The sequence below is a fragment of the Papio anubis genome, chromosome 20 (assembly GCF_008728515.1).
Source record: "Papio anubis isolate 15944 chromosome 20, Panubis1.0, whole genome shotgun sequence".
NCBI classification, from domain to species: domain Eukaryota; kingdom Metazoa; phylum Chordata; class Mammalia; order Primates; family Cercopithecidae; genus Papio; species Papio anubis.
Genome location: NC_044995.1, coordinates 12,184,879 through 12,255,192, shown reverse-complemented (window position 1 = coordinate 12,255,192; position 70,314 = coordinate 12,184,879). Strand labels below are relative to the sequence as shown.

At 46.2% G+C, this 70,314-nt stretch overlaps 3 protein-coding genes across 12 annotated transcripts in view; 1 reads left to right on the top strand and 2 right to left on the bottom strand.

Annotated features, from left to right (window-relative positions):
* ZNF586 (zinc finger protein 586) overlaps nt 1-5,987 on the bottom strand; it is a 102,700-nt gene extending 96,713 nt beyond the window's left edge. For 2 of the 5 annotated variants that reach the window (XM_017952769.3, XM_031659334.1), the window contains exon 1: nt 5,386-5,966. Coding sequence is in view for 3 of the 5 variants with exons in the window: in XM_031659334.1 (XP_031515194.1) it covers nt 5,386-5,421 (36 nt within the window). In the remaining 2 variants the exon portion in view is untranslated. Of the gene's footprint in view, nt 1-5,385 lie in introns of all 5 variants that reach the window. The other 3 variants (XM_009195485.4, XM_003916232.5, XM_031659335.1) reach the window with 3 other exon arrangements.
* A 9,604-nt stretch (nt 5,988-15,591) lies between these two features.
* Nucleotides 15,592-54,928, bottom strand: ZNF776 (zinc finger protein 776). Of its 5 annotated transcripts, none has more exons than XR_002519071.2 (4): nt 27,217-27,803; nt 22,757-22,883; nt 18,033-20,428; nt 15,592-16,842 (listed from the first exon to the last, which is right to left on the bottom strand). XR_002519071.2 is itself a non-coding variant. In XM_017952764.3 (4 exons), exons 1-4 carry the CDS (start codon nt 54,673-54,675, stop codon nt 19,032-19,034), a joined length of 1,596 nt encoding a protein of 531 aa, XP_017808253.2. In that variant the 5' UTR covers nt 54,676-54,928; the 3' UTR covers nt 15,592-19,031. The 5 variants fall into 5 exon arrangements, 4 of the variants coding, with proteins under 4 accessions (XP_017808253.2, XP_031515191.1, XP_003916277.2 ...); XM_017952764.3 differs by lacking the exon at nt 27,217-27,803 and adding exons at nt 53,978-54,016; nt 54,643-54,928 and having other exon boundaries at nt 15,592-20,428; XM_031659331.1 differs by lacking the exon at nt 27,217-27,803 and adding an exon at nt 53,978-54,088 and having other exon boundaries at nt 15,592-20,428.
* Nucleotides 54,929-56,543: 1,615 nt separating this feature from the next.
* ZNF671 (zinc finger protein 671) lies at nt 56,544-67,976 on the top strand. 2 transcript variants are annotated; one of them, XM_003916224.5, is made up of 4 exons: nt 56,544-56,783; nt 64,064-64,190; nt 64,963-65,085; nt 66,030-67,976. In XM_003916224.5, exons 1-4 carry the CDS (start codon nt 56,646-56,648, stop codon nt 67,238-67,240), a joined length of 1,599 nt encoding a protein of 532 aa, XP_003916273.2. In that variant the 5' UTR covers nt 56,544-56,645; the 3' UTR covers nt 67,241-67,976. The 2 variants fall into 2 exon arrangements, with proteins under 2 accessions (XP_003916273.2, XP_017808251.1); XM_017952762.3 differs by lacking the exon at nt 56,544-56,783 and adding an exon at nt 56,805-57,265.
* Nucleotides 67,977-70,314: the final 2,338 nt, after the last annotated feature.

The following is a 70,314-nucleotide window of genomic DNA, read 5'->3' as shown; positions in this document are numbered from 1 at the left end:
TGGCGCCACTGCACTCCAGCCTGGGCAATGGAGCGAGACTCTGTCTCAAAAAAAAAAAAAAGAGAGAGAGCACAACCAGGGACTGTGGTATGTAAGCTTTGCTCAATCAAGAGGGTGTGATAGTCCCTGATTCCCTTAAAAGAATGCAACTGGCTTGTTTTTATTTTTAATTTTTGAGACAGGGTCTTGCTCTGTCACTCCTGCTGGAGCGTAGTGGCACAATCACAGCACACTGCAGCCTGAACTCACTGGGTTCCAGCAATCCTCCCACCTCAGCCTCCTAAGTAGCTGGGACCACAGGTGTGTGACACCACACCCAGCTGCAACTGGTTTGTTTGAATCTCTGCGGGTAGAAATGAAATTGAAACCTGCTACAAATAAATAATAACCAGGAACTCTGCCTAGTCCTCTTGATTAAAAGGGTAGTTAGGCTAGGACACATTATCCAAAAGAGCAGAGTGGGGAGGGGGATTTGCACTCAGACCATTTGAGGTATCACCAGACATAAAGGTAGCACATGATACTGGCCTTAACTTTAGGGCTTATACCATAATGTGGCTGACATCATCCACAGTAGTCTTGGTAAATTAAAAAGGAATCCAAAATTACCACAGAATTCTAATGTTTCTCAATAGCAGTGGTAGCCCCAAATCATTCTTTGAACCCCTCCATGCATAAATCCACAGACAAAAAGAACCACTAGCATTTTCAGATATTTATGGTGCTATTCCACTTCTGTGCTGCATTTGCCATCCTCAGAAACTATGACTTTTTATTTATTATTTTTTGAGACGGAGTTTCACTCTTGTTGCTCAGGCTGGAGAGCAATGGCGCGATCTCGGCTCACCGCAACCTCCACCTCCCAGGTTTAAGTGATTCTCCTACCTCAGCCTCCCGAGTAGCTGGGATTAGAGGCATGTGCCACCACACCTGGCTAATTTTATACTTTTTAGTAGAGACGGGGTTTCTCCATGTTGGTCAGGCTGGTCCCGAACTCCCGGCCTCAAGTGATCCACCTGCCTCAGCCTCTCAAAGTGCTGGGATTACAGGTGTGAGCCACCATGCCCGGCTGACTTTTTTTTGAGACAGTGTTTCACTTTTGTCGCCCAGGCTGGTGTGCAATGACACAATCTCGGTTCACTGCAACCTCTGCCTCCCAGGTTCAAGTGATTCTCCTGTCTCAGCCTCTGAATAGCTGGGATTACAGGTGCCTGCCACCACGTCAGCTACTTTTTTTGTATTTTTAGTAGAGATGGGGTTTCACCACGTTGGCGATGCTGATCTCGAACCCCTGACCTCATGTTAACTGCCCACCTTGGCCTCCCAAAGTGCTGGGATTACAGGTGTGAGCCACTATGCCCAGCACCTATGACTTTCTTCTGTCCACCTAACCCCATTCAAAGCCCAGAACCATTGGTCATCAATCTCGGGCATAGTGACTCTCACAAGGTGACCATATTTGCCTCCATATCTGGTACCAGGCTGAATGAAACACCCCAGGCCACACCAAAGTCATCTCAAAATCTTGGTGAGGCCACAAAGTAGCCAATAAACACAAGCTCCGGCCTGAGTGTCATCTTCCCTCAGCTACTCCTATGCGTCAGCAAGCATCTCAAGTCTATTCATTCCTTGGAAGCATTATGTCACTTGCCAAACTAGGCTGTCAGATATATCCTCCCTTTCCAGTCTGGCCAAGATGGTGAAACCCCGTCTCTACTAAAAATGCAAAGATTAGCCGGATGTGGTGGCAGGCGCCTATAATCCCAGCTACTTGGGAGGCTGAGGCAGGAGAATCATTTGAACCCGGGAGGCAGAGGTTGCAGTGAGCCGAGTGAGGTTGCACTGCACTCTAGTCTGGGCGACAGAGCAAAACTGTCTCAAAAAAAAAAAAAAAGAAACAGATATACCCTCCCTTCATGGCCATTTACCTCCCTCACCTGTGTTTCTGAAATCCAATACCATCACCAGGTACACAAGCAGGAAACCCAATCCCCACTTCCTGTCCAACAGTGTCATCAACATAATCTGAAGGTTGTGCCTTCCAAATGTGAGCCATGACTCAATCATCTCGGTCCACACAGTAGTCACCATATATTAGATACCTCCAATATCAACCCTTCCCCAGATATTTGCATCTATGTGTCCAGCTGCCCATTTGATAGCTCCACTAGGTAGTATCTAATACATTTTAGAATCTTAACACGGCTGTGATATTGTGAAATACATATTTGGTCATCTCCTTTTCTGGCATGCAACTCCTAAAATTCACGAAATTCTCAAATTTAAGTGAGTTTCAATGGTAATGAGTTGAATGATGGTTGGTAACCCCTAGATAACTTCACGATGGAGACTCGTCAGGGAAAAGACTATGTCGGGATTCGAGGTCTGGAAAGTTCAGCCCCCACTGCAATCTCCAGAAAGGGGAGAGGGGGCCAAGGGTTAAGCTGATCAGCATTGGCCAATGATTTAATTAATCATGCCTATGTAACAAAGCCTTGATAAAACCCCATAAAGACAGGGTTTGGGGAGCTTCCAAATAGCCAAACACATGGAAGTTCCTGGATGGTGGTGTGCCTGAAGATCATAAAAGCTCTGGGTCCCTTCCCCTTATGCATCTCTTCATCTGTAAACTTTGTAATAAATATTCTTTAAAATAAACTGGCAAATTAAAGCGTCTCTTGAGGTTTTGTGACTGGCTCTAGCAATTTAATGGAAGTCGAGGAAGGGGTCATGGGAACCTGATTTATAGCAAGTCAGTCAAAAGACTGGTTAAAAAAAAAAAAACATCCTGGGGCTTGTGATTGGCATCGAAAGGGGTTGGCGGACAGTCCCATGGGACTGAGACTTCACCTGTGGGATCTGATGTCTCCTGGAGAACTATTTGGTGTATGAGGAAAACCATCCACACATATCTAGTCACAGAAGTACTCTGTGTTGATTGTTGCGGGGGAGAGCAAAGCAAAAGCAATTCGTGTTTTGTTCCACTCAGAATGGCCACAACAAACCTCCTGATAGCCTCAGTGAATATTACACCTGCTATCAACTTGCTCATCTCAGTTGATGGAGCTCCCATTGCCACAGCTGCTAAGACCAAAAACCCAGGGGTATTTCCTGAATCCTCTCAAACTCTCACTGTTCCCATTTAAAAATTGAGTTGCTGGGCTGGGCATGATGGCTCAAGCCTGTAATCCCAGCACTTTCGGAGGCTGAGGCGGGTGGATCACCAGGTCAGGAGTTCGAGGCCAGCCTGGCTAAAACGGCGAAACCCCATCTCTACTAAAAATACAAAAATTAGCCGGGCATGGAGGCGCGTGCCTGCAATCCCAGCTATGGGAGGCTGAGGCAGAATTGCTTGAACCCGGGAGGCAGAGGTTGTAGTGAACCAATATTCCACCATTGCACTCCAGCCTGGGCGACAGGTCCAGACTGTCTCGGAAAAAAAAAAAATTGACTTGCCCCTCTAAAAAACACAAATCCAGATCTAGCCACATTGCCTAAGCCACAACTCTAGTCCATTAATCCTCACCTCGACTAGTGCAGTAGCTTCCAGTTTGATCTTCCTCCTCCCTCAACCCCACAGTCTGTTGTCCACTCTGTAACCAGAGAGAGCCTATTAAGAAATTGGTAACATCGGCCGGGCGCGGTGGCTCAAGCCTGTAATCCCAGCACTTTGGGAGGCCGAGACGGGCGGATCACGAGGTCAGGAGATCGAGACCATCCTGGCTAACATGGTGAAACCCCGTCTCTACTAAAAAATACAAAAAACTAGCCGGGCGCGGTGGCGGCCGCTTGTAGTCCCAGCTACTCGGGAAGGCTGAGGCAGGAGAATGGCGTAAACCCGGGAGGCGGAGCTTGCAGTGAGCTGAGATCCGGCCACTGCACTCCAGCCTGGGATACAGAGCGAGACTCCGTCTCAAAAAAAAAAAAAAAAAAAAAAAAGAAATTGGTAACATCACCTCACCCCTCCAGTTTCCCTTCTAAGTATTTGCACATCCCAGTATCAGCTCCTGGGTGAACCCTCCACACGTGTTACATTAGTTGATAGACATGGCAACAACTCCCCATAACCTATGTCACTGATGTAGAGTTGGGGTTTGAGGTTTTTCCAAGATCCCCAGATCGAAGGACTGGAGAAAGGCACTTAAGTGTCCTAGAATGTGCGGTGGTTCCTGCCTGTCATCCCAGCACTTTGGGAAGCCGAAGCAGGATGACTGCTTGAGCCCAAGGGTTTGAGACTAGCCTGGGCAACATGGCAAAACTCCATCTCTACTAAAAATACAAAAAGCCTGTTACTTGGGAGACTGAGATGAGAGGCTCTCCTGAGCCTGGGGAGGTCGAGGCTATGCTGCGCCCTGAACGCGTCACCGCAATCCAGCCTGGGTGTCAGAGTGAGAACCTGTCGCCCCCAAAAAAAATTTTAAAAAGACGCCAAGATCTAGACATGTAGGTGAGGACGAGGGACTAGAGCATCCCCTACTTCCTTCTGTGGGTTCCCTAAGTGATTCCGTAGCCAGGAGGTGTGCCAAAAGGCAGGGCTTTCACAAATGTGTCCGTGCTCAGATTTGATAAATTCAGGCTTCTCTGTAAGCTTTTTTTGGCCCTGCCGCCAGATGATCTTGTGGCCCAGTGCTCAATGTCACCTCTTAATGATTCAACCTCTCAGAGCCTCAATATCCTCATCACCGCCTTTAACTCTGTACTTCCTTTGAACATCTTTTGGGAATCCTAACTCTAACACAGATTTCCTTTGTTCAAAACTGTCCATGGCTTCTAACGACCTCAAAGTCAAAGGTCAACCCTCAGCCTGGTACTGAAGAAACAACTCCGCCTCGGCCAGGCGCGGTGGCTCACGCCTGTACTCCTAGCACTTTGGAAGGCCAAGACGGGCGGATCACCTGACGTCAGGAGTTCGAGACCAGCCCAGCCAACATGATGAAACCCCGTGGTGGCACACGCCTGTAATCCCAGCTTCTCAGGAGGCTGAGGCAGGAGAATCGCTTGAACCCGGGAGACGGAAGTTGCAGTGAGCCGAGATCGCGCCACTGCACTCCAGCCTGGGCGACAGGGTGAGACTCCGACTCAAAAAAGAAAAAAAAAAAAAAAAGAAATAACTGCGGCTCACTCTTCGTTCCCGGTAGACACAAGATGTCCCCGTGTTCCGCATCCTCCTGCCTCTGTCGCGCCTGCAGGCCTTTGCCCGTGCCGGACCCTCGGCCAGTCTCGCTCTGCCGACCGCATCAATTGGGTGTCGGAAACGGGGATCCCACCCGCCGGCGCCCCTCTGTCCCTAACAGAGGCCTGGGCTGCAGGGACGCGAGGAGGCGCCCCTAACGATCAGGGGCCTCAGGGTGCGGGTGGGTGAGGCCCGGAGGTCGCAGCACTCACCTGAGCGGGGTCCCTCAGAGCAGCCGCTGCAGCCATGACTCTGTTGGCGGGCGGGGGGACGTGGGCTCGGCGGTGTTCCTGTGGTTGTCCTGTCCCGGGCTGCGACCAGTGGCGTCGCCGAGCCTCAGATCTGCCTGTGTGCTATGGCCACAACCACTCCTCCCGAGCTCGTCCAGACCCAGAACCTCCGTACGGGCCCCACAGGCCAAAATGGCTGCCACGGCTAGGACGCCGGAAGTCTCGGCTTGACTTTACGTGCCCCCGCAATGGCGCGGCTTCTCTGAAGCGTCATTGGCTCAGTCACGTTTCCATTCCACAGGGCGGATTCTGGGTAATGTAGTTCCCAGAGATGGGCAGCGCTGAAGGTGACTTTCTTCCGACTTTCGGAAGGGCCAAGCTCCACTGCGAGGGGCGCTAGAAAATGGCGACTCCAGGTCCAGATGCCGAGGAGGGTCTCCCATCTTAGAAGAGGCCATACACACATTTCTGGGGGTATTGTGTGCAACTGATTGCCCGCGTGTTTGGAGGCTTCTTATTTCAGAATTTGTGATGCTCGGCTTCTTCCTTTTTTTTTTTTCTTTTTTTTTTAAAAAGACAGTTCTCTCTGTCACTCAGGCTGGAGTGCAGTGGTGTGATCTTGGCTCACTGCAGCCTATGCCTCCCGGCTTCAAGCGATTCTCGTGCCTCAACCACCCGAGTACCTGGGATTACAGGCGTGTGCCACCACACCCGGCTAATTTTTGTATTTTTAGTAGAGACAGGGTTTCCTCATGTTGGCCAGGCTGGTCTCGAACTTCCGTCCTCAAATGATCCGCCTGCTACGGTCTACCGAAATGCTAGGATTATAGGCGTGAACCACCGTGCTCAGCCCATTAGCAACACTTTTATTTATGCTATATCTTTAACCTATAGATTCCTCTAGAAATCTGATATCAACGTCAAAGGGAGAATAAGACAAATGCTATTATCTATTATGTTACAGGACAATGGCTGCGGTGTTCAAACATGGAGTTTGTATGCACAGGGTGCTTTTACACTGAGATATTTCAAGTGCCTTAAATCCATGAGTTCACCTCTTTGCTGGCAAGTGCTCATCATTGTCAGTGGCATTGGAATCAGAGCAACTCCATCTTGAAAATGTCTGGATAAAATAAGGCTGAGAACTATTCGGCTGCATTCCCAGGTTAGGCAGTCTTAGTCACAGGATGAGACAGGAGGTTGGCACAAGATGTGGGTCACAAAGACCCTGCTGATAAAACAGGATGCAGTAAAGAAGCTGGCTAAAACGCACCAAAACCAAGATGGTGATGAAAGTGACCTCTGGTCATCTTCACTGCTCATTATATGCTAATTATAATGTATTAGCATGCTAACTCCCACCAGCGCCATGACAGTATACCAATGCCCTGGCAATGTTTGGAAGTTACCCTATATAGTCTAAAAAGGGGGAGGGAACCTCTGTTCTGGGAAATCTCCACCTCTTTTTTTTTTTGAGATGGAGTCTTCCTTTGTCACCCAGGCTGGAGTGCATTGGTGCGATCTCGGCTCACTGCAACCTCCGACTCTTGGGTTCAAGCGATTTTCCTGTCTCAGCCCCTTGAGTAGCTGGGATTACAGGCGCCTGGCACAGCGCCCGACCTGTAAAATTTTCTATACTTAAAAAGTTGGCTGGGTGCGGTGGCTCTTGCCTGTAATCCCAGCACTTTGGGAGGCCGAGGGGCGCGGATCACGAGGTCAGGAGCTCTAGACCAGCCTCACCAACATGGTGAAACCCCGTCTCTAGTAAAAATAGAAAAATTAGCTGGGCGTGGTGGCGCATGCCTGTAATCCCAGGTACTCGGGAGGCTGAGGCAGGAGAATCACTTGAACCCATAAGGCGGAGGTTGCAGTGAGCCAAGATCGTGCCACTGCACTCCAGCTGGGGCGACAGAGGAGAGAGTGAGGCTCCGTTTCAAAAACAAAAAACACCTTTCTTGGATTATGTTTAGTATAAGTTGGGTATTTAGTGGAAACCTTATTCGGTATTGGAGGTGAGGGTTTCCAGTAATATTTCTTCCCCAAGCAATCATTTTCTCAGATTTTCAGTGAGTTGGCTCACAAACATGTTGGACCCTAAGAAATTGAAATCTCAAAGGCAAGATGGGTCTCCTGTTGGGTCCACACCAAAATTTGTAAGTGGGGGAAAAGCATTACCCCTCTGTTAGCCATATCTACTTTTTCTTATCTGAAGCCTCTTTTTGAATCCCTTGGAGTTCCTGTTAAATGGCACTTATTTGGAATGTAGTGACCTTTATAGTTTCATGTGATATTGGTGTCAAGACAGTCTTTTGCTGCTGCATCTGCGAAATAACTTTTTTTTATTCTTTGGAGAGGTGAGTTTGAATGCTCAGGAATGTTAATAAAACACATTCTTTAAATCGACGGCTTCTAAAATATCAGAAACTTGAGAGCTATGTTTAATTAGATATCTGGGGGAAGTTAAGTAACCTCACTGGCCAGGCGTGGTGGCTCACGCTTGTAATCCCAGCACTTTGGGAGGCAGAGGCGGGTGGATCATGAGGTCAGGAGTTTGAGACCAGCCTGACCAACATGGTGAAACCCATCTCTACTAAAAATACAAAAATTGGCCGGGCGCAGTGGCTCACGCCTGTAATCCCAGCACTTTGGGAGGCCAAAGTGGGCGGATCACGAGGTCAGGAGATCGAGACCACGGTGAAACCCCATCTCTACTAAAAATACAAAAAATTAGCTGGGCTTGGTGGCGGGCGCCTCTAGTCCCAGCTACTCCGGGGGCTGAGGCAGGAGAATGGCGTGAGCCTTGGAGGCGGAGCTTGCAGTGAGCCCAGAGCGCGCCACTGCACTCCAGCCTGGGCAACAGAACAAGCCTCTGTATCAAAAAAAACAAAAACAAAACAAAACAAAAAAAACAAAGCCTCACTGATTCCATAACATCCCAACGTCATGAGCCACACCAACAGATAATACCTTTAAGTATAAATATTATCCATTTGATTTTTGGCCAGTTGACAAACTGGTGAGTGCTGTTAATTCAGCTAGCTGTGCTGATTTTAGTTGAGGCAAGGGATTGCTCTTTTTTTCCCTTTATCTTTTTTTTGGAGACAGAGTCTTGCTCTGTTGCCCAGGTTGGAGTGCACTGTGCAATCTAGGCTCACTGCAACCTCCGTCTCCCAGGTTGAAGCGATTTTCCTGCCTCAGCCTCCCGAGTAGCTGGGACTACAGGCGCCCACCACCATGCCCGGCTAATTTTCGTATTTTTAGTAGAGACGGGGTTTCACCATATTGGCCAGGCTGGTCTTGTACTCCTGAACTTGTGATCTGCCCGCCTCAGCCTCCCAAAGTGCTGGGATTACAGGCGTGAGCCACCACACCTGGTGGGATTGCTCTTTCTGATGTCCACAAGAGACACAAGGCTGTAGCCTGCTCAGTATTTTCAAAATTTATCCTTCAGATTTGATCCATCTGTGAACCAGAGAATATCAACATTTTTACATGATGTCTCCTATAAATCCTGTCTGGACACCAACAGCTCTTCTGTGAGTAGAATACAGTGATGAAATATTTCATCTGTTGTTTCAGGAAGTTGCACTGCAGGATTAAGAGGATTACAGATAGAGAGGGCAGCATATGAAGCAGACAGTATAAGTATGTCATAAGAAACCAATCTATTAACGGAAAATTGCTGTGTATTATGTGAATTCAAAAGAGCTTCCACAGAATGAGGAGCCACTATTACAATTTTCTGAGTAATTGTAAGGAGCACGGCAGTGGCAAAAATGACCCTCAGATAAAGAGGTCACCCATGTGCTACAAAGTCTAATTGCTGACTGTAATAACCAATAGCCCTACATTGTTCTCCAGTTTTTTGGGTTAGAACACCAAGGGAACTGTCATAGCTTGCACGAACAAAAAACTGCAAAAAACAAACAAAGGAAAAACAGCAGCTAATAATTTGCATGGGCCAAAATGGGGGCTTGTAAGATTTTTCTTTATTTATTATTTGTCCTTCTGATGTCCAATGTATGAGATTAGGTTGATCTTTCTACAATGCATATAAAGTCTGTGGCATTAGAGAAAAATTGGACATCCAGCTATGGCAGTAGCCACCAAAGCCTAAAATCCCCTTGAATTGTCTTTTTTTTTTTTTTTTTTTTTTTTTTTATATTAGATGGAGTTTTGCTCTTGTTGCACAGGCTGGAGTGCAATGCTGAGACCTCGGCTCACTGCAACCTCTGCCTCCCAGGTTCAAACAATTCTCCTGCCTCAGCCTCCTGAGTAGATAGGATTACAGGCATGCACCACCACGCCTGGCTAATTTTGCATTTTTAGTAGAGACGGAGTTTCTCCATGTTGGTCAGGCTGGTCTCGAACTCCTGACCTCAGGTGATCCATCCGCCTCGGCCTCCCAAAGTACTAGCATTACAGGTGTGGGCCACTGTGCCCAGCCGGAGATGTCTTTTACTTTTTGGAGTAGGGTATCAAAGAAGTCCAGTTACTCAATCCAGATGTATATGTGGTTTCTCCTTAGGAATTAAATGTTCCAAATCTTTTAGTTCTGTAAGGCAAAACTGGAGTTTTTTTGTAGATAGTTTGTAAAGCAAAACTGGAGTTTTTCTGTAGATAATGATCTCTTTTTGCTTTTTGTTCCAGGAAGTACAAGGAGTCCTTTTTACAATTATGCAGATTGGAGAAGCATAACAAGAGAAATTTAGCTAAGCTAGGTCAGTCTTTAATATGTGTGAAAAATAAGTTGGGCCTTTGGTATAACCTTGAGGCACAACAGTACAGATATATTGATATCCAATCTAGGTAAAGGCAAACAAATACTATTAGGGTGTATTGGTATGCCTAAAAAGCACTGCATAAATCATTAACAGTTAAGGTATTCACAGTTTACATGTACGCTGGATAAAAGAGTGTGGGGGCTTAGAACTACTGGTTGATGAGGAATCACAGTAGTATTAAAAATAGCTCTCAAATCTTGTACAAATCTTCATCCTTCCCTGTGAGGTTTTGTGTCAGGAAGATGGGAGTATTAGGACTGGTGGAAGGGATAATCAATCCCTTTTCAAGGAAATCTTTGATTATTTGTTTTATTCCTATTATAGCTTCTTGTTTTGAGATGATGTCTCCCTATGTTGCCCAGGGTGGCTTCAAATTCCTGGACTCAAGGGATCCTCCTGCCTCAGCATCCTGAGTAGTATTACCTGAAAAATACCAGGTTCATTCACCTGGTGCGTAACAAATGACTTTCCATGAGAACACAGGTTTTTTGTTTGTTTTTTTCAGACGGAGTTTCACTCTCGTTGCCCAGGCTGGAGTGCAATGGTGGAATCTCCATTTGCTGCAACCTCCACCTCCCCAATTCAAGTGAATCTCCTGCCTCAGCTTTTCGAGGCTGGGATTACAGGCACCCACCACCATGCCCAGGTAATTTTTGTATTTTCAGTAGAGGCGAGGTTTGTTGTTGTTGGCGAGGCTGGTATTGAACTCCTTACCTCAGGTGATCTGTCCACCTCAGCCTCCCAAAGTGCTGGGATTACAGGCATGAGCCACCTCACGCGGCCAGAGAACACAGGTTTTGATCAATACTTTTGTTACTTGGCTCAAGTAAAGAGGACACTGGGAGTATTCTCCAAAGCAGTGTCTCCCTGAGGACAAGTAACAGGAGAGTTTTATGGTATAATGGTGATGGGAGAAGGTGCATCATTGCATGTAGAACTGGGGTCCCAGTTGCACAGATGCAGTGAGTCATCATACCAGCACATAGAAAGCATGTTATGGTAATGAAGCTATAGCTCCTTCCAGAGTAAAGACATCAGCATGTTAATAAGGAAAGTTTATTTGGGTTCATCTATACATTACTTGGGGTCTGTCAGGAGCTGTTTTAACCTACCAAGGTGATTGGATTCAAACCAGGGTTTGGAGAGGTAAAGGCAGCAGGGGAGGAGGCTATAAAGCAGGTTAATTGCTCAAGTTGATTATATTCCTAAAATCCATGGATATCGTCCCTGTCTGCTTACAGAGGCTGAAACTACAGGTGTGCAAGACCATGCCCAGCTTATAGTTTCCTGCTTCAATGAATACTGTTTAATATTGGGAAGTGGTTTATCTGGAGCCACCTTTATCTGTACTGGTGTGGCCGTTAAAATTTTACCTAAGTCTGTAGACAATTGAGACTGTTACCAGAAAAGGGGTCTTGATCCAGACCTCATGACTGAGACTTTGTCCCCCCTCAAAAAAAAGAATTAACAGAATTGACCAAGTTGAGGAAAGAATCTCAGAGCATGAAGGCTGGCTCTCTGAAATAACTCAGGGAAAATAAAAAACAGGCCAGGCGCGGTGGTTGACACCTGTAATTCCAGCACTTTGGGAGGCCGAGGTGGACAGATCAAGAGGTCAGGAGTTTGAGACCAGCCTGACCAACATGACGAAATCCTGCCTCTGCTAAAAATACAAAAATTAGCTGGGCATGGTGGCAGGCGCCTGTAATCCTAACTACTTGGGAGGCTGAGGCAGGAGAATTGCTTGAACCAGGGAGGCAGAGGTTGTAGTGAGCCGAGATCACGCCATTACACTCCAGCCTGGGCGACAAGAGCAAGACTCTGTCTTTAAAAAAAAAAAAAAAAGAAAAAGAAAAAGAGAAAATAATATAGAAGAATGAACAAAATCTTCAAGAAATATGGGATTATATAAAGTGTCCTATGACTCTTTGGCATGCCTGAGAGACAGAGAGAGAAACCAAGCAACTTGGAAATCATATTTCAGGATATCATTCATGAAAATTTCCCCAACCTCGCTAGGGAGGCCAACATTAATATTCAGGAAACGCAGAGAATCCCTGTAAAATACTACAAAGAAGACCATCCCCAAGACACATAGTCATCAGATCCTTCTAGGTCAAAATGAAACAGAAAATATTAAAGGCAGCTAGATATAAGGGACAGGTCACCTATGAAGGGAGCCCTGTCAGGCTAACAGCAGACCTGTCAGCAGAAATCCTACAAGACAAAAGAGACTGGGATCCCATATTCAGCGTTCTCTTTTTTTTAATTTTTATTTTTGAGACGGAATCTCACTCTGTCGCCCAGGCTAGAGTTCAGTGGTGCAATCTCTGTTCACTGCAACCTCTGCCTCCTGGGTTCAAGCGATTCTCATGCCTCAGCCTCCCAAACAGCTGGGACTACAGGCACATACCACCACACCTGGCTGATTTTTTTCTATTATTTTCTTTTAGTAGAGACAGGGTTTTGCCATGTTAGTCAGAGGCTGGTCTCAACCTCCTGGCCTCAAGAGATTTGTTCACCTTGGCCTCCCAAAGTGCAGTTAATTCTTGTGATTGCATTATGAAATTCTTGTAGAGCATTTTTCAGCTCTATTAAGTCAGTCTGGTTCTTTCTGATAAAGGCCATTTTGTCTATCAGCTCCTGTATTATTTTATTGCAATCAATAGATTCCTTGGATTAGTTTTTGATTTTCTCCTGTATGTCAGTGATCTTGATTCCTATCCATATTTTGAATTTTATTTATGTTATTTCAGCCATCTCAGTCTGGTTAGGAACTACTGCTGGCGAACTAGTGTGGTTGTTTTGAAATAAGAAGACATTCTGGCTTTTTCAGTTGCCAGAGTTCTTGCCCTGGTTCTTTCTCATCTTTGTTGGCTGATGTTTCTTCAATCTTTGAAGTTGCTGATCTTTGGATGGACTTTTTTTTTGTTTTATCCTATTTGGTGCCCTCGAGAGTTTGTGGTATAGTGTGGCTCTAGTCAACTGCCTTAATTTCTGAAGCATTTTAGGGGTCCAATGCTCAGCTCAGGACTGCTAGACTATATGCTCTAATACACAGGGCCTGGTATCAGGCATCCAACTTTGTTCTATGGCCCCTGGAGATCAGAAACCTGCCATGCTGGAGGGTCTAAGTTGTTCCCAGACTACTGGTAACAACACTCTGAAGGGCAGTGCCAGCCCCAGTGCTTAGGGTGGTGGCAGCAGGAGCCATCATTGTTCCCACATGCCAGCAGCAATGGCAGTGGTGTGGTGTACGTTTATTGGCTGCGATGGAGTGCTGGTGGGTGTAGGGGTGCCAGCCTCCACATGAGTGTTCACTGTGTTGGTGGTGGCAGCACAACATGGGGGGGGGTAGGGAAGGGGGTTCCATTGATGTCCCAGTACACATTCACACCAGCAGTGGTGTTAATATGGAGGCAGGGTGCTGGCAGGTACAGAATTGTTTGTACCCTCTGTACATGCATTCACATGGGTAGCAGCTGCTGCTGCTGTATGGGGTGTGTCTGCTGGTCTCCCTGTGTAGTTTTGTGCTCGTCCAGGGGTGGGGTGCTGGCAGGTGTGGGCTGGCAGTCTCTGGGATCGCAAATGCTCTGACAGCAATGGTGGTGCGCGAGAAGTTGGGGGGATGAGGTATGCTCACACTGGCAGCTGTAGCGTGACAGGGTGCACATGCACACACATGCTAGTGGAAAAGAGAAGACAAGGTCTACTCGCGTGCACAGATGCTGGCAAAACAATGTTGGGGGTGGCCATAGGTGAATTCGTGCAGGCAAAGTGTCTCAGGGAGGTCACAGTTTTGGGAAGGTGCAGGTGAGCTGCTGCATGACTATGGGATTTCTCTGCTGCAGTTCACCAGCACAAGAGCTATGATGTATACCCCCACAAGGGGTCACACTGCAAGCAGGTGTAGGTAAGCTAGAACCCTGGGAAAGGCCAGCTGACCAAGGGGTGCTCAGGGGCAACCATCCCCAACTCATCGGCAAGAATGCCCTGCACTGATCAGGTCTGACTTCCCTAGGGCTAAAGTCTATTAGGGAATCAAGGCGAGCCTCGAAATATGGGCGTGTCTGGCTGTGCTCCACTAGAGATACTCCTACCCCAAACCCTCTGGGCTCTGCACTGGCTGGAGTTCTGTCCCTACCGCTTCTCTAAGCAGCTCTCCCTGCCCGCTCAAGTGTTCATGGGGGTCAGGGAGTCTCCTGCTGGCAGGTTTCCAAAGTTTCTTTGTGCTGAGCTGCCTTTAGCTGGGGGAGGAGTAACACAAGTACCCCTGTGCCACCACCACTGGGACTATATGGGGTCAGACCTGTAGCCAGCAGAAAACTGGGTGCTGCCCAAGACTCATACTGACCACTTCCCTGGCTACTCCCTGTTTGTTCAAGGCCCTAGGACTCTACAATCAGCAGGGGGCAAAATCAGCTAGGTTTATCTCCTTCCCTTCAGAGTGGCAAGCCCCTCCCAATCCTAGGCACATTCAGAAGCCATCTGTGAGCCAGAGCCTATAGTGGGAAACCTTAGGAATCTATCTGGTGTTCTACTGCAGGTGAACTGGCACCCAAGCCATAAGACAAAGTCCTTCTCACTCTTCCCTCCTGTTTTCACAAGCAGAGGTGTCTCTCCCCATGGTCCTCACCAGTCCAGGACTGTGGGACTCATGAGGATCATGAAGAGAGACACTGCCTGGCTACCACTGATGTTCATTCAAGGCCCAAGGGCTTGTCAGTAAGCTTGTGGTGAGTGCTGCCAGGACTGGGACACTGTTCAGGGCAGTGGGCTTTCCTCTGGCCATCCAAGAGCCAAGACCTGAAATAGGGACCCTAAGAGCCTACTCAGTGCTCTACCCTACTGTGGTCAAACTGGTATCTAAGCTGTAAGACAAAGTCTTCTTTACCCTTCCCCTTTCTCAAGCAGGAGTCATTCCTGAAAGCCATCACAGCTGGGAATGTGCTGGGTCACACCCGAAGCCAGCATGTCTGAGTCTCACCAGGGGCACATGGTGAGTACTGCCTGTGTACTACTGCTGATTATTCAGGGCCCAATGACTCTTTAGTCAGCAGGTGATGGATCCTGCCAGGACTGGATCCTCCTTTTCAAAGAAGTGGGTTCTCTTCTAGCCCAGGGTATATCTAGAAATGTCATTCAGAGCTAGGGCCTAGAATAGGGGCCTCAGCCTGGTGCCCTATTCTACTGTAGCTGAGCTGGTATCCAAGTTCCAAGACAAAGTCTTCTTTATTCTTCCCTCTCCTCTCCTCAAGTGGAGGGAAGGAGTCTCTCTTGGAGCTGTGCTGCCTGGGGTTGGAAGAGGGGTATACATTCACCTACCATGTGAGTTGGGCACAGCACACCAAGGCATTCACACAAGAGAAGTGAAGCATTATCTATATGAAGAATTGCATTCAAATGTGTGTAACAAGCAGTTTTATTCCTAACAAAAATGAGAAGCAATAACATATCCATAAGCAGATGAATTCTTATAGTGATTTCCATAGCATGTCAAATTCTAAGATAAAAAGAATGAACTACTCATATATCATGATTGATGAATGTCAAAATATGCATCCCTGCTATGTGAAATAAAAATAATAATAAAGAAAAAATAAGAGCATCAAAATAAACAGGACTCAGGAGAGCACTCAGGTATGAAAAGAGGAAACATGTTGTATCAGTCATGTAACATTCCAGAAAATTGACACTAATCTACTGTTAAGCAAATATTGTAATTCAGTGATTGTCTGAAGGATGGAGAGGCCAGAGAGAAAGATAGTTATTTATTTTTTAAGAGACAGGGTCTTATTATGGAACCCAGGATAGTCTCAAACTCCTTACCTCAAGCAATACTCCCACCTTGGACTCCCAAGGTGTTGGGGTAACAGGCATAAGTCACCATGCCCAGTCTTATAACAGCTTTAAAAATATAATTTGAAAGAACTATCTGTTTTTAACATTATTTTTGATAAACAGGTTATGTGATTCTACATTGACTCTACTAACTCTCATCATGCCCTAAGGGGGGCAACTAGCCTGTGTGATACCAAATACTTATGAGCCAGGAAGATAATTTCCACCTAATTGGAATGCTGGCTGGTTGCAAAGGCCACATCACTGGACTCCCTATCCTCTTCCTCCTACTAATTCAGGGATGGCTTTTTGATAAGCAGCCCAGATAGGCTACAGAAATCCACAAAACCTTTAGATTTACTCTGACAATGACCTAAGCTACACTAGATTCATAATTATGGAGGTCCTGAAAATTTCTATACCTGCTTATCCATCACAGACATAGTGACTGAATCACTGTGGATGCCTTTTTAAAAAAAGTGTATCCCAACTATTCTGTTGCAGTCTGCTTTACTACCTAGAAATGCTAATTCTATAAAAATTATTTGTGGACTGGGCATGGTGGCTCACACCTGTAATCCTAGTGCTTTCAAGGGCGTATGCTAGAGGATTAGTTGAGGCCAGGAGTTGAACATCAGTCAGGGTAAAATAGCAAAACCCTATCTCTATAAAAAATTCTTAAATTACCTGGGCTAATCTCAGGTACTCGGGAGGCTGAGGCAGGAGGATCACTTGAGCCCAGCAGTTTGAGGCCGCAGTGAGGTATGACCATGCCAGTGTATTCCAGCCTGAGTTTCAGAGTGACATCATGTCCCTAAAAAAGTAAAAATTAAAGAATTATGATTTCTTCCTCCAGGCTTATAATGTAGGACACTATCCTACAGAATTCTGGACTTCAGGACACATGAATGCACTATAGGACTTGAGAAGAGATTTCCCTCACCAGTACTGAGCAGAATGCAATATCCCTTATAAACAAGAGAATAATTTTGTGCTGTTCTCAGAAGCACCAAAGTGTGTCACAAAAACTGTCCCTTACTCAGGTTAATTTATGAAAACACATATTGCAATATTTGGTCTAAAAATAAAGATCACAAAGCCCTGAAGTCTTTCTTTGGAGGCCTCAGGCAGCCATCCAAACTAGGCCACAAATGTAGAGCTATATTCTGCCTTCATACTGTCCCCTAAGAGTCACACAGTTTAGTAATCCCAACAAACTTTCATGGTACCAGAACCATGTTGTATCTAAGCCACACAATGCAGTAAATATACAATTCACACAATACAGTCAACACAATTCCCAAGATTGAAGGAAGCTTAAATAAGGACTGCATCATAGCAGAAACTAGAACAATGAGAGGCAGCTTGTACTTGGGTTGGTGAGGCAGCTTGTACTTGGGTTGGTGAGTTAGAGGCTAGAAAATTCCATCTTAAGAATCGTGAGAATCGTGAGAATCATGAGATTCCTAGGAAAGACAGCCCATCTTGTCAGGTAATCAGAAAAATTCTCTAGGCCAAGCTTGTCCAAGCCACAGCTTGTGGGCCGCATTATCTCAGGGCAGCTTTGAATGCAGCCCAACACAAATTTGTAAACTTTCTTAAAACATTATGAGGGGTTTTGTGTGATTTTTTTTTTTTTTAATTCATCAGCTATCATTAGTGTCAATGTATTTTATACGTGGCACAAGACAATTCTTCCAATGTGGACCAAAAAAGCCAAAAGATTGGACACTTCTGCTCTAGGCCAAAACTGAGTCAGGTCCATGACCCAACTCCTCATAGAGAAATGAGAAAGGAATGAGTACAGAGGCTACTCAAAAATCCCACTGCTGAATGGGAGAAAACTTCAACTTTTTTTCTGGAATATGATGGAGTGCATGAGTGATGCACTGTAGGTACCTGCCAAGTGGTAGAGGTGAAATGGCTTTTGCCAGAGACCTAAGAATGCAATAAATCTGGCAAGGACATACGCAAGATGAGAAATGCAATACAGCTTCAGTATACCTGGAATTTATGCAGCTATTGGACATATGACATTCAATATAGGTTGATGGCGTCCTCATAAGGGCTCTCTCCCACAGTTACACTGGACAAGAAGTAATATTCCCACACACCTATGTTATTTTTCTCCTGTCAACATTCTGGTATCCAATGAAAGAAGAGTGACGCCTTCATCAAATTCTCTGCACTCAAAAGGCACTTCCACAGCAGGAGCTTGTCTGTGCATAATAAAGTTAGACATTTAGACAAAGAATGTGCCACATTTGTCACACCATAGAGCCTTGATCCGGTGTGAACTCTGATCTTGAAGGAGCATAGAGGTTTGACTAATCAATTTTCCAAATTTACTTCACTGAGAAGGGCTTTCTCTAGTGTGAACTTGCAGGGCAGAGCTTCTGGTAAATGTCTTTCCACATTTGCTACACTGTTGAGGCCTTTCTCTAGTATGAACTCTCCTGTGTTTAATGAGACCAGAGTTTTCCCACAAAGGATTTTCTACTCGCTGCTCTCATAAGGCTTTGTCCAGTGTGAATTCTTATGAACATGAAGCACAGAGCTGTACGGAAATGATTTCTCACATTTATTATACATTTATATGGCCTTTCTCCATTGTAAATTCTCTGATGAATAGTAATGCAGCTTTTCTGGCTAAATAATTTCACAAATTCCTTACAGTCATATGGCCTTTCTCAACTGTGAACTGAGTAGTGTTCAGTGAGGTGGGACTTCTTGTTAAGTAATTTCCCAAATTCCCCATAACTATAGGGTCTTTCTCCAGTGTGATCCCTCTGGTATTTAGTGAGGCAAAACTTCTATGTACAGGATTTCATACCTTCTCTACACTCACAAAGCCTTTCCCGAGTGTGATCTTGCTATTGTTGAATGAGGCCAACCTTTTGGTTAGATGATTTTGCACATTCTCCACACTCATAAGCACTTTCCAGTGTGATCTCACGAATGGTGAATGAGGGTGCCCTTTTAACCAACAGATTTGCCAAATTTTCAACATTCATGATGTCTTTCTCCTGTGTGAACTCGTTGATGTTTAATGAGGTTTCCCTTCTGACGAAAACACTTTCCACATTCTCCACACTCATGTGGCCTTTCTCCAGAGTGAATTTGCTGATGTCGAATGAGACTGCCCTTTTGATGAAAACATTTCCCACATTCTCCACACTCATGTGGCCTTTCTCCAGAGTGGATCTGCTGATGTTGAATGAGACTGCCCTTTTGATGAAAACATTTCCCACATTCTCTACACTCGTATGGCCTTTCTCCGGTGTGAACTCTCTGGTGTTCAGTGAGGTGTGACTTGTACCTAAATGACTTCCTACATTCTTTACACTCATAGGGTCTTTCTCCAGTGTGAACTCTCTGGTGTTCCTTTAGGTGGGAGTTGCTCCTAAATAACTTCCCACATGCCGTACACTCAAAAGGCCTTTCTCCAGTGTGAACTCGCTGATGCTGAATGAGGTTGCACTTGTGATTAAATGATTTCCCACATTCTCCACACTGATAAGGTCTTTCTCCAGTGTGAACTCGCTGGTGGTGAACAAGGCTGCGCTTATGGCTAAAAGATTTCCCACATTCATTACATTCATAAGGTCTTTCTCCAGTGTGAACTCGCTGATGGTCAACAAGACTGTGCTTATGACTAAAAGATTTATCACATTCTCCACACTCATAAGGTCTTTCTCCAGTGTGAACTCTCTGGTGTTCAGTGAGGTGGGCCTTATACCAAAATGATTCATCACACTGTCCACACTGATAAGGTCTTTTTCCAGTGTGAACTCTCTGGTGATTATTGAAACTATTACTTTTGCTAGTGAATCTCCCAGAATCACTGCATACATAAGGTCCTTCTCCAGGGAGAAGTCTCTGGTGAAGGACAAGTGAGTGTTTGTTGCTGAAGGGTACTGTGGACTCTCCACAGATGTAATGAGTTTTTCCACCTTGAAGGGGTATCCCATGCTTAGTTTCAAAGTTTGACTTCCCTGAAGCGTGAATGTCCTCTTGTTGGAGTAATCTCAAGCTGGACAAAAAGTCTTTCCCAACCTCATGAAAGATAAATGGCTCATGTGACACATGGAATTTATAGTTCTTTACAAATGATGTTCCCTTGGCATTGCTTCTGTACGATTTCTCTCCTATGTGCCGCTTCTGTTCTTGATGATGGTTTGCATCGTCATCCAATGTTTTTTCACGTGCCCCAAACCCATTCAATTTCTGATTGTGTTGTGTTCCCTGGTGTAAGATATCTCCCAGGAGAGGGCCACACATTCCCCAGAGGTGGACCTTCTTGGTACATACACCTGTCCAATGTGTCCTGAGTGGGGACTCTTGTTGTATAGAAAGGGTCTGCTTAGAAGGTGTCTCGTCTTTTGCTCCATACCAACAACCTAAAAGAAATAAAATGCTGGTAAAATGCAAGGTACTTCTGAAGGAAAGTATTACTAAGCCATACCTGATCAATGGCTGCTTTGTTGTATTTATATTTACTTAGGCCTATACACATCCTTTTATATAGCATCCACATGCTTTATGAAGGTCCTTTAGATGTTTTCACAGGAAGGAATTGTAGACCTTGCCTCTACTTCCTGTAGTGCATGTATTGTTGGTTCCTTCACATCATGTGGCCCCCTCCATTCTATAACCATTCTAACCCAGTAATTGGAAGAAGACTTATCTTCAACTTAAAGGCAACATTCTGTTTCTGCAATTATTTCCATGGAGTAATACCTCTGTTAGATACACCTGTTTGTGTGTCACATGAAAATATGAGTACAACAAAGCAGCTGTTGGTCAGGTATGGCTTAGCAATGTGTACACACTTTCTAATACAAAACTGATATGCCAGTATTGGAGTCCGCTGCAGATGGAAATGTGAGAAAAATGGGTGACAGGTGGGATCCAGAGATGTGAAGATTAGTCCTGGGCTGGCATCAGAGTAGAAGTGACAGGGTATAGAACGGTGAAGTCTGAAACCCTCAAGAATGGGGAAGACAGAAACAGCATATGGCTAGTCATGTTGCTAGGTAAATACTTGTGAAATCGGAGAGCTTCTAGTATGACTTTCCTAAATCCCTAATGTTGTATCTTACTCCAGGGTGTTACTCCTCAGAGGTGGCCTCCCTCTGGGCCCATCATGAGCCTGGGTTTAGCTGCAACTTCTGCATCACTGAGAACTCTCAGTCCCACTGCAAAGATACACATGGAATTTACATGGGAAATGGATGACATAAAGAATAAGAGAAAGACAAGAGAAAAGAACAGCCAATAGTTCAGAAAAAATCAGCACATCATAGCCCATAGGAAAGAAAACTAAATATTACAAAGAGAATTTTTGGCCAGGTGCAGTGGCTCACACCTATAATCCCAGCACTCGGGGAGGCCAAACTGGGAGGACTGCTTGACCCTAGGAGTTCAAGACCAACCTGGGTAACATAATGAGACACCATCTCTACAAAACAAACAAACAAGGCCGGGTGCGGTAGCTCACGCCTATAATCCCAGCACTTTGGGAGCCCGAGGCAGGCGGATCACGAGGTCAGGAGATCGAGACCATCCTGGCTAACATGGTGAAACCCCATCTCTACTAAAAATACAAAAAACTTAGCTAGACATGGCAGCGTACGCCTGTAGTCCCAGCTGCTGGGGAGGCTGAGGCAGGAGAATGGCATGAACCCAGGAAGCAGAGGTTGCAGTGAGCCGAGATCGCACCACTGCACTCCAGCCTGGGTGACAGAGCAAGACTCCATCTCAAAAACAAAACAAAACAAAACAAAAAATGAACAAAAATTAGTTAGGCAGGGTGGCATGCTCCTGTAGTCCCAGCTACTTAGGAGTCAGGTGGAAGGATTACTTGAGCCCAGAAGGTTGAGAATGAAGTGAGCCATGATTGCATCAGTAGACTGCAGCCTGGATGACAATGAAACCCTGTCTGGGGAAAAAAAAAAAAAAAAAAAAAAAAATGGTCAGGGCACACTGGCTCATGCTTGTAATCTCGGCACTTTGGGAGGATGAGGTGGGAGGATCACATGGGGTCAGCAGTCAGAGAGCAGTCTAGGCAATACAGCCAGACCTCATCTCTATTAAAAATAAAAATAAAAATTAGTGGATGTGGTGGCAGAAGCCTCTAGTCCCAGTTACTCCAGAGGCTGAGGAAGGAGGATTGCTTGAGCCTGGGAGATTGAGGCTACAGTGAGCTATGATAGCACTACTGCACTCCAGCCTGGGTGACAGAGTAAGACTGTCTCTGAAAACAAAACAGAACAAAACAAAACAAACAAGATAATTTATAAGGAGGGTCTTGCAAGAACAGCCTATGGTGCAAGTAAGTATTGAGAACATCAATGATGGGAGGAATTCCTAGCACAGGTAGTCATGAATAAATGTCACCTAGAGCAAGGAAGCAGAACCTGAGCATACCAGTCTCCGATCCGGAAAAATTACTCAACAGCCAGAGGGCAAGCAAGGTGGGATGCATTATGGTGCATGTAAAGCTCCTTCTCTGGGAGCTTGCAGCAAAGCAGGTGTTGGGGCTGCTCAAGGAGAAGAGAGGGCAATGCACACACCTCAGTCCTACCTACCACAGAACCTACCCAGGGAACTAAGAGAGGAACCTGTGCCCAGGCTCGTGAAGTGAGGAAAACAGTCTTGCCATGGGGAAAAAGATGGGGACGGGCAGACACTAGCTGAGGTCACAGAGAAGAGTGTGAGTGCCTTACCTAGAGAAGATATAAGTGCCAGGTTCTCCAGCATCACGTCATGATAAAGGCATCTCTGAGCCTCACTAAGGAGACTCCATTCCTCCTGGGAAAAGTTCACAGCCACATCTTCAAAGGTCACAGTGCCCTGCCATGATGACGATAGATGAAACCACAAACACTCCATATGCTCATCCACTTATCCACCTTTGCCCTTCCTCCTCCCAAGGTCCTAAACTACAAGGAGAAACTAGGCCCACTGGTGTCACTATCTTCTCATGGGCTCACATGGCCATGGAGTACAGCCATCAGCAACAAGAAGTGGGGGAACCAATAGGTTTCTATGTTTTGGTGCTGACATAAAGCAGTCCATACCTTCTGAGAGCCAATGCCCCTGCTAGAGATGAAGTCATGTAAATCCCAATGAAGCATCCTCGGTCTATCAGACATACTCCTTCTCTAAATACACATCATTCCTTTTTTTTTTCTTTTTTTTTTTTTTTGAGATAGCGTTTCACTCCCGTTGCTGGAGTGCAATGATGTGATCTCAGCTCAATGCAACCTCTGTCTCCTGGGCTCAAGTAATTCTCTGGCCTTAGCCTCCCCAGTAGACGAGACTACAGGTGCACGTCACCGTGCGCGGATAATTTTTTCTTTTTTTGGTAGAGAGAAGGTTTCACCATGTTGCCCAGGTTGGTCTCAAAATCCTAAGCTCAAGTGATTCACCCACCTCAGCCTCCCAATGTGCCGGGATTACAGGCATGAGCCACTGTGCTAGGCCAAAATACATATCATTCTTTAGATTGCATAGACACATGCCCATGGCCACCCCCACCAAACTGCCTCCCACATTGGCCTCTGCCTCCCCACAAGTTAAAGTATGTTTATATCCTCTTCTTCCTTCTACCAATAAGGGTGGGATTTTCACCTTACAGTTATATTAATGATCAAACACATGACATCAAACACTAGACAGGTGCTATGAATATGTTTACAAATCAAATACACTCAAAGTCTAGAAGAGGACATCCCTCACCATGGAGGACCACATAGGGGTTGCACTGCACTATGGATAAGAGTGCATAACCAGAAACTATGGTATGCAAGCTTTTAAAATGAAGAGGGTGTGATGACCCCTGAATCCCTTGGGAGGATGCAACTGGCTTGTTTGAATAACACTGTGGGTAAGGATAAAATTGAAACTCACTACAAAGTATAAGAACCAGGAATTCTGCCTGGTCTCCCTAATAAAAGGATTATTAGGCCATGTTGATTATTATCTAAAAGAGCCTAGTGGGAAGTGAATTGGCTCTCAGGTCATTTCAGGTCATACCAATATCACTAGATGTCAAGGTGGCACATCACACTGGGCCTCCATTTTTGGCTTTATACCACAATATGGCTGACAGCATCAAGTATGCTTCACATATTCAAACAGGATCCAATAATAACACAAAATGACCATTGTTCCCATTAGCAGTGGTAGTGCCTAATAATTCTATGAATGCCTCCCTGCATTACTGCACAGCCACACAAAACCACATGTAACTTCAGATATCCATGGTCTTATTCCACTTCTGTGCTGCAATGGCTTACCCTTCAGCAACACAGACCAACTTCCATTCACCTAATACCATTGCCATTTAAAGACCAGTCCTGGCCAGGTGCGCTGGCTCATGCCTGTAATCCTAGCACTTTGGGAGGCTGAGGTGGGTGGATCACCTGAGGTCAGGAATTCGAGACCAGCCTGGCCAACATGGTGAAACCCCATCTCCACTTAAAACACAAAAAACTAGCTGGGTGTGGTGGTGCGCACCTGTAATCCCAGCTACTCGGGAGGCAGGAGAATCGCTTGAGCCCAGGAGGCGGATGTTCAGTGAGCCGAGATCGTGCCACTGCACTCCAGCCTGGGGAACAAGAGTGAGACTTCATCTCAAAAAAACAAAGAACAAACAACAACAACAAAAAAAAAAACAGTCCTGGACAGGCACGGTGGCTCACTCCTGTAATCCTAGCACTTTGGGAGGCCGAGGCGGGTGGATCATGAGGTCAGGAGTTTGAGACCAGCCTGGCCAATATGGTGAAATCCCGTCTCTACTAAAAATACAAAAAAAAATTAGCGGGACGTGGTGGCACGCGCCTGTATTCTCAGCTACCGGGAGGCTGAGGCAGGAGAATCACTTGAACCTGGGAGGTAGAAGTCGTAGTGAGCCAAGATTGCGCCACTATACACCAGTCCGGGTGACAGAGCAAGACTTCCTCTCAAAAAAAAAAAAAAAAAAAAAAAAGTCCTGTTTTTAATCCATTTAAGGCCCAGGACCTACTGTCACAGATGACCACATTTCTCCCTGAGCATATTCAGCACACGTAATGAAACCCCCTACACACTACCAAAATCATCTCAAATCTTGATTGCAGAGTGGTGAATAAGCACCACTGTGGCCTAAGTGTCATCTTCCCTCAATTTGACTATACTTCTGCATGTATCTATTTCATGTCTATTCTCTCCTTGAAAGTCTATGTCCCCTGTCAAATCATGCTGACAGGTATACCCTACCATCACGGTCACTTACCTACCTCTCCAGTGTTTAGGAAGCCCAATAACATTACCCAGGGACCCAAGCAACAGATGCAGTCCTCATCTTTCAACCACTGCTTTCTGGTCCCCTAAAAGATTTACCACCAGAATCTGAAGTGTGCTCTCCTTATTGTGACCCATGGCTCACTCACCATAGCATACACATTAGCTACCATATATTAGATGTCTCCAGTGTCAATCCCTTCCCAGATACCCCAACCTGCATGTCCATACCCAATTGATGCCTACACTTATTTGTCTCTGACTTTTCACACGGCCAAAACAGTCATCTTGATATCTGCATAATATTCTAATTATGTTTACTACCAACATGCTCATCTCAGCTGATGCAGCTTCCACAGCTACAGCGGCTAAGACCAAAAACCTTGGGCTCCTGATTGCTCTCTTCATGCCCTTTCTTTGTGTATTAGGAAACCTAGATGCTTGTTACAAAATATCAACTTTGAATCCACCCACATCTCCTTAGCCATGAATCTTAGTCTGTTAATCCTCACTTGGATTATGGCAAAAGCCTCAACTCTCATCTTATTTCCTCCTCTCTCAACCCCACAGTCTGTTCATTGTAGAGCCAGAGGAGACTACAGCCAGATGAAATTGTGGCAACATCACCTCTTCCCTCTGGTCAGTTTCACCTCTAAGTATTTCACATCCTGGTACTAACTCCTGGGTTAACCTTCCAAGTATGTTTATACTGGTTGACAGAAATGGGAATACCACCATATATCCTGTGTCACAGACTTAGGATCCTGGGTTTAAGGTTCCTCCAGGGGTCCCAGATCGAAAAACTTAAAAAAAAAAAACAAAAAACAGGTACCCAACAGTCCCAGGACATCCCAATCTAAAGAGCATGTGGATAGGAGTTAGGGCCAGTGAGGGAATAACATCCTCCGCTTCCCAGTGGAGGTTCTGCAAGTGCTTCTGCAGCCAGGAGTTCCTGTGAGGAGAGGTACAAGCTACAAGAATGTGTCCCTGATGAGATTTGATAAGCTCTGGCCTCCCTGAACCCTTTCTTGGCCCTGTAACCAGGTAAACGCGGGTTGATTGGCTGAACTGAGCGCCTCAGTACAAAATGTCATCTCTTAGCACCTATGTGAGCTATAGAGGTTGAACAAGAATTCAACCTCCCAGGGCGCGAAAGTCATGCCCTGTTTTTTTTTTTTTGAGACGGAGTCTCGCTCTGTCGTCTTGCTCTGTCGCTCTGTCGCCCAGGCTGGAGTGCAGTGGCCCGATCTCAGCTCACTGCAAGCTCCGCCTCCCGGGTTTACGCCATTCTCCTGCCTCAGCCTCCGAGTAGCTGGGACTACAGGCGCGCACCACCACGCTCGGCTAATTTTTTGTATTTTTAGTAGAGACGGGGTTTCACCGTGTTAGCCAGGATAGTCTCGATCTCCTGACCTCGTGATCCGCCCGCCTCGGCCTCCGAAAGTGCTTGGATTACAGGCGTGAGCCACCGCGCCCGGCCTCTGTGTTCTTTTTTTGGCTGGACTTTGGGAAACCTTTAAAGCCTGGACTTTTATCTTGCCCTTCCTTTGTTGGAAGCTGTCCATGGCTTCTAGCGTTCCCAGGGTGAATACACAGTCCCCAGCCTGCTCTTCCGGGAGGAGCTCTGCCTCACACTTTGCTCCCGACAGGTGCCTGTGGACCCTAGGTTCCGATCCTCTCGGCTCAGTTCATCTTCAGGCCTTTGCCTGCACCAGTCCCTGTGCCTGTCGCTCTCCTCAGCGCATCCCGCGGGTGTTAAAAACGGGGGCCCATCACGTAAGCGCCTGTGTCCCGACGCCGGGTTCAGGCTGTAGAGCCTTGGGCAGGCGCCGCTTCCTCTCTGCTTTTGGACTTAGGTAAAGATGAGGTGACCTGAAGGCACGGAAGACGCCACAATTACCTGAGCCGTGGGCCTCAGCGCGGCCGCCGCCATCTGACTGGGTGGAGAAAGCGGGTTGAAAGCAGAGGGCGAGCAGGGCAGGTACCCGGGCACGATGATCCCGATCTCGGCCTTGGCGCAGGTCACGCCTAGCGCCTTTAAGGAACTGCAGAGCAGCCTCTGTGCAGTCAGGACAACGTCTCCTCTCCACCTTCTACACGCCCCAGCAACCCGCGGGCTCTTACGGGAAAATACATCCAACACCAATCAAAATGGCCGCTAGTAGAGGATGCCGGAAGTCCCACCTTTACGTTGTTTCCGCGGAAACGCCTTTATTTTGAGCATTCATTGGCTCTGACGCGCTGTCATTCGACGCAGAGATTTCTGGGTTATGTAGTTTCCTCAGGTTCCAAGACGGTTCCCAGGCGGTAAAGAAAGCGCTTCTCAGAGGCGCTTGATTGCACAGAGCGGTGAATAAGCATCACTCTGGCTTAAGTGTCATCTTCCCTCAATTTGACTATACTTCCGCATGTGTCTATTTCATGTCTATTCTCTCCTTGAAAGTCTATGTCCCCTGTCAAACTATGCTGTCAGGTATACCCTACCATCATATTCACTTACTTGCAGGTACCTACCACCATATTCACTTACTTGCAGGAAAGGCCCAGCTCTACCTCAGCGGTCTGTCCTTAAACTGCGCGTTCTTGTGGGGTAGAGGATAGTCTCATCTAGCCTTAGAACCCGTATTGAGACTTTTGGAGATTAGCGTCTGTAACTGATCACTCAAGTATTTGAAAAAATATTATTTTAGATTTTGGGGAACTCGAGATCTCTGATGTTAAACTTATTATTTAGGATGCCACCAAAGACTAAAAATCCAAATTATCATGTTTTGAACAGTCTTTCAGTCGCAAAATCCCTGCACTGGGAGCAAAGGCTGATAAACATTATTGTGTTATAAATTCACATGAATGCACTCTGAGGCATTAGAGTCAATTTCTCAGTCTGTCAGGGACAAGAGAGAACTAATCCAGATAGGACAAGAAAAGGAAGATAAAGGAGAAATGTTGTGTTGCCTAAAGTAGGAATACATGCTGAATCTCTTGTCTGTGATTCCCACAGAAAACAACTCTCCTGCCTATAAAATCAATCATAGTATCCAGTACATTGAGCAACACTTTTATCTACTTAGTATCCCTTGCTTGAGATTCTAACTTACATTCAGTTAATTCTGGATTAATTTATCTAAGATTTATCAATCTTACAAGAAGACCAATGGAAGAAATGCTATTTGGTAGTGATAAATGGCTGCAGTTTTCAAAGGCGGAGCACGTATGCAGAAGATGCTCTCCACCTGTTGATATTGGTTGTGTCTTAAATCCAGGAGTTCATGTTATTGCTGTGAAGTGGCTATTCTTTATTTCTGTTTCCATTGCAAGGAGTGTTTTGCATAATGAATTAACATTATGTTAGGAATACAGTTGTAAAATATAAATTCCAAAACTCTTTTAAGAATGACTATGTTGGCCAGGTGCAGTGGCTCAGGACTGTAATCCTAGCACTTTGGTAGGCTGAGGTGGGAGGATCCCTTGAGGTCAGGAGTTTGAGACCAGCCTGGCCAACATGGTGAAACCCCACCTCTACTAAAAATCCAAAAATTAGCTGGGCATGGTAACAGCGCCTGTAATCCCAGCTGAGGCAGGAGAATCACTTGAACCTGGGAGGTGAAGGTTGCAGTGAGCCAAGATACTGCCACTGTATTCCAGCCTGGAAGACAGACACTCTGTCTCAAAAAAAAAAAAAAAGTGAAAAAAAAATAATAATTTTTAAAAATGGCCAGGTGCAGTGGCTCACACCTGTAATCCCAGCACTTTGGGAGGCCAAAGTGAGTGGATCACCTGAGGTCGGGAGTTCCAGACCAGCCTGACCAACATGGAGAAACCCTGTCTCGATTAAAACACAAAATTAGCCAGGCATGGTGGTGCATGCCTGTAATCCCAGCTACTCGGGAGGCTGAGGCAGGAGAATCACTTAAACCGGGAAGGTAGAGGTTGCAGTGAGCTGAGATCAGGCCATAGCACTCAGCCTGGGCAATAAGAGCAAAACTCCATCTCAAAAAAAAAAAAAAGAAAAAAGAAAAAAAAAAAAGACCTGGCATGGTGGCTTAGGTCTATAATCCCAGCACTTTGAGAGGCTGAGGTGGGTGGATCATTTGAGGTCAAGAGTTTCAGAACAGCCTGGCCAACATGGAGAAACCCTGTGTCTACTAAAAATACAAAAATTCTTGTAAACTTACCACTGGCCGGGCGTGGTGGCTCAAGCCTGTAATCCCAGCACTTTGGGAGGCCGAGACAGGCGGGTGAGGAGATCGAGACCATCCTGGCTAACATGGTGAAACCCCGTCTCTACTAAATAATACAAAAAACTAGCTGGGTGAGGTGGCGGGCTCTGTAGTCCCAGCTACTGGGAGGCTGAGGCAGGAGAATGGCGTAAACCCGGGAGGCGGAGCTTGAAGTGAGCTGAGATCGAGCCACTGCACTCCAGCCTGGGCCACAGAGCCAGACTCCGTCTCAAAAAAAAAAAAAAAAAAAGTCCGGGCGCTGTGGCTCAAACCCCTGTAATCCCAGCACTTTGGGAGGCCTAGACGGAGGATCACGAGGTCAGGAGATCGAGACCATCCTACAACACGTGAAACTCGCCTCTACTAAAAATACAAAAACTAGCTGGTCGCGGGTGGCGGCTTCTGTAGTCCCAGAAGCACCAGGAGGCTGGGAGGCAGGAGTGGAATGGCGGGAACCTCGTGAGGCGGGAGCTGCAGTGAGCCGATCCCGCCACTGCACTCCAGCATAGGAGCTGCAGGACTCCCCTGCCTCAAAAAAAAAAAAAAAAAAAAAACAACTATCACTTTGGGAGGTTGAACCAGGTGGATCCAAAGGTCAGGAGTTCAAGATCAGCCTGGCCAACATAATGAAACCTGTCTGTACTAAAAATACAAAAATTAGCTAGGCATGGTGGTGCATGCCTGTAGTCTCAGCTACTTGGGAGGCTGAGGCAGGAGAATCACTTGAACCTGGGAGGCAGAGGTTGCAGTGAGCCGAGATTACACTACTGTCCTCCAGCCTGGGTGACAGAGTGAGACTCCATCTCAAAAACAAAACAAAACAAAACCAAAAATTAGCCGGGCGTGATAGCGTGCACCTGTCATCCCAGCTAGAGGCTGAGGCAGGAGAATCCCTTGAACCCGGGAGGTGGAGGTTGCAGTGAGCTGAGATCGCTCCACTGCACTCCAGCCTGGGCAACAGAGTGAGACTCCACCTTAACAAAAAACAACAACAACAAAAGAGAAGATACCTATGTAACAAACCTGCACATTCTGCACATGTATTCCTTCTTTTTTTTTTAGAAGAAATAAAAAATAAAAATAAAAATAAAAAATTTTTAGAATTATAGAATAATTACGTAGTGATTTGATTTAATGGTGGTGACAGAAATAGATCTGTTGAGGCCAGGGGCGGTGGCTCATGCCTGTAAATCCAATGCTTAGGAGCCCAGGGAGAGAGGGTCACAGCGCTCCAACCTGGGTACCAGAACCAGACCCTGCCTCTAAAAAAGGAAAAAAGGCCAGGCGTTGTGGCTCACGCCTGTAATCCCAGCACTTTGAGAGGCCGAGATGGATGGATCACGAGGTCAGGAGTTCGAGACCAGCTTGGCCAACATGGTGAAACCCTGTCTCTACTAAAAACACAAAAATTAGCCAGGCATGGTGGCGCACACCTGTAATCCCAGTTACTCAGGAGCCTGAGGTAGGAGAATTGCTTGAACCCAGGAGGCGGAGGTTGCAGTGAGCCGAGATCACGTCACTGCACTCCAACCTAGGCAGCAAGGGCAAAACTCTGTTTCAAAAAAAAAAGAAAAGAAAAGAAAAAGAAAATAGAAATAGAGCTGTTGTAACATTAGTGGATGGTAAAAATAAATAAAATAAATAAATAAATAAAATTTTAAAAATTAAATCTTGATAAAACTTTTAGTAGTGATATCTAAGGAGAGATAGAATTAAGACCAGTACCTGATTAGGATTATCACTCTGATAGTTTTGTCTCTAAAATGAGATTCGTCTTCATTCTTGAGAGTATTGAGCAATACCAGTGTGGATAGAAACAATAAAGCAGATATTTAAGGTAGGCAGAAATGTAAACATACACAGAGAAGCCAAGGTTTGCACTATAATACTTGTGTCTGCACATATGTTTGTTATTCTGTGTTGTGTGTTCCACTATAGTCCTATAAAAGTTGTTAATCTTAGCTAAAATGATAGCAGCAGCAGGTAGACAAATCCTAGGCAGACAGGGGCAGATTCCTGGTGAAACCAGACCTTCAAGCCAAAGACAGTTTAAAGCCTAGCTACAATCCAGGATAAATCCATGGACCAGATTGAGAACCTTTCTTCCTGTCTGGCACACTTTCCTCTGTTCCCCACCCTTCACCTATTTTACATATGCGTACCCTTCCCTAATTGGTTATTTACACTGTTGTGCCCACCTCTGAGTCGTGACTTTGTTTTAACCTTTTTTGCATACTCACAAACCAATCAGCATACACTCTCCCATTCTGAACCCATACAAGTCCAGGACTCTGCCACACTGGGGAACTGCCTACCTTCGAGTGGGGAGGTCTACTTCAGGTAGGGGCCACCCACTTGGGGTTCACTTTCTGCTGAGAGCTGTTTCATCATTCAATAAAAACTCTTCTCCACCCTTCTCATCCTTCAGTTGTCCAGGTAACCTCATTCTACTTCGACATGGGACAAGAACCTGGGACCTGCCAAACAGTGGGTGCAAAAGAAGCTGTAAGGCAGGAGCACTCCTGTCCTCTGCTGGTGCCAGGCGACCACCCCATGCAACAGGAAGTGGCAGCAGGGCCAGACCAGCCCAGTAGCTGTGGGTCAAAGTGAGGCAACAGGAACAAATAAGTAGAAGCCCCCTCAGCCACAGAAGTTTCTGACTGGCAAAGAGGCACTGAAAAAAACCTTGCACCAAAAATAAACTAGGCCAGGCGCAGTGGCTCATGCCTGTAATCCCAGCACTTTGGGAGGCCATGGCAAGTGGATTACTTGAGGTCAGGAGTTTGAGACCAGCCTAGCCAACATGGTACAACCCCATCTCTACTAAAAATACAAAAATTAACTGGGTGTGGTGGCAGGTGCCTATAATCCCAGCCACTCAGGAGGCTGAGGCAGGAGAATTGCTTGAATCCAGGAGGTAGAGGTTGCAGTGAGCCGAGATCGTGCCACTGAACACCAGCCTGGACGACAGAGCAAGACCTCATCTCAAAAAAAAATAAATAAATAAATAATAGCTGGGTGTGGTGGCTCACGTCTGTAATCTCAGCACTTTGGGAGCCTGAGGCGGGTGGATCACAAGGTCAGGAGATCGAGACCATCCTGGCTAACATGGTGAAACCCTGTCTCTACTAAAAATACAAAAAAATTGCCAGGCATGGTGGCATGCACCTGTAGTCCCAGCTACTCGGGAGGCTCAGACAAAAGAATTGATTAAACTCGGGAGGCGGAGGTTGCAGTGAGCTGAGATTGCACCACTGCATTCCAGCTTGGGTGACAGAGTGAGACTCCATCTCAAAAAAATACAATACAGTACAATACAATACAATACAATACAATACGGTTAGACTTTGCCTACAGATATGCAGTTTTGTTTTCTCAGTTGACTATTTCTCAGACATGCTGGCCATGGTGGCATATGCCTGTCATAACAGCTGCTCAGAAGACTGAGGTATGGGGATCACCTGAGCCTAAGGGTTCAAGTGCAGCCTGGGTAACATAACAAGACTCAATCTCTCTAAACTAAAAGAAAATAACGGGGCCGGGCGCGGTGGCTCAAGCCTGTAATCCCAGCACTTTGGGAGGCCGAAACGGGCGGATCACGAGGTCAGGAGATCGAGACTAGCCTGGCTAACACGGTGAAACCCCGTCTCTACTAAAAAAATACAAAAACTAGCCGGGCGAGGTGGCGGGTGCCTGTAGTCCCAGCTACTGGGGAGGCTGAGGCAGGAGAATGGCGTAAACCCGGGAGGCGGAGCTTGCAGTGAGCTGAGATCCGGCCACTGCACTCCAGCCTGGGCGACAGAGCGAGACTCCGTCTCAAAAACTCAAAAAAAAAAAAAAAAAAAGAAAATAACTCCCACCCCCACACATAAACTTGGCAGGCATGATGGCTCACGGGTGTAATCCCAAAACATTGGGAGGCCAAGAGATCGAGACTGCCCTTGTCACAATATTGAGACCCTGTATCTTCCAAAAAAAAAAAAAAGTAAAAATAAATTATCAGGCTGTAGTGGTGCACATTTGTAGTCCCAGCTACACGGGAGGCTGAGGCAGGAGGACGGTTTGATCCCATAAGGTCAAGACTACAGTGAGTTATGATCATGTCACTCCATTTTGGCCTGTGAGACAGAGTGAGACTTTGTCTCTAAAACAAACAAACCAAAAAACCCATCATCCCAGACAATCTAATATCTCCTTATGTCCACATGTAGTAGAACTAAACATGCCTGTTTTTAGACTGCTTTGCATTTTATTTTATTCAAGCTCCATGGCTGGCTAGCTGATGTGGGGATCTGGCCAGCCTACTGTTCTGTTGGTCCCTGCAAGTTTTCACCTCCAAAGTCATGGAAAATTTCTTGGAGGCACTTGTGGATGTGTCTTGTCCACCTGCCTTCTCTCAGGTGTCCCATGGATTGAAAACCAGGAACAGGTAGTGCTGGCATAGTATTTTGAGGTTGCTGATGCCACTCCAGTCCAGGAAACCCAGAATCATCATCTTTTGTGGTGTGGAGTGGGTTAGGCTTCAGTGTCTGGTGTCGAGTTGAGGAGGGAGCAGTGAGGATTCTTCACTGTGGCTGTCTTGTATTCTGTGGTAAGGACAGAGATTGTCCTGACTGGTACCAGAAAAAAATAAGACTCCCAAACTGGTGCAACTGGAATAGATGACCCCTAGTTGCCTTTACGACATTAACATACCATTATAACTCTAAAATTTCCTCCCCCTAAATGTAATCACTGACATTTTGCATGCATGGGCTTTATGAAGAAGCATGTTTATGAACAGAGGTTGTGCATCTGGAGTCCCACCTTGTACATGCTAACATTCCTCTCACATCGTTGCTCAGTCCTTTTTTTTTTCTTTTTGACAGAGTTTCACTCTTGTTGTCCAGGCTGGAGTGCAATGGCGCGATCTCGGCTCACCGCAACCCCCACCTCCCAGGTTCAAGCAATTCTCCTGCCTCAGCCTCCTGAGTAGCTGGGATTACAGGCATGCACCACCACGCCCGGCTAATTTTGTATCTTTAGTAGAGATGGGTTTCTCCATGTTGGTCAGGCTGGTCTCAAACTCTCAAACTCAGGAGATCCACCTGTCTCGGCCTCCCAAAGTGCTGCGATTAAAGGCATGAGCCACCACGCCTGGCCGTTCAGTTCTTAAAAACCCCACGCCTTTTTCTTTTTTTTTTTTTTTGAGACGGAGTCTCGCCCTGTTGCCCAGGCTGGAGTGTGATGGCACGATCTCGGCTCACTGCAACCTCTGCCTCCTGGGTTCAAGCGATTCTCCTGCCTCAGCCTCCTGAGTATCTGGGATTACAGGCGCACGCCTCCACCCCAGCTAATTTTTGTATTTTTAGTAGAAACGGAGTTTCACTATGTTGGCCAGGCTGGTCTTGAACTCCTGACCTCGTGATCCACCCGCCTCGGCCTCCCAAAGTGTTGGGATTACAGGCGTGAGCCACCATGCCTGGCCCTAAAAACCCTATGCCTTCTATGTTCAGGGAGAAGAGGCATTTAGGGCAAGAGCTACTCATTCTCCATTTCTGGTCAGATATAAAACCTGCTTGCCTTTTTTTTTTTTTTCAAATTGGGTGTTCTTTTTTTTTTTTGTGACCAACACAAAGTAGGGAAAGAACTCAGTTTATTGGTAGTACAACTTAAAAAAAAAAAAAGCACGTTTAATATTCCAACTTTCATAATCCTGTCAACTTTTACTTTATGTTCTAGTCCCAGGACTCTTCTCTCCAGACCATTTTACCCTGTCTTGTGCAGACATCTTCAGGTTTCCACCCAGGGTTCAGGCCAAGAGACTTTGGCCTTTCTTCCAAGTGCTACCTTGATTAACCAGTCTAACCATCACCCTAGGCAATTCCAGGTGGAGTTTCTCATAGTATCTTTACCTTCTGGCTTTTAAAATTTATCCAAACTTCAGGAACTACAGCAACTTAGCTTAAGGCCCTTTAATGTTGGGGGATCAACAGGAACTTTCTTTGGTCCATCCAACCTTGAATAGTGTTACATTCAGACCTTTGTTTTAATCCCATCAGTTTTTATTTTATTAATCTAATAGCCATCCAAAGATTTCCACCATGCTGGGATGAGTATCATGATTTCCACCTTTTCTTTTACCTCTTAGTTTCATTCCTATCCATGTTTTCTTTACTTGTCTTACTTTTTTTTTTTTTTTTTTTTTTTTTTGAGACGGAGTCTTGCTCAGTCGCCCAGGCTGGAGCGCGGTGGCGCGATCTCGGCTCACTGCAAGCTCCGCCTCCCGAGTTTGCGCCATTCTCCTGCCTCAGCCTCCCAAGCAGCTGGGACTACAGGCGCCCGCCACCTCGCCCGGCTAATTTTTTGTGTTTTTAGAGACGGGGTTTCACCACGTTAGCCAGGATGGTCTCGATCTCCTGACCTTGTGATCCGCCCGTCTCGGCCTCCCAAAGTGCTGGGATTACAGACGTGAGCCACCGTGCCCAGCCTACTTGTCTTACTTCTTTATAACCATTTAAAAATTTCTACCTTCCTGGAAGGAGCTATTTGATTCTCCCCATACCTTTCATCATTTTCTTATTAATTATTCTAAGGTTTTATTAGCATCTGAAAGGCCCATAATAGGAAGCAAATTTGGTAAGATTGACTACAGCTCAATTTTGCAGCAATAAGTTTACATGAGGTGCCCAAGAAAATGGGGTTCCCCAAACCAAGACATTTACCTTGACCTGGGTAATAAACATATTCAGTAGGTAAAATATTCCTATCATCATAATGTTAGTGCCACATGGCTTGCATGGGAAGCATATTAAGCTGGTTCATCTGGGGAGTCCCACTTGGCATTTTAGGGGGAGTCAGACAGTCCCGCTTTGCCGAGTAGACAGACTTTAGAGTAGCTTTTATCCACCCTCCCAGGCTGGCTGTTCCTTCAGGAATAAACTCCTGTGTGTGTGTATGATACATACCTATCTGCAATTGTTGAAGAGTGAGCTGTAGGTCCTACATCAATCCAAATATGTTCTTCCACTCTGCATTATTTAAAACCAAAGATATTTACCCTAAATTAGTTACTCTCACTATCCATGTTAGTAAAAGTTCCTCAGGAAGCTGAGGATACCAGTCTATAAAATGAAACAATTCCTTCACACTATTGATATAGAACCAGGCCTGTTCTGTCCATCTCACAGTATGCCAATCACTGAGATGACAAGTCTTACAGCAGAGAAAGCATGTATTCACAAGGCTGCCAAGTGCAGAGGTGGGAGAACAGTTCCCAAATCTGCCTCCTTGACGATGGGATTTAGAGATATTTATGGAATAAAGAAGCCTGTCGGCCATGCATGGTGGCTCACGCCTGCAATCCCAGCACTTTGGGAGGCCAAGCCAGGCAGATCACAAGGTCAGGAGTTCAAGACCAGCCTGGCCAACATGGTGAAACCCCATCTCTGCTAAAAATACAAAATACCCGGGTGTGATGGGGGGGCACCTGTAATCCCAGCTACTCAGGAGGCTGAGACAGAAGAATTGCTTGAACTCGGGAGGCAGAGGTTGCAGTGAGCCGAGATGGCACCACTGCACTCCAGCTTGGGCGACATAGTGAGACTCCGTCTCAAAAAAAAAAAAAAATTGACCTGCTTTATCTCCAAAGTATGCCTGTATAAAGTTACTGATGCAAGACCATATTGTACCTTTTGTAATGGATTTTTCCAAATATATACACAAATACAAAGGACTATGTAAGTCCCGTGAATTCTTCCTCAATGATCCATTATTATTTATCATTGCATGGTGGTTTTTGACTTTTTTTTTTTTTTTTTTGAGACGGAGTCTTGCTCTGTCACCCAGGCTGGAGTGCAGTGGCACCACCTCGGCTCACTGTTAGCTCAGCCTCCTGGGTTCACGCCATTCTCCTGCCTCAGCCTCCCAAGTAGCTGGGACTACAGGCGCCCACCACCACGCCCTGCTAATTTTTTGTATTTTTAGTAGAGACGAGGTTTCACTGTGTTAGCCAGGATGGTCTCGATCTGACCTCGTGATCCGCCCACCTCGGCCTCCCAAAGTGCTGGCCTGAGCCGCTGCGCTCGGCCTTTTTTTTTATACTTTAAGTTCTAGGGTCATGTGCACAACGTGCAGGTTTGTTACATATGTATACATGTGCCATGTTGGTGTGCTGCACCCATTAACTCGTCATTTACATTAGGTATATCTCCTAATGCTATCCCTCCCCCCCCCTTTTTTTTTTTTTAAGACAGAGTCTTGCTGTATCACCCAGGTTGGAGTGCAGTGATGCAATCTCAGCTTACTGCAACCTCCACCTCCTGGGTTCAAGCAATTCTCAGGGCTCAGCCTCCCAAGCAGCTGGGATTACAGTGCCTTTACGCTTGGCTAATTTTTTTTTTTTTTTTTTTAGATGGAGTTTCACTCTTGCTGCTCAGTGTGAAGTGCTATGGCGCGACCTTGGCTTGCCACAACCTCCACCTCCCGGGTTCAAGCGATTCTCTTGCCTCAGCCTCCCGAGTAGGTGGGATTACAGGTATGCGCCACCCCGCCCGGCCTATTTTGTATTTTTTTTTTTTTTTTTAGTAGAGGTAGGATTTCTCCTGTCTACTAAAAACAAACAGGGTCAGGCTGGTCTCCAACTCCAGCCTGACTAACTGGCAAAACCCTGTCTGTATTAAAAATACAAAAATTAGCCGGGCGTGGTCATGGGCACCTGTAATCTCAGCTACTTGGGAGGCTGAGGCAGGAGAATCGCTTGAACCCAGGAGGCAGAGGTTGCAGTGAGCAGAGATCCTGCCATTGCACTCCAGCCTGGACGACAAGAGCAAGACCCCATCTCAAAAAAAACAAAAAACAAACAAAACCCACAATTTCTCATTTTGTTGAACACATTCATATTGTTTTCTTTGTTTCAGTTTCATTTATTTCTGCTCTAATCTTTATTATTTTATTTTTCTTTTCTTTTTTTTTTTTTTTGAGACGGAGTCTCACTCTGTTACCCAGGCTACAGTGCAGTGACCGATCTTGGCTCATTGCAACTTCCACCTCCTGGGTTCAAGCAATTCTCCTGTCTCAGCCTCCTGAGTAGCTGGGACTACAGGCGCCTGCCCTATGCCTAATTTTTGTATTTTTAGTACAGATGGGGTTTCACCTTGTTGGTCAGGTTGGTCTCGAACTCCTGACCTCAGGTGATCCACCTGCCTCAGCCTCCCAAAGTGTTGGGATTGCAGGCGTGAGCTACTGCGCGCAGCTATTTATTTTCCTCTACTCACTTTGAGTTTGGTTTGCTCTCACTTCTCTAATTCTTTAAGATGCATTATAAGGTTGTTTATTTAAAGGTTTTTTTTTTTTACTTTTATAATGTAGGCACTTATAGCTATAAACATTCTCCTTAGTACTTCTTTTTCTGTATCCGACAGATTTTGGCATGCTGTGTTTCTATTATCATTTGTTTCAAAAAACTTTTCTTTTCTTTTCTTTTTTTTTGAGATGGAGTCTCCCTCCATCATCCAGGCTGGAGTGCAGTGGCACAATCTTGGTTCACTGCCACCTCCACCTTCTGGGTTCAAGCAATTCTCCTGTCTCAGCCTCACGAGTAGCTGGGACTACAGGTGCCCACCACCACGCCCGACTAATTTTTGTATTTTTAGTAGAGACAGGGTTTCACTTTGTTGATCAGGCTGGTCTCGAACTCCTGACCTCAGGTGATCCACCTGCCTTGGCCTCCCAAAGTGCTGGGATTACAGGCATGAGCCAATGCGCCTGGCCTCAAAACTTTTCGATTTCTTTTCTTTCTTTCTTTTTTTTTTTTTTTGAGATGGAGTCTTGCTCTGTCACCCAAGCTGGAGTGCAATGGCGCAATCTCCACTCACTGCAACCTCCGCCTCCTGGGTTCAAGCAATTCTCCTGCCTCAGCCTCCTGAATAGCTGGGATCACAAGTGCATGCCACCATGCCCAACTAATTTTTGTATTTTTAGTAGAGACGGGGTTTCACCATGTTGGTCAGGGTGGTCTTTTTTTAAAAAAATTACTTTAAGTTCTAGGGTACATGTACATAATGTGCAGGTCTATTACATATGTATACATGTGCCATGTTGGTGTGCTGCACCCATTAACTCGTCATTTACATTAGGTATATCTCCTAATGCTCTCCTGTCCCCCTTTCCCCAGTCAGGCTGAAGTCCTGACCTCGTGATCCTCCTGGCTCGGCCTCCCGAAGTGCTGGGATTACAGGCATGAGCCACCACATCCAGCCCAACTTTTCAGTGTCTTAATTGACCCATTGGTCATTCAGAAGCCAACTATTTAATTTCCATTTGTTTGTAGCATTTTGAAAAGTCCACCTGTGCTTTTATTGCATTGTGGTCAGAGAAGATATTTGATACTATTTCAATTAAAAAATTTTCAAGTCATATTTTATGGCCTAACATATAGTATTTGAGAATGATCCATGTGCTGAGAAGAATATGTATTCTGAAGCTGTTGGATGAAATGTTCCATAAATATCTATTAGGTCCATTTGTTCTATAGTGCAGATTAAGTCCATTTCTGTCTGGAAGACCTGTTCAACGCTGAAAGTGGGGTGTTATCATCGTCAGCTATCATTGTGTTGGAGTGTATCTGTCTCTTTAGCTCTAATAATATTTGCTTTTATATCTGGGTGCTCCAGTGTTGGGTGTATACATATTTACAAAGGTTATGTCCTCTTGCTGAATCGATCCCTTTAGCATTATATATAATGACCTTATTTGTCTGTTTACAGTTTTTCTCTTGAAATCTGTTTTTCTGATATGTGTGTAGTTATTCCTGCTATTTTTTGGTTTCCAGTGGCATGAAATATCTTTTTCCATCCCTTTTATTTTAATTTATGTGTGTCTTTATAGGTGAAGTGTGTTTCCTGTACACAATAGAGCACTGGGTCTTTGTTTTTATTCATTCAGCAACTCTGTGTATTTTGATTGGAGACTAGTCCATTTACATTCATTGTTATTATTAATAAGTAAGGATTTACTCCTGCCATGTTGTTTTGTGGTCTTCTCTTCCTTCCTGTCTTCCTTATTGTGAAGGTGATTTTCTCTGGTTGTATATTTTAATTTCTTTTAAAAAAAATTTTTGGTATCCGTTGTAGGTTTTTTGAATGGAGTTTACCATGAAGCTTCCATATATCTTATAACTCATTATTTTAAACTGATGACAACACTGATTGCATAAACAAATAACAAGCAAAGAGAAAAACTAATAAAAACATTACACTTTAGCTTTGTCCCTCAGCATTTACATTTTTTGTTTCTATGTATATCTAATTGTACTATGTCTTGAAAAGTTATTGTAATTGTTTTCAATAGGTTCATATTTTAGTCTTTCTACTCAAGATATGAGTTTACACATCACAATTACAGTGTTACCATATTTTTTTCTGTATAGTTACTATTACCAGTGAGTTTCGTGCCTTCAGATGATTTCTTATTGCTCATTAACATCCTTTTAGATTGCAGAACTCCCTTTAACTTTTCTTGTAAGACAAGTCTGGTGTTGACAAAAATCTTTCAGTTTTTGTTCATCCAGAATAGTTTTTATTTCTCTTTTATGTTTGAAGGACACTTTCAGCAGATACACTATTCTAGGATATAAGTTTTTTCCTTCAACACTTTAAATCCATCATGCCACTCTCTCCTGGCCTATAAGATTTACACTGAGAAGTCTTCTACCAAGCATATTGGATCTCCTTTGTGTGTTGTTCCTGTTCTGTTGCTTCTTTTAGGATCATTTCTTTGTCCTTGACCTTTGGTAATTTGATTACTAAATGTCTTGAGGTAGTCTTCTTTGGGTTAAATCTGCTTGGTATTCTATAACCTTCTTGTACTTGAATATTGATATCTTTCTCTTGGAAAGCTTTTCCTTCCTAATATCTTTGGGAAATTCTCTGATATTATCCCTTTGAATAAACTTTAAAAAAAACTTTTATTTTAGGTTCAGGGGTTCATGGTCTGGTTTGCTATATAGGCAAATTGCATGTTGCAGGGGTTTGATGTACAATTTCATCATCTAGGTAACATGCATACTATTCAAAAGTTAGTTTTTCAATCCTTCTCCTCCCATCCTGTTGCAGAAGTCAAGTAGACCTCTGTTGAGGGAAGTCAGGGACTCCAAACAGAGGGACAGGCTGGAGTTGCAGCAGAGGAACATAAATTGTGAAGATTTCATTTTAATATGGACATACAGCAGTTCCCAAAATTAATACTTTTATAATTTCTTATGCCTGTCTTTACTGAAATCTCTAAACATAAATTGTGAAGATTTCATAGACATTTATCAGTTCCCAAATAATACTCTTATAATTTTTTATGCCTGTCTTTAATTTCTTAATTCTGTTATCTTTGTAAGCTGAGAATGTACATCACCTCAGGGCCACTATTGTATAAATTGATTGTAAAATGTGTGTTTGAACAATATAAAATCAGTGCACCTTGAAAAAGAACAAAATAACAGCGATTTTCAGGGAACAAGGAAGATAACCATAAGGTCTGACTGCCTGTGGAGTCAGGCAGAATAGAGCCATATTTTTCTTCTTGCAAAGAGCCTTTAAAGGGACTTGCAAGTACGAGAGATATTGCTGAATTATTTTCCCAGCAAGGAATATTAAGAATTAATACCCTAGGGAAGGAATGCATTCCTGGGGGGAGGTCTATAAACGGCCTCTCTGGCAGTGTTTATCTTACGCAGTTGAGATAAGGACTGAAATGCACCCTGGTCTCCTGCAGTACCCTCAGGCTTGCTAGGATTGGGAAATTCCAGCCTGGTAAATTTTGGTCAGACCGGTTCTCTGCTCTTGAACCCTGTTTTCTGTTAAGATGTTTATCAAGACAATAAGTGCAAAGTGGAACATAGACTCTCATCAATAATTCTAATTTAGCCCTTGCCTTATGATCTTTGCTTTGCCCTTTGCCTTGTGATCTTTATTGCCCTTTGAAGCATGTGATCTTTGTGACCTACTCCCTGTTCGTACATCCCCTCCCCTTTTGAAATCCCTAATAAAAACTTGCTGGTTTTGCGGCTCAGGGGACATCACGGACCCACCAATACATGATGTCACCCCTGGAGGCCCAGCTATAAAATTCCTCTCTTTGTACTCTTTCTCTTTATTTCTCAGACCAGTTGACACTTAGGGAAAATAGAAAGAACCTACATCGAAATATTGGGGGCTGGTTCCCCCAATAGGCCCCGGTGTCTGTCTGTTGTTCCCTTCTTTGTGTCCCTATGTACTCCATGTTTAGCTTCTACTTATAAGTGAGAATGTGTAGTATTTAGTTTTCTGTTCCTGCATTACTTAGTTTGTAATAATGGCCTTCAGCTTCATTCACGTTGCTGCAAAGGACACGATCTCATTGCTTTTTATGGCTGTATAGTATTTCATGGTGTATATGTACCATATTTTCATTATCCAGTCTCATGTTGATGGGCATTTATGTTGATTCCATGTCTTTGATATTGTGAATAGTGCTGCAATGAACATATGTGTGCACATCTTTATGGCAGAACAATCTATATTCCTTTGCACATATATCCAATAATGGGATTGTTGGATCAAACAGTAGTTGAGAAATCACTAAGCTGCTTTCCACAATACCTGAACTAGTTTACATTCCCACCAGCAGTGCATAAGCATTCCCTTTTCTCCATAACCTCACCAGCATCTGTTATTTTTTTGATTTTTTAGTAATAGTCATTCTGACTGGTGCAAGATGGTGTCTCATTAGGGTTTTTTTGATTAGCATTTCTCCAATAATTAGTGATGTTGAACATTTTTTTTTAATATGCTTGTTGGCTACATGAATGTCATCCTCTGAAAAGTGTCTGTTCATGTACTTTGCCTGCTTTTTAATGGGGTTGTTAGTTTTTTGTTTGTAAATTTGTTTAGGTTCCTTATAGATGCTGGATAATAGATCTTTGTCAGATTCATAGTTTGTAAATATTTTTTCCCATTCGGTTGGCTGTCTATTTACTGTGTGGATAGTTTCTTTTGTTGTGCAGAAGCTCTTTAGTTTAATTAGGTCCCAACTGTCCATTTTTGTTTTTATTGAAATTGCTTCTGGAGTCTTTGTCATGAATCACTGCCAGACCTTATGTCCAGAATAGTATTTCTTAGTTTTCTTTCTAGGGGGTTTATAGGTTTAGGTTTTACATTTAATTCTTTAAACCATCCTGAGTTGATTTTTGTATATAGTGTAAGGAAAGGGTCCAATTCCAATCTTCTGCATAGGGCTAGCCATTTATTCCAGCACCATTTATTGAATAGGGAGTCCTTTCCCCATTGCTTGTTTTTGTAGAGTCTGTCAAAGATCAGATGGTTGTAGGTGTGCAGCATTATTTCTGGGCTCTCTATTTTGTTCCATTGGTCTATGTGTCTGTTTTTGTACCAATACCATCTTGTTTTTGTTACTGTAGCCTTGCAGTATTGTTTGAAATTGGGTACTGTGACACCTCCTGCTTTGTTCTTTTTGCCAAGGATCGCTTTGGCTATTTAAGCCTTTTATTGTTCCATATAAAATTTATTCATCTATTTATTTATTTAATCTAGAGACAGGGTCTCACTCTGCTGCTCACACTGGAGTGCAGTGGTGTGAAGTTGGCTCATTGCAACCTCGGCCTCCCAGGTCCAAGCGATTCTCCCACCTCAGCCTCCAGACTAGCTGGGACTACAGGTGTGCAGTACCATGCCGGGCTACTTCTTGTATTTTTTGGTAGAGACAGGGTTTCAACATGTTGGTCAGGCTGGTCTTGAACTCTGTTGCGGCAAGTCAGGGACCCCGAACGGAGGGACTGGCTAAAGCCGTGGCAGAAGAACATAAATTGTGAAGATTTCATGGACATTTATTAGTTCCCCAAATTAATACTTTTATAATTTCTTATGCCTGTCTTTACTGCAATCTCTGAACATAAATTGTGAACATTTCATGGACACTTATCACTTCCCCAATCAATACCCTTGTGATTTCCTGTCTGTCTTTACCTTAATCTCTTAATCCCATCATCTTCATTAGCTGAGGAGGATGTATGTCACCTCAGGATCCTGTGATGATTGCATTAACTGTACAAATTGTTTGTAGAGCATGTGTGCTTGAACAATATGAAATCTGGGCACCTTGAAAAAAGACAGGATAACAGTAATGTTCAGGAAACAAGGGAGATAACCTTAAACTCTGACTGCTGGTGAGCCAGACAGAACAGAGCCATATTTCTCTTCTTTCAAAAGCAAATAGGAGAAATATAGCTGAATTCTTTTTCTCAGCAAGGAACATCTCTGAGAAAGAGAATGGCCCCTGAGGGCAGGCCTCTGAAATGGCCGCTTTAGGGGTGGCTGTCTTTTGCGGTTGAAGCCAAAGGGATGAAATAAGCCCTGGTCTCCTGTAGCACTCCCAGGCTTATTAGGATGAGGAAATTCCCACCTAATAAATTTTGGTCAGACAGGTTATCTGCTCTCAAATCCTGTCTCCTGATAAGATGTTATCAATGACAATGCGTGCCGAAACTTCATTAGCAATTTTAATTTCACCCCCTCCTGTGATCTCACCCTGCCTCTATTTGCTTTGTGATATTTTATTACCTTGTGAAGCATGTGATCTCTGTGACCCACACCCTATTCATACACTCCCTTCCCTTTTGAAAAATCACTAATAAAAACTTGCTGGTTTTATGGCTCAGGGAGCATCACGGAACCTGCTGAGATGTGATGTCTCCCCCAGACACCCAGCTTTAAAATTTCTCTCTTTTGTACTCTTTCCCTTTATTTCTCAGACTAGCCAACACTTAGGGAAACAGAAAAAAACCCATGTTGAATATCGGGGGTGGGGTTTCCCCCAATAGAACTCCTGATCTCGGCCGGGCGCGGTGGCTCAAGCCTGTAATCCCAGCACTTTGGGAGGCCGAGACGGGCGGATCACGAGGTCAGGAGATCGAGACCATCCTGGCTAACATGGTGAAACCCCGTCTCTATTAAGAAATACAAAAAACTAGCCGGGCGAGGTGGCGGGCGTCTGTAGTCCCAGCTACTCGGGAGGCTGAGGCCGGAGAATGGCGTGAACCCGGGAGGCGGAGCTTGCAGTGAGCTGAGATCTGGCCACTGCACTCCAGCCCGGGCGACAGAGCGAGACTCCGTCTCAAAAAAAAAAAAAAAAAAGAACTCCTGATCTCAAGTGATCTGCCCATCTTGGCCTCCCAAAGTGGTGGGATTACAGGCATAAGCCACCACGTCTTGCCACCATATGAACTTTAAATTGTTTTTTAGACAGTATGGCCATTTTGACAATATTGATTCTTCCCATCCATGAGCATGGAATGTTTTTCCATTTGTGTCATCTCTGATTTCTTTGAGCAGTGTTTTGTTATTCTCATTGTAGAGATCATTCACCTCTTTGGTTAGCTGTATTCCTAGGTGTTTTATTCTTTTTGTGGCTATTGTGAATGAAATTGCATTCTGGATTTCGGTCTCAGCTTGAATGTTGTTAGTGTATGGGAATGCTCATTGTATGGGGAGCAAGGTGAGCCTTGAGGAATGGGCTTGTCTGGCTGTGCTCCACTGGGGTCATGGAGTCTCCTGCTGGCAGCTTTCCAGAGGCCAATGGCAAGAGTGGGTTACTCTGTGCCTGCTCAATTCACCCCTTCCCTAGGCATCACTGAGAGCTAGGAACAAGTCTTGGGAAGTGGTGAGTTGTAGCCACGTTCAGGGTCCTAGCTTCCTCCCACTACAACTCAGCATCTGTGTCTTCCCTCCATGCACTCCTGTCATCCCTCTGAAAATCTGCTATGAGTGCACCAGTCTTCCCAATGTTCTGGTCCCTTGGTGGCAGATGTTCCTCCTGGCTGCATTTGGCCAACCATCTTGAAAATCTCCGAATAAACTTTCAACTTCTGTATCTCCAGCCACCTCTTGTTTAAGGCCAATTACTCTTAAATTTGCACTTTTGAGGCTATTTTCTAGATCGCATAGGCATGGTTCATTCTTTTTTATTCTTTTTTTGTCTCCTATGTGTTTTCAAGTAGCCTGACTTCAAGCTCACTAATTCTTTCTTCTGCTTGATCAGATATGCTATTAAAAGACTCTGATGTATTATTCAGTATGTCAATCGTATTTTTCTTTTCTTTTCTTTTCTTTGAGACAGATTCTCACTCTGTTGCTAGAGTGCAATGGCGTGATCTTGGCTCACTGCAACCTCCACCTTCTGGGTTCAAGCGATTCTCCTGCCTCAGCCTCTGGAGTAGCTGGGATTACAGGTGCCTGCCATCACACCCAGCTAATTTTTGTAATTTTAGTAAAGACAGGGTTTTGCCTTGTTGGCCAGGCTGATCTGGAACTCCTGACCTCAGGTAATCTGCCAGCCTTAGGCTCCCAAAGTGCTGGGATTACAGGCATGAGCCACCACGCCCAGCCTGTCAATTGTATTTTTCAACTCTGGAATTCATAATCCCTTTTTTTTTTTTTTTTTTTTTTTTGAGACGGAGTCTTGCTCAGTCGCCCAGGCTGGAGTGCAGTGGCACGATCTCAGCTCACTGCAAGCTCTGCCTCCCGGGTTCACGCCATTCTCCTGCCTCAGCCTCCCAAGTAGCCGGGACTACAGGTGCCCGCTGCCCGCCTGGCTAATTTTTTGCATTTTTAGTAGAGATGGGGTTTCACCATGTTAGCCAGGATGGTCTCAATCTCCTGACCTCGTGATCCGCCCGCCTTGGCCTCCCAGTGCTGGGATTGCACGCCAAGTGGAGCCACCACGCCCAGCCTTGAGTAACTTTTTTTTTTTTTTTTTTTTTTTTTTTGAGACAGAGTCTCGCTTAGCCGCCCCAGGCTGGAGTGCAGTGGTGCCATCTCAAGCTCACTGCAAGCCTCCGCCTGGTTCACGCCATTCTCCTGCCTCTGGCCTCCCCGAGTAGCTGGGACTACAGGCGCCGGGGCCTGCTAATTTTTGCATTTTTAGTAGAGACGGGTTCGTTAGCCAGGATGGTCTCTGATCTCCTGACCTCGTGATCCGCCCGCCTCGGCCTCCCAAAGTGCTGGGATTACAGGCATGAGCCACCGTGCCCGGCCGAAAATCCTTTTAATTATTTCAATCTCTTTGTTAAATTTATCTGATAGGACAGATGGAATTTCTTCTAAATTCCGTCTCTGTGTTATCTTGAATTTCACTGAGTTTCCTCAAAACAGTTATTTTGAATTATATCTGCAGGATCACATATCATTGTCTCTCTGGGATTGGTCACTGGTTCCTTATTTAGTTCATTTGGTGAAGTCTTTTTTTCCTGGATGGTCTTGATGCTTATGGACATTCATCAGTGTCTGGACATTGAAGAGTTAGGTATCTGTTGTAGTCTTCACAAACAAGCCTGGGCTTGTTTGGACGCATCCTTCTTGGGAAGGTTTTCCAGGTATTCACAGGGGCTTGAGTGTTGTGATCTAAGTTTTTGGTCACCACAGCTGTATTTGCATTAGGGAGCAACCCCAAGCCCAGTAATGCCGTGGCTGCTGCAGACTTCTAGAGATAGCACTGTGGTGGTCATGGATGAGATCTCGAAGAACTCCCTGTATTACCAGGAAGACTGACCAGCATGGTGAAACCCCATCTCTACTAAAAATACAAAAATTAGCTGGGCATGGTGGCAGGCGCCTGTAACCCCAGCTATTCAGGAAGCTGAGGCAGGAGAATCACTTGAACCCGGGAGGCGGAGGTTGCAGTGAGTCGAGATCATGTCATTCATTGCACCTGGGCAACAGAGTGAGACTCTGTCTCAAAAAATAATAAAATAAAAAGAAATGCTTGCAGAACATTTTCTCAGTTTTTCCCTAAATTCTTTGTGTTATGCACAAAGTCATAACATACATTATACACATTTAACTTATTTATCTATATTATTATTTTTTTTAATACAGGGTCTTGCTGTATCACCTAGGTTGGTCAGAAACTCCTGGGCTCAAGTGGTCCTCTTGCCTCAGCCTCCCAAAGTAGCCGAGATTTCAGGTAGAAGCCATCACATCTGGTTTAGTCTGTATTATTAACGTATTCTCCATGATTTTCTTAAATCCAGGCTATTAAAAATATGACAAATCTAGTCCTTGTTTGTAGTGTTTACCAAGTTTCCTCTTGTAAATTCTTCCAGCAAGAGACTGGAATGTGTTCCAAAAAACAGCTGCAAAAATCTACTCCAGATCGCCTAGGTCTATTGTGAAAAATGAAAGTTAGCTTGTGTAGAATGAGACTTTACCAGGCTCAGTAGAGAACAGCTGTTGAGCCTGTGAGCTGGATGGAAGCTGCAGAGGCCATACAGTGTCAGAGACACTGGCTGGCCAGAGGGCGTGGGCCACTCTGAGCATCCAGTGGTCAGTGGAGGCCTTCCACATTAGGAACAACCCTACATCTTAGCAGATACTTTTCCTCTCCCAAGGAACTGGATTAGTGTAGGGGTACAGGACAGAGTGGAACTGGGGCTGGGAGAGATCCCCCTGCAGCCAGCATAGCAACACTCCCTGTGGGTTGGTTTCTCTGACCCTACCTCTTACCTTGTAAGGGGTGTGCGCTCTCTGAACCCTCTCCTTAAAGTAATGTTCATCTTTCCATTCCCAAGCTTGACTGTTGGTCTGCAACAGGTATTCACCTTAGATGGATTTCACCACCACTTTGGGCTGCTTTTCCAAACACCTTGACTCCAGGAAGTCATGCTAGAAGCTGGGGCCACAGCAGGTCACCCCCATCCACTTAAGAGCCTTGATTTGAAGGACTCAATCCCACGAGCTGGTGGGTCCTGGGTCCTCAATGCACCCGATGTGGGGATGGGGGTTCCACGCTGGGCTCTTTCTTGAAAGATGTGAATGACTTCCTTGCTGTATGTAATAATCGCCTTGAATATTGGAAAAATATTTCGTAATTCTTTTCAATGTTTTTGTGCTGTGCACAATGTAATGGACATTTATACCACACCATTTTCTTTTGAGATAGGGTCTTACTATCACTCAGGCTGGAGTGCATTGGCATGATCTTAGCTCACTGCAGCCTCTATCTCCTAAGCTCAAGCAATCCTCCCACCTCAGCCTTCTGAATAGCTGGGATTACAGGCACACGACACCATGTTTGGCTAATTTTTAATTTTTTTTCTTTTTTTTTTTTGTAGAGACAAAGTCTCACTATATTGCCCAGGTTTACCATACACTTTTAAGTTTAATCCGCAGCTGGGCGCGGTGGCTCACGCCTGTAATCAAGGCACTTTGGGAGGCCAAGGCGGGTAGATCATCTGAAGTCAGGAGTTCGAGACCAGCCTGGCCAACATGGTGAAACCTTGTCTCTACTAAAAACACGAAAATTAGCCAGGCGTGGTGGCACACACCTGTAATCCCAGCTACTCGGGAGGGTGAGGCAGGAAAATTGCTTGAACCCGGGAGGCAGAGGTTGCTGTGAGCCAAAATCATGACACTGCACTCCAGCCTGAGTGACAGAGTAAGACTCTTTCACAAAAAAAAAAAAAAAAAAAAGAGAGAGAGAGAGAGAGAGAAGTGAGTGCTCAGGCTTCTCACAAATCCCTCCAACAAATGGGAGAACACAGACACTTCCTTACAGCAAATTAAGGTGGGTCAATGATGCTCACTGTGTGTTCCACCCAGCTAGTAGAAGTCAAATGGCTTGGGCTACAATCCTAAGAGTGATAAAAATCTGGCAAGAGCCCCACGCAGATTTGAAAGCACAACACAATTCCTCAAATTCTCCCACATACTTGGAATGTATGTGGATGTCTGAAAGAATGAGGTTCAATTCAGGCAGATGGCACCCTTACTGGATCTCCTACAATGCTGTGATGTTGAATAAGGAAATAGCACATTCCCAGTATATCGAAGGTGTTTTTCTCATGTGAACTTTGTGGTACGTGATGAGGTAAGGCCTTTGGTGGATGGCTTTCTCATATTCAACACACCCATAAGGCCCTATTCCAGTGTGAACTCGCTGGTGTCGAGTGAGGCCAGAGCTTCTGCTAAAAGATTTTCCACACTAGCCACATTCATAACGCCTTTCTCCAGTGTGAACTCTCCAATGATCACTGAAGTTGGACCTTCACCTAAACGTTTTCCCACATTCACTGCACTCATAGGGCCTTTATTGAGTGTGAACTCTCTGGTGTTTAAGGAGCACAGATCTTTGGCTAAAGGATTTCCCACATTCATTGTAGTCATAAGGCCTTTCTCCAGTATGAACTCTCAGACGTAGAGTGAGGCTGCAATTATGACTAAATGATTTCCTATATTCGGTGCACTCATAAGGCTTCAATCCAGTGTGAACTTTCTGGTGTTTTATGAGATTGGAATCGTAGGTGAAAAATTTTCCACATTCACCACACTCATAAGGTCTTTCTCCAGTGTGAACAGTAAGTATGGTGTTGCCGTAGTGCAGAGCTTTAGCTAAAAGATTTCCCACATTTGCTGCACTCATAAGGCCTTTCTCCAGTGTGAATTCTCTGATGCTGAATGAGGTTAGACCTTTGGCTAAAGGATTTCCCACATTCATTGCATTCATAAGGTCTTTCTCCAGTGTGAATTTTTCAATGGTTATTGAAGCTACAGCTTTGGTTAAAGGATTTCCCACATTCCCTGCACTCATAAGGCCTTTCTCCAGTGTGAACTCTCTGATGTTGAAAGAGGGTTGAGCTTTGGCTAAAGAACTTACCACATTCTCCACATTTATAAGGTCTTTCTCTAGTGTGAACTCTCTGGTGTTCAATGAGGCTAGAGTTATGGCTAAAGGACTTCCCCCATTCAATGCACATGTAACACCTTTCTTTAGTGAGGGCTCTCTGAGGCTGAAGAAGTATGTGTTTGTAGCTGAAGGCTTTGTTGAACTTTCCCCAGTTGTAATGTATTTTTCTCCTGTGAAAGGCAGTCCAACACAAGGTTCTGCTATTTGATTTTTCCCTGGTATGAGTGGCCAGTTGCTGGAGAAATCTTGAGCTGGCCAGGAAGTCCTTCCCAACATCCCTGCAGGTAGAGGGCTTCTGAGACTCACTGCATGTGCAGCTCTTCACTAATGACACTTTGTTCACCTCACTTCTGAAGGGTTTCACTCCAATGTGCTGCTTCTGACACTGATGATTTATATTGGAAAAGAATTGTTTCTCACATGTCCAATACATGTACATTTTCTCCCTTCGATGTGTTCCCTTGTGCTCAGCCAGGGGAGCAATGTTTTTTAAGATTGGGCCGCACATCTCACAGGAGTGGGCCTGCTGGGAAGATGAACTTGGTGTGGGAACCCTAACTTGTGACAGTCTTTCTACAGAAACACTCTGCTCAGAAGGTACCTCCTCATCCTCTGTTTCACACCAACAATCTAAAGACAATGAAATGACAGTGAAGTGCATGCTGACAGTGTAGGAGGAGACAGCCCCAGTACAAATATGTATTTAACACACCCAGAAAGAAGTCCAGGGGATTGCCTGCAGGACAGGAGGCTTGTTTCAAATTGAGCATGAGGCCTCCAAAAGTAGTCCTCCCCGCCTGACTCTGCTCTCTTTTTTTTTTGAGACAGAGTTTTGCTCTTGTTGTCCAGGCTGGAGCGCGGTGGCACGATCTTGGCTCACTGCAACCTCTGCCTCCCGGGTTCAAGCAATTTGGGATTACGCGCGTGCCACCACACCCAGCTAATTTTTTGTATTTTTAGTAGAGACAGGGTTGCATCATGTTGGCCAGGCTGGTCTTGAACTCCTGACCTCAGGTGACCCACCTGCCTTGGCATCCCAAAGTGCAGGGATTACAGGTGTGAGCAACTGTGCCTGGTCGTGTTTGATTTTTTTTTTTTTTTTTTTTTTTTGAGGTCCAGTCTCGCTCTGTTGCCCAGGCTGGAGTGCAGTGGTGTGAACACAGCTCACTGCAACCTCTACCTCCCGGGTTCAAACAATTCTCCTGCCTCAGCCTCCCCAAGCAGTTGGGACTACAGGCACGCACCACCACGCCTGGCTAAGTTTTGTATTTTTAGTAGAGACAGGGTTTCAGTACATTGGTCAGGCTGGTCTCGAACTCCTGACCTCATGATCCACCTGCAATGGCCTCTCAAAGTACTGTGATTACAGCTGTAAACCACTGCTCCCAGGCTGGCTCTACTCCTCATCTTAGACTTTGCCACACAGAACCACATGTTCCTTCAGATACCCATGGCCCTATTCCATTTCTGTGTTGCACTTGCCAACCTCTCACCAGTCACAACCTTCCTCTATCCACCTAACACTTATTTAAAGTCCAACTGCACTGGTCACCCACCGGAAGACTACTGATTCTCATAGATGACCACATATGCGTGTGACCTCAGGCCCTACTGAAGTCATTACAAAATCCAAATGCATCTATAAAGCGGTGAATAAGCACCAGCTTTGGCCTGAATGTCATCTTCTCTCAATACCTCTCTCTTTTGCCTCTGATCCATCCCATGCCCATTCTTCCTCCATGCCACCTGTCAAACTATGCTGCCAATCCATTTTCCCTGCATGGTCACTTGTGTGCCTCATCTGTATCTGTGAAGCCTAATCCCATCACCCAGGTACTGAAGTAAGAGATCCAGCCCCCATCCCCCGCTCTTCTGTTCCTGTTCCTCTGTAGCTTCACCATTATCTTGAAGATTGCTCCTCCTAAATGACCACAGTTCACGCACCTTAGTCCACAGAGTAGTCACATTATGGATGTCTCTATTGTGAACCCCCGAGATTTTCAGACCTGTGTGTACAGCTGCCCTCTTCATACCTCTACTCAGTGGATGAAACACCTCAGACTCTTACTATGGCCACACAAAGCACCTGAAGTCCCCCGTGAATATAGGCGTACCACAATATTCTCCATCACAGATGATGGAACTTCCTTCCCTATAGTTGCTAAGACTGAAAACTCTGGGGTCATCCCTGAATCCTGTTTTACCACTTCACTGTACAAATCAGAAAACCTAGTAGCACCCTTTTCAAACATGTATTCAGAATCTAACTACTTTTCCTAAACCAACACTCTGGTCCATTAACCCTCACCTGGATTATGGCAGTGGCCTCTACCCTGATCTTCCTAGGACCTCCCTCCATTCCCCTCTGTTCTCCATTCTGCCACCAGAGGGAGTCTGTTAAGATCTCCCTCTCCTCTCCCTCTCCTGACCCAAACCTCCAGAATAGCAATTTTAATTTTCAGGCAAGCATGCTATACTGATCCCAATGCAGTTTCACTTCTAAGCATTTGCATGTCTTGGTACTAGTTCCTGGTGTAATCCTCCACGCCTGTTTACACTGGTTGGGAAAAAAATGTGAACACCTCTATATGAAAATCTGACATGAGCTTAGGACCCCGGTTTGGGGTTTCCCCAGTGTTCTCAGACCCAAAGACCTGGGGAATAGCACTTGAGAGTTCTTCAGAACATGTGGGTGGGGGTTGAGACCAGTGAGGGACTGGGACACCTTCCACTCACCTGTATTGGTTCCATAAGAGCTTCTGCAGCCACAGGAACCTGTGGGAAGAGGCAGGCATTATAAGAATGTGTCCAAGTGGGGTTCAATGAGCTCATGCCTACCTGTGTCTTTGCCTAGCCCTGGAACCAGATGATTTCTAGTTGAATGCCTACCCACCGTGCCTCAGTGCTCAGTGTCTCTTCTTACCAGCTGTGTGACCTTGAACAAAGGTTCAAACACCCAGTGCTTCAATGCCCTCCCTCATCACTCCCACTAGTCCTGAACAGCCCTTGGAACACTTAAAATCCTAACGCAGACTGTGCCTTCCTTTTGTTCGAAAGCTCCACGGTTTCTAGAATCCTTACACCAAAGGTACAATCGTTACTCTGCTATTCTAGGCTTAACTCTGCCTCATACAGGTCCTCACAGGACAAAAAGGAGCCCAGGTTCCCCAATTCTCCCAGCTCAATCGTGTCTCCAAGCCTTTGCACGTGCAGTTCCCTGTGTTTCTCAAGCTCTGCCCCCTCCCCACCACACCAGGTGTACAAAACGGGCCCCAGCACCATCGCCTCCCTGTTCCCAACTCTGGGGCCTGGACGGCAGGGATGCGAGCAGGCCCCTCTCACTCCGGGCTTTAGGATATGGGTGGGGAGGGCGGGAGAGACCAGGAGGCCGCAGCGCTCACCTGAGCCTGGGCCCTCAACGCGGCCGCCTCCATTGGACTCTGGGAACAACGCAGACCAGGGCTTGGCGGTCCCTATCCCAGGGTTGGCCGGGTCACTCGGAGCGGCGCCGAGCCTCAGCCCCGCCACTGTGCAGCGAGGACAACGATCCTTCTCGGTCTCGTCTCTAGGGTTCCGCCGCAGCGCTCGGGAACCGGGGATAGAGTGAATGAGCCAGAGGGAGGCCAAACTGTCGGCCTCAAAGAGGACGCCGAAAATCCCGCCTCAGCTGTTACGCTGCGTACGCGGAAACGCCGCCAACGCAGGCCATTCTGGGAAATACAGCTCTCCCGGATCCACAAACCGCGGGGCGGGGCCTCTCACCGGATTCTAGAGGAAAGGCTAGGCGCCACCGCGAGGGACGCTGGGAAATGACTCCCCACGTCCAAAGGCTGAGCAGCGGATTTGCACCTTCTCAAGTGGGCAAGACTCAGATTTCTGCACTCATTACCCAATTATTAGGAGACATAGTATTTCGGGGTCTGGAACTGAGCATGCTCCCAGAGGCTACAAATTCAAATGAACAGATCATTCAGACACAAAATGCGTCTACAGTTAGCAGAAGCTGATAATCATTCTATTGAATTCAAATGCATGCATTCTAAAGCATGAGAGTCAGTGTATTAAGCATTCTTGCGTTGCTAAAAGAAATACCTGAACCTGGGTAATTTATAAGAAAATAGGTTTAATTGACTCATAGTTCTGGAGGCTGTAAAGGAAGGATAGACCTCGCATCTGCTTCTGTTGAGGCCTCAGGAGGCTTACAATCCTGGCTTTAGGAGAAGGGGGAGGCCGGGCGCGGTGGCTCACGCCTGTAATCCCGGCAGTTTGGGAGGCTGAGGTGGGTGGATCACGAGGTCAGGAGTTCAAGACCAGCCTGACCAAGGCAGTGAAACCCCGTCTCTACTAAAAATACAAAAATTAGCTTGGTGTGGTGGCCCACGCCTGTCATCCCAGCTACTCGGGAGGCTGAGGCAGAGAACTGCTTGAATCTGGGAGCCGGAGGTTGCAGTGAGCCGAGATCGCGCCACTGCACTCCAGCCTGGGTGACAGAGTGAGACTCCAGCTCAAAAAAAAAAAAAAAAAAAAAAAAGAGAAGGGGGAGCAGGCATCTCACATGACTGAAGAGGGAGCAAGAGAAAGAGTGAGTGGGAGAGGTGCCACTTTGGGAGGCCAAGGCGGGCGGATCACGAGGTCAGGAGATTTCGACCATCCTGGCTAACACGGTGAAACCCCATCTCTCCTAAAAACACAAAAAATTAACCGGGTGTGGTGGCCGGCGCCTGTAGTCCCAGCTACTCCGGAGGCTGAGGCAGTTAAATGGCGTGAACCTGGGAGGCGGAGCTTGCAGTGAGCAGAGATCGCGCCACTGCACTCCAGCCTGGGCAATAGAGACCCCGTCACACACACACACACACACACACACACACAGGTCATTGGCACTACTAATGTCTTGTGGAGCTGGCAAGTTTTTATTGGTAAGTGACAGCAACGAGTAAAAAGTATTCTTAGAGTTGCAGGAGTCCCAGCTACTCAGGAGGGTGAGGCAGGAATATCGCTTGAACCCGGGAGGCGGAGGTTGCAGTGAGCGGAGATCGTGCCACTGCACTGCAGCCTGGGAGACAGAGCGAGACTGCGCCTCAAAAGAAAAAAAAGAGGACGGAAGTCCTGCCAGTCCTTTGAAACTCGGGTTACTTTCCCCAAACACCTTGGCCCCCGTCCCAGGCCGAGAATCCTCCGCCTTGAAGGATGGCTCCGTGGGAACTACACTACCCACAAACCTATACGTTGCATATCCAATGAGGGCCCAAGAGAGGGGTGTTTCAGTGCGCGCGGAGGGTGCGTGGGCGGGACTTCCGGCTCCTCCTCCTAACGGACATTTTGTTTGTTTCTGTCAGGCTGCATCTGGCTGGGTCTCTGTAACGCTTGGGCGGACCGCAGGTGGAGGTGTCGGGAAAGCGCGGAGATGTTGTCCCCAGCGTCCCCAGACGCGTCCGAAGCTCTACGGGGATGGAAGTACCTGCGTCCCCGATCGAGACGCCTGCCGCTCCCGGCAGCTGTCCGCGCCCACGGTCCTGTGGCGGAGCTAACGGACTCCGCGCGGGTGGGTGCTGCATCCTCCCGGCCCTCAGCCACTCTTTCTCCGACTCCGAATCGTAAAGTTCCTGCAGCCCCTGTGTCCCAGGACAGCGACGCACTCTTGGGCGGGATTCTATCTCGCTGTGGGTGGGTGTGGGAGAGTTACGGGCGGAGGGGACGTCGCAGGTAAAGGCTCGGGGGTGCTGCTGATCCCCAGACATTTGGGAGACAGTGTTCTCATCAACACGGAGCAGAGTTTGAGGAACTGCGCCTGGAATGGCAGGCTGAGAAGTTGTCCCTTCATTCTCAGGGCGTTGAGATTACCTGAGGGTTTTGAATAGAAGGACGTGATCTTAGCTGGGATTTTAAGTGTCTCGAAATTTGCGCAGGGGAGAACATTAGTTCGGGGTGGGGACTGTGAGGATGGATACTAGGAGACCGGTAAGGAGACGGCTGCAGTGGATTCCAGGAATGCTTTGGTGGTGGATGTACCGAGAGTAATGGCAGGTGAGTAGGTAGAAGTGATCATATTCCGGGTAGGTTTTAAATATGAAACCAGCAGGATTTTCTGCTCCAGCATATGCAGCTATGATTGAAAGTAAGGCATGAAAGAGCAAGGTGTTTTTGTTGTGTTTTTTCATGAACGTTTGAATTTTGGAATGATGACTCTGATATGTCTCAGAGTGGAGGCGTCCTCACTTAGGCAACTAGAGAGGAAGGTGTGAAATTGTGGGGAAGGGACTGGGCTTAAAATGTCTTTGGGGTAAAGGGAGTGGTCTGGACTAGGTCAAGGCCAGGAGGTCAGATTTAAGTGGGGCAGTCTTAAGTATGTTATTTCAGATGATCTCTGGGGTAAGAGATGAGAAGGCTGGGACTGGAGGACAGGGAAAAGGGAGTGGGTATTCTTGAGACTCCCCCCAGAAGAGAAGGGTCCTGGCATTTGAAAAGGTTCTTTTCAGTGTTTGTAGAAGGAGAGAGCTGTAGGGTATCAGGAGTTTGGCCTGGGATGGCAACGATGTGTGGTGTGCTATAAATTTGCTACTATCTGATTATCTCACCCTCATTTTATGTGTTTTCTTTTAAGTTTATTATTTTTATTTTTTTTGAGACCAAGTCTCACTCTGTCACCCAGGGTGGGATGCAGTGGTTGCAACCTGTACCTCCCAGGTTCAAGAGATTCTCCTGCCTCAGCTTCCTGAGTAGCTGAGATTACAGGAGCCCGCAACCACCCCTGGCTAATTTTAGTATTTATAGTAAAGACGCGGGGAGGGGGACATTTGCCATGTTGGCCCAGGTGGTCTCAAACTCCTGACCTCAACTGATCCACCGGCCCCAGCCTTCCAAAGGGTTGGGATTACAGGTGTGAGCCACTGCACTTGGCTTTAGTTTTATTTTATTTATTTATTTATTCGTTTTTTTGAGACGGAGTCTCCCTCTGTCACCCAGGCTGGAGTGCAGTGGTGCGATCTCAGCTCACTGCAGCCTCCGCCTCCTGGATTCAAGTGATTCTCCTGCCTCAGTTTTCCCAGTAGGTGGGATTACAGGCATGCACCACCATGCCCAGCTAATTTTTGTATTTTAGTAGAGATGGAGTTTCACCATGCTGGCCAGGCTGGTCTCAAACTCCTGACCTCAGGTGATCTACTCCCCTTGGCCTCCCAAAGTGCTGGGATTACAGGAGTGAGCCACTATGCCTTGGCCAAGGTTTTTTTTTTTTTTTTTTGACATGGAGTCTCGCCCTTGTCACCCAGGCTGGAGTGCAGTGGCGCGATCTCGGCTCACTGCAACCTCCGTCTCCTGGTTCAAGCAATTCTCCTACCTTAGCCTCCTGAGTAGCTGGGATTACAGGTGCCTGCCACCACACCCAGCTAATTTTTGCATTTTTAGTAGAGATGGGGTTTCACCATGTTGCCCAGGCTAGAGTGCAGTGGCACGATCTTGGCTCGCTGCAACCTCTGCCGCCCGGGTTCAAGCAGTTCTCCTGTCTCTGCCTCGTGAGTAGCTGGAATTACAGGCATCCGCCACCACGCCTGGCTAATTTTTTTTTATTTTTAGTAGAGACGGGGTTTCACGACGTTGGCCAGTGTGGTCTTGAACTCCTGACCTCAGGAGATCCACCCGCCTCAGCCTCCCAAAGTGCTGGGATCACAGGCGTGAGCCACACGCTCGGCTGAGACCCCATTTTAAAAAAAAAAAAAAGGCCGGGCGCGGTGGCTCAAGCCTGTAATCCCAGCACTTTGGGAGGCCGAGACGGGCGGATCACGAGGTCAGGAGATTGAGACCATCCTGGCTAACACGGTGAAACCCCGTCTCTACTAAAAAATACAAAAAACTAGCCGGGCGAGGTGGCGGGCGCCTGTAGTCCCAGCTACTCGGGAGGCTGAGGCAGGAGAATGGCGGGAACCCGGGAGGCGGAGCTTGCAGTGAGCTGAGATCCGGCCACAGCACTCCAGCCTGGGCGACAGAGCAAGACTCTGTCTCAAAAAAAAAAAAAAAAAAAAAGTTCACTACCTCTCCCAGTCTTGCCAAGTGTAGTAGAAGGATCTCACCAATCCATCTGGCCAAAGATTTAAGGTGCTTCTCTAATCTTTGTATTTGTCCAGAATGCTGTCTCTGTTTTTGGTAACTCTCTGGAACGTAGGGTGTACTACATTCTGTCATTATCCTGAGGCCAGAAAGGTAGGAACCAGACTCTCTTGATGTCGCTGGGATGTGTTGAGGGTGTTGAATGTGTTCCGGTTTCTTCTGTTTTCATGATGCAGCTGAGCATGGGTATTTATCTCCTGCTGCCTGCATTAAGTTAGTTAGAGGACTAAATGCCTAAAGTCATGTTTGGGCAGCATCCTCTGATTCTCGGGAGATAGCCTCTGGAAGTAGACTCATTGTGTATCCACCTTTTTATTTTCTGTAGTTTGGGGCCACTCAGAAATGCAAAGCCCCATTGACTTACAGAGTAGTTTTTAAGGAGACAGTCTCTTGGGTGGGAGTTACAGAACTTGTGATACTCAGTGCATGGCCAAAGGAAGAATGAGTAGGCCTGGATTTTATCATTGAGCCATATGGAAGCCTCATGAAGTGCCATGCTTGGGCTCTGGCTGTTTTTGTTTTTTGTTTTTTGTTTTTTTTTTTTTTGAGACGGAGTCTCGCTCTGTCGCCCAGGCTGGAGTGCAGTGGCTGGATCTCAGCTCACTGCAAGCTCCACCTCCCGGGTTCCCGCCATTCTCCTGCGTCAGCCTCCCGAGTAGCTGGGATTACAGGCGCCTGCCACCTCGCCCGGCTAGTTTTTTGTATTTTTTTTAGTAGAGACGGGGTTTCACCGTGTTAGCCAGGATGGTCTCGATCTCCTGACCTCGTGATCCGCCCGTCTCGGCCTCCCAAAGTGCTGGGATTACAGGCTTGAGCCACCGCGCCCGGCCTCTGGCTGTTTTTTGTTTGTTTGTTTGTTTTTGTTTGAGACGGAGTCTCGCTCTGTCGCCCAGGCTGGAGTGCAGTGGCACGACCTCGGCTCACTGCAACCTCCGCCTCCCGGGCTCACGCCATTCTCCTGCCTCAGCCTCCCGAGTAGCTGGGACTACAGGCTCCTGCCACCTCGCCCGGCTAATTTTTTTTGTATTTTTAGTAGAGACGGGGTTTCACCGTGTTCGCCAGGATGGTCTCGATCACCTGACCTCGTGATCCGCCCGCCTCGGCCTCCCAAAGTGCTGGGATTACAGGCGTGAGCCACCGCGCCCGGCCAGCTCTGGCTGTTTTATTTGCCCTATCAGCTCCCTGATATAAATTTGGTAGAAGCCAGACTGTTAAGTAGCCACTAGAAGTGTGTGCTGTAAGCCCCTTCTGGAGAGTAAATTGGAGGTGCACATTCCTGCCCCTTTTTTGCAGTGCTCCAAGGAGGTGTAGCTGCTAGAAATATTTTCATGCCCTTTTAATTCTGCCTATTCGTTCTGTGATCCAGGAAGACTTGTCTAGTGCCTTTTGCTCTCAGAGGTAAGAGGTTTACGATGGAGCCCTTCGGGAGGTAGCTGTAAAAGATGCAGCACTCTATGCATGGCATAAACCTCTTCTGGGGAGAAACAAGGGCTGTTTTTTTAAAGCCCCTTCTCTGCACTACTTACAGGGCATGAAGACCCTGGAAGTGCTTGAGTGCCCATATCAAACTGCCACTTTTTTTTGGTTTGTTTTTTGAGATGGAGTTTCGTTCCTGTTGCCCAGGCTGGAGTGCAATGGCACCGCCTCGGCTCACTACAACCTCTGTCTCCCAGGTTCAAGCGATTCTCCTGCCTCAGCCTCCCGAGTAGCTGGGATTACAGGCACGTGCCATCATGCCCAGTTAATTTTTTGTATTTTTAATAGAGACGGGGTTTCACCACGTTAACCAGGATGGTCTTGATCTCCCGACCACAGGTGATCTGCCTGCCTCGGCCTCCCAAAGTGCTGGGATTACAGGTGTGAGCCACCGCGCCCGGCAAACGGCCAAACTTTTTTCTGTGATCTAGAAAGATGTGTATTCCAGTCTCCTCTGTTCACAGAGCCAGGAGATTTAGAGTGCAGTTCTTCGGAGAGAAGAATTACAAGTTGGGACATTTGTGTGGACTGTGGTCTGTAGAGACCACAGGAAAAAAGCAGTAGTTCGATATAGGCACATTAGCACTTCCAGGGTCTTCATTCCCTGTGAGTAGTACAGAGGTGCTGATGTCTCCTCCCCTTAGCTCTCTAGAGTTGGCGAGTTAAGAGCTGAATCATGGATAACCTTAGAGTTAGGAACTATATGTGAGGTCCACACCATCCTCTTCACAGGAGAAGGTGTGTGTTGGGGATTCCTTTCTCCGTTGTATGAACAGTGCCCACAGTGGGGTCCATGGTTGAGTGTTCCTCAGCTTTTCTTACCTGTTTAAGACAGATGTTTTCTCAGTTGCCTGGTGATCAGCAGTCTCTCAACTAGTTTCTCACTTTCAGAGGGGATAGTCTGTAAATAGGCGTGTATTTCATGTGTCCGTGGATGGAAAGAGTCAGGAGCTTCGTATTCCGCCATGTTGCTAACATCCCCTCTCTCACCCTCACTTTTGAACCACCTGAACTAAGAGAAACACACACTGATAAGTTCCTTCAGTGCAGGGAATGAGCCTGCTTCACTCAGTGTTGCCAAAGCCACAAAATACCTTAAATGCCATGCAATAGATTGTCTCAACCTCCTTTAGAACCGTTTTTTTGTTTTTCAGGCAGAGTCTCATTCTGTCACCCAGGCTGAAGTGTAGCAGTGCAATTTCAGCTTACTGCAAACTCTGCCTCCTGTTCAAGCTATTCTCAGCCTCTGGAGTCGCTGGAATTACAGGTGCGTGCCACCATGCCCAGCTAATTTTTATATTTTTAGTAGAGACGAGGTTTCACCATATTGGCCAGGCTGGTCTCGAACTCCTGACCTCAAGTGATCCGCCCACCTCGGCCTCCCAAAGTGCTGGGATTACTGGTGTGAGCCACCGTGCCTGACCATCCATTAGCTCTTTTGACTAAATGCATTTCCCAAGAAAGACAGGCTCATTGGGGGCAGCTGCCTCACAGCAAGTTCTGTTTTTTGTTTTTTTTTTGAGACGGAGTTTTGCTTTTGTTGCCCAGGCTGGAGTGCAATGGCATGATCTCAACTCACTCCAACCTTCACCTCCTAGGTTCAAATGATTTTCCTACCTCAGCCTCCCGAGTAGCTGGAATGACAGGCACCTGCTACCATGCCCTGGCGGGTGTACAATAATTTTTGTATTTTGAGTAGAGATGGGGTTTCGCTATGTTGGCCTGGCTGGTCTCCCAGAGTGCTGGGATTATAAGTGTTAGCAGCCATGCCCTGCCAGCAAGTTCTTACCAAAGGTTTACTCTAAGGTAAATTGTTCTAACATGGGAAATGTTTCTGCTCCCATTCCCTATACTGGCATACCTTGTCTTACTGTGCTTCACTCTATCACACTTTGCAGATACTCTGTTTTTACAAGTTGAAGGTTTGTGGCATCCCTGAAGTCATACATTGGCAATTCTTGCAATATTTCAAACATTTTCATCCTTATTATACCTGTTGTTGTGATCTGTGATCAGTGATCTTTGGTGTTACTATTGTAATTGTTTTGGGCCATCATGTGGCACCACGAGCCACACGTATACGAGACAGGCAGTCTTAATTGTTAAATATTGTGTGTCTTCTGACTGCCTCACTGACCAGCTGATCCCCATCCTTCTCCCTCTCTTCAAGTGTTCCTATTCCCTGACGCACAGCAATATTGAAATCAGATCAGTTAATAACCCTACAGTAGGCTCTAAGAGTTCAAGTTAAAGGAGTAGTTACACATCTCTCACTTTAAATCAGGGGTGTCCAGTCTTTTGACTTCCCTGGGCCTCCAGCACTAGGGGTTGCATTTCAACATGAGATTTGTAGGGGATACACATCCAATCCATATCAAGCAGTGGTACAATGTGCAACAAAGAAATGGAAGAGGGTTGAGGATACCTGAGATCTTCATGTGGTTTGAGGTGCCTGTGATTGAAAAAAGGAACAAGGCCAGATTGGGAGGCTTTCAGAGCAACAATAGGGCTTTCTTTGGCAATGGGGCCATTGGTGGTTTAGGGCAAGATGGGATACTGATTGTTGGCAAGCACTTTTTTTTTTTTTTTTGACATGGAGTCTCGCTCTGTCACCAGACTGAAGTATAGTAGCATGATCTCGGCTCACTGCAGCCTCTGCCTCCCAGGTTCAAACAGTTCTCCTGCCTCAGTCTCTCAAGTAGCTGGGACTACAGGCACACACCACTATGCCCAGCTAATTTTTTTTTAAGTAGAGACAGGGTTTGATCTTGTGATCCGCCCTTGGCAAACACTCTTAATGCTATATGTAGAGTGACATTGGGGAGTCCAGGGAGATAGGGTGGGCCAGTAGGGTGGTGGGAAAGCTGGAGATGTGAGGGAGATGTAGTTCAGAGAGTGATGTGTATGAGTGGAGGAAGTGTGAGCTGATGGTCCTGTGACTTGGGGCTTAACTGAGAAAAATGAGCCTAGGTTCATACCTGGGATTTGTGCTCTTGGGTACCCCAGGGGAGTTGGCTGGCTCAGAGTGTACATGGCATTTATCTGTCAGCCTGCCTGTTGTTGCGGTGGGCTGACACAGTGATTTCTGGGGTAATCAGGAGAGAGTGAGAACCAGTGGTACCAGCACCTGGTATCTCTGACTTGGGAACCTGGGAGGTCAGTTAGCAGGATGTTGTGGGTAGGCAGACTGGGGATCATGGGTCAAGAGACTTTTTATGACCCTTCCTGTCGCTTTTGTTGCAGGGCTGTGTGGTCTTTGAGGATGTGTTTGTATACTTCTCTCGGGAAGAATGGGAGCTTCTTGATGATGCTCAGAGACTTTTGTACCATGATGTGATGCTGGAGAACTTTGCACTTTTAGCCTCACTGGGTAAGGTCCTCATGCTTTTCTCCATTTACCACTCTGTTCTTCCCATGGTCGGATCATGAGCACTGCTTCCTTCACCAGTTTTCTGGAGCAGGTGCTCAGGGTGCCAGGGCTAAGCTGTATGGAGTGTCCTCCCTACTTGCTGAGCAGTCCTGAAGCCATGCAGCCAAGGGTTTGGGGTCATGAGACTTGTGGTTTGCCCAGTGGATCTCACTAGGTCTGTTCACTTTCTGTACTGGTGACTCTTTCTGTAATGATGCCTCTGTGCCCAAGGTTCTGCCCCCTTTCTCCAGGTGACATTTTCTTTTTTTTCTTTTTTGAGTCAGCGTTTGGCTCTGTTGCCCAAGCTGGAGTGCAGTGGCACGATCTCAGCTCATTGCAACCTCTACCTCCCAGGCTCAAGCCATCCTCTCACCTCAGCCTCCTGAATAGTTGGGACTACAGGCACACACCACCACGGCCAGCTAATTTTTTTGTAGAGATGGGAATTTGCCATGTTGCCCAGGCTAGTCTTAAACTCCTGAGCTCAAGTAATCCCCTGACTTGACCTCTGAAAGTGTTGGATTACAGGCGTGAGCCACTGCGCCCAGCCCAGGTGACATTTTCTAGGGCCTGACCCTGTCAGGAGTTATAGGCACTTACATAGTCACTTACAGGGACCTTTGCTCTATTCCTGCACAACTCCTCCCTGGTTACTTTTCTTACCTGTAGTCCATCATAGGGTGGGTTGCCATGGACCTGTGCTGGCTGCTCACCTGTTCTGACTTTCTCTTAGGAATTGCACTTTCTAGATCATGTGCAGTCATTAAACTAGAGCAAGCAGAAGAGCCCTGGGTGTATGACCAGGTGGATATGACTTCAGCCACAGAAAGAGAGGCCCAGAGCGGACTTAGACATGGTGAGTGGATATCGGGGAAGGGCATGATGTATGTCAAAGCTGGGTTCAGAACTGTCAGCATTAACTGTTCACGTCAGTGTTTGTTTCCAGGGCCAGTGGCCACACAGCGTTTCTATCTGTCCTTCCCTGTTGTTGACATGAAGACATATCATTTCTAGTTTGTTAGCCCCTTGCCATCCTCACCACTGGCCTTCACCTCACACCCATGTTTTCCCACTATTCTGTCTGCATTTTTGGCAATATTGACCTGCTATTAATGTTCACAAGATGTGCATATATTCTTAAATAGTCTTTGAACACCAACTGCTCACTTGTAGTTGGATTTTCCTGGAACTGGATACATTTTTCATAGCATTCACGAGTCACTAACAGTCAAGGCCCTACTGGAAGCCATTTGTTTGCTTCCATTCTTTTTTTTTTGAGACGGAGTCTAGCTCTGTGGCAAAGGTTGGAGTGCAGTGGGGTGATCTCCACTCACTGCAAGCTCCTCCTCCTGAGTTCACGCCATTCTCCTGACCTCAGCCTCCTGAGTAGCTGGGACTACAGACGCCCGCCACCATGCCCGGCTAATTTTTTTTTTTTTTTTTTTTTTTGTATTTTTAGTAGAGAAGCAGCTTCACCGTGTTAGCCAGGTTGGTCTCGATCTCCTGACCTCGTGATCTGCCCACCTTGGCCTCTCAAAGTGCTGGGATTACAGGTGTGAGCTACCATGGCCAGCCTGTTTGGTTCCATTCTTATATCCTGGCCCTTCATTGGCCCTCCCCCATGGTATGACCTCCAGAGGCTCACTACCTCAAAGCCGTCCCTTCCTCACTCTGACCATGCTTCTCATCCTGAAAACAGTTTCATGAACTTACTCCTGCGTGTGTCAAATGCACATATATGATGGGGTTGCCCCTTCCCACCCGTAAACATGCATTTAATCAGCATTTCTGTGTCTTCAGGTTGTTGGTATGGAGTGGAGAATGAGGAGGTATCTTCTGAGCGGAGCATTTCTGTAGCAGGAGTGTCACAGGTCAGGACTGTCATGGCAGAGCTGCAGACTCACCCATGTGACATATGTGGCCCAATATTGAAAGATACCTTACACCCGGCTAAGTACCATGGGGGAAAAGCCAGGCAGAAACCATACTTGTGCGGGGCATGTGGAAAGCAATTCTGGTTCAGTACAGACTTTGACCAGAACCAGCCCAATGAAGGGAAACTCTTCCCAAGGAAGGAGAGCAGAGACTCCGTGAAAAGCTGCAGAGTCCATGTGCCAGAGAAGACCCTCACATGTGGGAAAAGTGGGAGAGACTTTTCAGCCACATCTGGCCTTCTTCAGCATCAGGCCTCTCACAGCAGGATGAAGCCCCACAAGAGCACCAAGCTTGTGAATGGCTTTCTCATGGGACAGAGGTATCACAAGTGTGGTGAATGTGGGAAAGCCTTCACCCGCAAAGACACACTTGCTCGGCATCAGAGAATCCACACTGGAGAAAGGCCTTATGAGTGTAGCGAATGTGGGAAATTCTTCAGCCAAAGCTACGACCTCTTTAAACACCAGACAGTTCACACTGGAGAAAGGCCATATGAGTGCAGTGAATGTGGGAAATTCTTTAGACAAATCTCTGGCCTGATTGAGCACAGGCGAGTTCACACAGGTGAAAGACTCTATCAGTGTGGCAAATGTGGGAAATTCTTTAGCAGTAAGTCGAATCTCATTCGACACCAGGAAGTTCACACAGGAGCCAGGCCTTACGTATGCAGCGAATGTGGGAAAGAATTCAGTCGGAAACACACACTTGTTCTGCACCAACGAACTCACACTGGAGAAAGGCCTTATGAGTGCAGTGAATGTGGGAAGGCCTTTAGCCAAAGCTCCCACCTTAATGTACACTGGAGAATTCACAGCAGTGATTACGAGTGTAGCAGATGTGGTAAAGCTTTCAGCTGCATCTCTAAACTCATTCAACACCAGAAAGTTCACTCTGGAGAAAAGCCTTACGAGTGCAGCAAGTGTGGGAAAGCCTTCACTCAAAGACCCAACCTCATCAGGCACTGGAAAGTCCACACTGGGGAAAGGCCTTATGTGTGTAGTGAGTGCGGGAGAGAGTTCATCCGGAAACAGACACTTGTTCTGCACCAGAGGGTTCACGCTGGAGAAAAGCTTTAAGAGTGTAGCAAATGTGGGGAAGTTCTTTGGCCAATGCCCCCAACTTACTGTATGGTGGGGAACTAGCAGTAGTTAATGAGTGCAGCAGATACAGGAAAGCCTTTCCCTGGAGGCTGAACCTTACTCGCCACTGGAAATTTCACACCAGACACAGGCCTTAGCAGTCCAAGCCATGTGCTATCTCTGTTCAGCCTAACAGCTCACCCTAGACTGGAACTCTGGGAGCAGCCATTGTGAGGGAACCATCAGTCAGAAGTGAAACTTCATAGATATGGACATTCCCACTGGGGAGATTCCCTGTGAGCACCAAGTATGTGAGATGCTTTCAACAGCTGTGTTGCACTTTTTAAATGGCTATTGGCCTTTGCTGGGGCAGGAGCCATCTGCCCCTACCATTTGACAGAATCATACTGCGTTTACCATTTACCCCAGCATGCTTATGACAGGCAGACCTCTCTTCTCTCCCCAGTCCCTAAAAGGATTGTAAGTGGTCTCACAGCCCATTAGGGGTCTTAATTTTCTCTCTTTTGATGTAAATGGCATGGAAATAATCAGCTTTGTTCAAGAGGACACAAAAAGATTCTGCAAATAGCCTGCAGAGGCTTACGTGCGTTGATTGTTTGGTTTCATATGATGCTCATTATGGATATATCCAATCTCCAAGTCACCCAGCTCTCGAACTGCCTGCTTCACATTGCTCATTATAATAAAGACCTGTTCTTTAAGCCACAATTAATATTGTGGGTTCTGTTTATTGTTTGGAGTCTATTGAGGAAACAGCTGTCTTCTCAGCATGAACAAGTTAACAGCTTTTGTGGGAGTCCTAGTTTTCTGTCCCTTAGAGCAAAGAACAGTATGGCAGAGAACAGCTCTGATTACAGCTTTGACCTAATTTGCGTTGCTGTTCAAGGCCTTCTAAGACAGACTGCAGGGCTTTGTGAGACAAATCATGTGACCTGGATGCCAGTTTTACTATGGGTTTGGAGGTAACCATGAAGAGAGATCAGCTGTAACAACTTCTAGAGCACCTGGGAGCATGAGTTTGGTCACTGGTTCCCATCCAGTGTTCCATATTTCCAAGCACTTAGTGGGAAGCTGGCCCCTGCTTCTTGTCAAGGAATCTGTGTTCAGAATTTAGTAGGCAGGTGTCCCTGTGTGGAGGACCTCTAGGAGCCAGGTGGTAATTACAATTGGTATAGAAACACTGGGTGAGACTAATAGGGAGTTGAGGAGATTGCAGCACACTACAAAGGGTGTGCCACTTCTTTTTTTTTTTCTTTTCTTTTTTTTTTTTTTTTTTTGAGATGGAGTTTCACTCTTGTTGCCCAGGCTGGAGTGCAGTAGCATGATCTTGGCTCACTGCAACCTCCACCTCCTGGGTTCAAGTGATTGTCCTGCCTCAGCCTCCTGAGTAGCTGGGATTACAGGCATGCGTCACCTATGCCTGGCTAATTTTGTATTTTTAGTAGAGATGGGGTTTCTCCATATTGTTCAGGCTGGTCTCAAACTCCCGACCTCAGGTGATCTGCCTGCCTCGGCCTCCCAAAGTCCTGGGATTACAGGCATGAGCCACCACGCCCGGCCTAGGATGTGCCACTTCTAAAGGTACATGCTCAGATGTTCCCATACTATGGCTATATAGGATGAGAGTGTACAGAAAGTTTCAGAACCTCCACAGCTGTCTCTTTGGTGGTCAGCATCACTCCCAGGGCAAATCTAAACATTCTGTGGATTCCCAAAGACTCGATGGCTCAACTGAAGACCATCGCTGGGTGCACAAGTGGGTAGGAAAACCAAGATTGAAAGAAGGAAGATCTAGCATTTCAGGGATGTGGCTTTGCAATTTAGCCAGTGTTCCTGGTGAATCATGGAAATAGCTTTCTTGGTTGCCACTTTTTGCTATCACTGAGGCAGGGCTGCTCCTGAAGCAAAAGGCAAGAGACAATAGAATCAATATAGGGTTACCTATAGGACTTGTCTGTTTTTCCAGTTTTCTTTTTTGTTTTGAGACCAGGTCTCTCTCTGTCACCCAGGATAGAATGCAGTGGCACTATCATAGCTGACTGTAACCTTGAACTCCTGCGTTTAAGCAATCCTCAGCCTCCTAAGTAGCTGGGATTACAGGCATGTACCATTGCACCTGGCTAACTTTTTTGTTTGTTTTTGTTTTTGGAGATGGAGTCTCACTGTATTGCCCGAGCTGGTCTTGAACTCCTGGCTTCAAGCGATACCAAAGCACTGGGTTTACAGGCATAAGCCAGCATGCCTGGCTGGTTTTCCCATTCTTTTGAGGTCTTAGCTGCTCAGAGGATTCGTTACTTTCATTGAAGCCATTTTACGCTCGTTCAGTCTTTGTTGATTATATGCCGACGCCTCTCGGGTTACTTTTCTTAGGCTTAGAGACGGGTTTCACCAGTTAGTTAGCTGATCTCCTGATCGTGATTCGCTGTCTTCCAGTGTTGGGATTACGAGCCACCGCGACCGCCGCCTTTCCCAATTTCTTAAAAAATAAATTGTCGGGTCAAGGGTGGCTCACGCCTGTAATCCCAGCACTTTGGGAGGCCGCAGGCAGGCGGATCACAAGGTCAGAGATCGAGACCGTGAAACCCCGCTCAAAAATACAAAAATTAGCCGGGCTGTGGCGGGCGCCTGTAGTCCCAGCTACCAGGAGGCTGAGGCAGGAGAATGGCGTGAACCCGGGAGGCGGAGCTGGTGAGCCGAGATCGGCCACTGCACTCCGCAGCCTGGCGGCTGTAGAGCGACCCGCCTCAAAAAAAAAAAAATAAAAAAAAAAATAAATTGTCATTTATTTGTGAACTCTCTTCTTATATAATAATATAGTCTATACATTTCCCTATAAGTACTACTTTAGCAGTGAGGCCTCTCTCTCAAATTTTTTTTTTTTGAGATTTGACTTGTAGCTCAGTTGGAGTGCAGTGCCATACTGTAGTTTTCCCGGTTCACGCCTGCTCAGCCTTTCCGAGTAAATTGGACTACAGGCGCCATCTTTCGCTTGGAGTTATTTTTATTTCTATAGAGAGCTTTTCATTAGTTGTTAGATGGTTTTCTGACCT

What these genes read in the sequence shown, in the direction of transcription:
- ZNF671 (XM_003916224.5), top strand. Translation starts at nt 56,646, where the DNA reads ATGTTGTCCCCAGCGTCCCCAGACGCGTCCGAAGCTCTACGGGGATGG. An exon ending in TGCACTTTTAGCCTCACTGG is followed by an intron (nt 64,191 to 64,962) that starts GTAAGGTCCTCA and finishes ACTTTCTCTTAG; the next exon opens with GAATTGCACTTTCTAGATCA. An exon ending in CCAGAGCGGACTTAGACATG is followed by an intron (nt 65,086 to 66,029) that starts GTGAGTGGATAT and finishes CTGTGTCTTCAG; the next exon opens with GTTGTTGGTATGGAGTGGAG.
- ZNF776 (XM_031659331.1), bottom strand. Translation starts at nt 54,073, where the DNA reads ATGAGCTCATTGAACCCCACTTGGACACATTCTTATAATGCCTGCCTC. An exon ending in CTCTTATGGAACCAATACAG is followed by an intron (nt 22,884 to 53,977) that starts GTGAGTGGAAGG and finishes TCATCATGGCAG; the next exon opens with GGCACTGTGACCTTTGAAGA. An exon ending in GGCACTTATATCTTCTCTAG is followed by an intron (nt 20,429 to 22,756) that starts GTAAGGCACTCA and finishes TATTTCTTTTAG; the next exon opens with GTTGTTGGTATGGAGCAAAA.